This window comes from Callionymus lyra, chromosome 10 (genome assembly GCF_982586985.1).
Source record: "Callionymus lyra chromosome 10, fCalLyr1.hap1.1, whole genome shotgun sequence".
Taxonomy (NCBI): Eukaryota; Metazoa; Chordata; class Actinopteri; order Syngnathiformes; family Callionymidae; genus Callionymus; species Callionymus lyra.
The window spans coordinates 26,111,025-26,170,421 of NC_141827.1; the positions used below are offsets into that span (position 1 = coordinate 26,111,025).

The 59,397-nt window shown below is 38.5% G+C and overlaps 4 protein-coding genes across 4 annotated transcripts; 3 read left to right on the plus strand and 1 right to left on the minus strand.

The window, feature by feature from the left end:
* The first annotated feature begins 6,029 nt into the window (after positions 1-6,029).
* Positions 6,030-8,480, plus strand: mrps16 (mitochondrial ribosomal protein S16). Its single transcript, XM_087800750.1, has 4 exons — positions 6,030-6,151; positions 6,345-6,375; positions 7,695-7,961; positions 8,238-8,480. The coding sequence occupies exons 2-4, from the start codon at positions 6,363-6,365 to the stop codon at positions 8,363-8,365; spliced, it is 408 nt and encodes a 135-aa protein (XP_087656876.1). The 5' UTR covers positions 6,030-6,151; positions 6,345-6,362; the 3' UTR covers positions 8,366-8,480.
* Positions 8,481-28,196: 19,716 nt separating this feature from the next.
* On the plus strand, positions 28,197-29,433 carry LOC148071244 (uncharacterized). Its single transcript, XM_087801784.1, has 2 exons — positions 28,197-29,334; positions 29,397-29,433. The coding sequence occupies exons 1-2, from the start codon at positions 28,241-28,243 to the stop codon at positions 29,431-29,433; spliced, it is 1,131 nt and encodes a 376-aa protein (XP_087657910.1). The 5' UTR covers positions 28,197-28,240.
* On the plus strand, positions 29,380-35,839 carry LOC148071245 (uncharacterized). The gene is made up of 8 exons (XM_087801368.1): positions 29,380-33,083; positions 33,176-33,294; positions 33,370-33,434; positions 33,844-34,046; positions 34,115-34,280; positions 34,359-34,523; positions 35,467-35,534; positions 35,624-35,839. Exons 1-8 carry the CDS (start codon positions 30,125-30,127, stop codon positions 35,647-35,649), a joined length of 3,771 nt encoding a protein of 1,256 aa, XP_087657494.1. The 5' UTR covers positions 29,380-30,124; the 3' UTR covers positions 35,650-35,839.
* Positions 35,840-41,574: 5,735 nt separating this feature from the next.
* errfi1a (ERBB receptor feedback inhibitor 1a) lies at positions 41,575-50,218 on the minus strand. The gene is made up of 4 exons (XM_087801082.1): positions 50,082-50,218; positions 45,600-45,806; positions 45,461-45,537; positions 41,575-44,694 (listed from the first exon to the last, which is right to left on the minus strand). Exons 2-4 carry the CDS (start codon positions 45,749-45,751, stop codon positions 43,664-43,666), a joined length of 1,260 nt encoding a protein of 419 aa, XP_087657208.1. The 5' UTR covers positions 45,752-45,806; positions 50,082-50,218; the 3' UTR covers positions 41,575-43,663.
* Positions 50,219-59,397: the final 9,179 nt, after the last annotated feature.

A 59,397-nucleotide genomic window follows, 5' to 3' on the forward strand; every position in this document is an offset into this window, starting at 1 on the left:
TTATTTATATTTTCAGCCAATCAGCGACGTTGTCACATGCATCAGACCAGGAAGTGACAGATGGACGGATGCTTTAAAAATGGATTGACTGACAAATATGGAATTTGTTTTAACATAAATAATTCATGTTTGGTAGAAAGTGTCAGTGGAAGCTCTGTTTACTTATTTAAAAAAAAAAAAGCTTTTAAAAAGATGTTTGCATTAGCAGCGTGTGACGTCATGGGGTAGAAGGTTCATTGACCAACATGGACCACCATCCACAAAAATTGAATCTGTTAAGTCCTTGCAACAAACGATGAAGATGCCGAAATAAAGAAAATGGAATTGATGTTGTTGTTGACCAGGTCTAGCGGTTACACTAAACTACCAATTTGGTCAATATTTTTTCATGAAAATTCTTGTTTAATTCTGATTTGAACAAAAACAAAAGCACATTCCAAATAAATTATATATATAAATATATATATTTTTCTATTTAACGTGAGCTTCCCAAGTGTTATCTTCATGTCATGTGTTGTTCATTTTGTTAGCAAAAAAATTAAACTTTGTAGTCAACCATTGCGGACCGGTCTGACAACTAAAGATGCAGGCTATGACATCATTGTTTTAAACTAGCAGCGATTTATCTTGTACAAATGTTGATGTTTCAAATGAATCCACTCTCTGATCAGGCTTTAAAACGTTCGGTCAACGTGTGAACGACTGTTAGCTTCTGTCAGTGCATATTAGGGCTGGCTAGCCAGGGCAATCTAGTACTGGTGTAGATCTAGATAAATTTATCAAAATGTTGTCCAACACCTTCACATTGACTTAACCGGAATGAAGGAAGTCAGTCAGTCAAAATTCAGAGTGCCTGGAGCAATTCTAACCTGAACCCTAGCCACCTTCATTGGTTCCAATGAGGACCAGTGTCTTTATTTGAAGCCTGTCCCCACCCTAGTCCACAGGTGACGGAAAGAACCAAGATCCTGAGCTTAGACCTTCTGCTCAGATTCTCATTCAATGAAGGACGTTTGTTGTCTGGTGATCTCACGCTCCATCGTTCATCCCTCACTCATGAACAAAACCCAATATACTCAAATCTACTTAAATGTGTGTGGTCCCGTACCATTTCATCGGATAGTTGGTTCTGGATTTGGTCTTAACAAACTTTTAAGTCCAGATTCGATCAACCTTGAGTGATTAAATGAAGTAATTGAGTTTCACGAGTGATTCTGTGTGAAGGTCAAAGATCTGAGATAACGCCAGCGTCATTCTCTTCACTGACATCTTGGAAAACATCTGACAAAGCGTTTGAGGTATATTTGGCCATCGGTTTCTCATGAACCTGGTTCCAGCTGCGGATTCCTGCGAGGTTGATTACTCCGTTAAAGAGGTTGATGTTGTGAAACAAAGATTCTACTGTGGTTTTAACTCTCATTGACTGTGCAAATGTGATACATTGGGCCTGAAATCACTAGGTTTACAGAGACCAAGTTACTTCTATACAAAGTTGCGACTACACAAGCCGCATGTAATAATATCAGTAACAGCTTTGCTAGGCAGGAATTGTGTTTGTTATTGGTGATGTGTGTTGCTGATAACTACGACGTCAAATGTTTTCTTATTGGTTATGAAACCTTTGACTTGTCCAACTAGGTTTTAGTGAGTCTTCGACATTCAATGAAGAACTCATGTCGTTGAATTATTTGACAAATATATTTGTTGTTGTTATTATAACTTTTTGAAATTAAGATTGTGAAATTTATATAACATACATTTTAACATTTTTTCAATTGTTTTACACAAGAGTCTCAACAGACCACGATGTCTTCCGATGATATTGAGTTGGTGAAAATTATTAAAAGAAAAAGAGTATATTTGTTTAAAGAAAAGGGGGCATGAGAGAACATTTTCTTTGAAGTATTTTGGATACTAAAGAGGAGAAGCAGAGGACTTGCTGGCAACCCCAAAGCAGAAATGCTAAGACAAAGAAGTTTAATCTGTACACTTTTAAATATATATCTTCTCTGCTGGTTCTTGCTTTTTCCACTTCACAACGAAAAGTTTTGTTTTTTACAGTACTGAAAATTCAATTCAAAAGCTTATTTTTAATTTAATTTTAAATATTTAAGGGATTTTAAAAGACACAAATCCAAACAATGACTATTTGAAGATGACAACAAGTCAGAGAAAGACATCTTAAATTAGTAAAATACCAGTAAAATAACTTTTAGACTGATCCATAACAACATGCTTTGTGTAAAAAAATCACGAGTTGTTGTCAGACAAAACCATAAAAAACAAGAGATTATCTAACAGACGTCTAAGAAATCAATGTTTTTCCATTGTTTAATTCCACTTGAAGTGTGTAGTAGCTAACAAGTTTACAGCATGAAGTGATCCAAACCAAAAGCTCTTGTCTCCACACTTACTGAATGTGGTCAAGTAAAGAGCGAGGAGGCCACATATGGAGATTAATACGATAAACCAGTTTAAAATTCATGCTTTAAATCATCTAATTGAAGTGAATTGTGTCAGTTTAAGAGCTAATTGCAGAGAAAACTTCAAGAAAATTGAATTAAAAATCCCCATCTGTTCTGTCCCGAGTTGGCTTCTGTGTTAAAAGCAGTTGATCTTTTTTTTTTCCTTGTAAAATATCTGGTCATCTGAGCGTCTCTAACTCAACTGTCACAGACGATTAGAGCAGGAACAACTCGTATTGGTTTCCCAAGGAGCATGGGGTCCTCACGAGAGACTGAGCCACAACTAGAATCAATGTCACTGTTCAGATAATCACGCATTGCCAATTTACCATGTAAGATGAATTTTGTTTGCTGCCTCGCTGTGTAAGGCCTCTATTCATTTCGCGATTGTCTACGGCAAAACTTGGTCAACCTAATGATGACACTCTTCTTCTCTGGAAATTTCAGCTCTTGTTTCGTTGAAGTGTTTGTGTCACATGTTTTCTGGGGTTGTGTCAGTTGTTTTCACGCAGCTTCAATACTCTTTTTACTTTTGAGAAGAAGTACACATGTATATCAAAGTAACTAGTATCCAGTGATCTTTAGAATGTGTTAAATAAAACTACTGTAACTCACATTTCAGAATCAAGAAAAGTCAATTAAGGACACATTTTGGAATTTCCTAAACAAGGGCTTGTCTCTTCATGACAGACAACCATGTGTTTTTCACACAAAAACAAGCTCTACACAACAGGAGTGTGAAATCAACATGTTCCAACACTGGGAGGGAGGCGATGAAGGCCATAAAGCAAAGCCGCGACCCCCGAATTCATGTCTGGAAATCACCCTTCAAGGCTGAGGGTCAGCAGTGACCAAGAAAATGCCTGTCAACCGCCCCTCCGAACTGGATATTCTCTACACAAAAAAATGAAAAAAATAAAACCTTGTGGTTTTCTATGAGTTAAATAACATAGAGGACAGTAAAGTACAGTCTTGATTACCATGTGCATCCACAAATCCTTTTGAGGATTTGTCACTCTCTGTGGTGGAGGGACAGCTGCGTTCTGTTGTTCTTTTTTCTTAAAACCTATTCTGTGTATTGTAAAAGCATGCTTTGCAATTCTTCCACTCAGTGGCATAGATGATTATTTAACTCTTAAAAATATGTTTTATTACAAAGACATAAAATATATGCAGGCTTGAAACATTGGGTCAAATTTTACTATGGTTGATTAAGACTATTTTTTTTATTTTGTGAAATGGGCCTTACTCAATTCTGTGTGAAAGTCACTCTGTTTTCCTCCCACAGTTCAAAAGCATAGAGATCAATTTATCGTTGCATCTCGTACTGGCAATCCATCCAGGGTGTCCCGAACCACGTGCAAAAGCCCTGTGGTATTTAAAACAACCATAAAAAAAGCAAATAAAAAGGTAGATAGGATAGTCAAGGAGAGTCCAACCGTTCTTCATTTAATACAGTATTTAAAATAAATTAAGTATCTTTATTAGTAAACATTTTAGTACACTAAAATGTCTGCTTTTGTGGAAAAATGACAATGACCAAAACTGAAAACTACATGTATATTGCATTGATCTAATAATGAAGTGCATCATGGGACTTGTAGTGTAGGTGGTTGTTGTGCTGTATAACAGAAGGCCACAAATATTTTTCTGAAATTACATTGTTGTATATATGAGGAAAAACTGATATACAAGTTCGTGAAGCAATAAATAAGTGATTGCATTTGTTATTCAAATATACAATACTTAAAAATATATATATAATATAATGACATTTTCTTGGGAGAAATATTTTTTGATTTTTGCTAAATCCTAATTCTCCCTGGTTAGAATTAGAAAATGTAACAATATTTTCTAATTAAATTGTGTTAAGTTTTGTTAAAAAATGTAACAAACACGTTTTCCACCTTTTATTTATTGTATTTTATGTAAGAACATTCCAGCTTCTCAGCGTTTGCTTTTCCGCACGTAATGTATTTGTAACAGTTCATAATAAACTTTTACTTGCACAGCTTTGACCTCCATTGAAAATAAAAAACATTTTCTCCCAACCACTTACATATAATTTAAACTAGCTAAAATCATTCAACAATAAAAAAAAACAACAACAAAATCATTCATTCTACACTGAGTTTACATGATAGAGTGACTTGTCCATGAGTAGGTTTTAAAATATGTCATCACATATATCACTGTATTCTCTTTTTAAGTGTTCATTTTTTCTCTTCACCTTTTTTTGATGGGTGATCATTTCTAAATCTAGTTGATCCCAAATGTAAGTTATATCCTGATTAGATGTTTGAAAGCATGTTCCAATGACATTAATGGAAAATTAGTAGTTTCTAATTCTGAGACTGTATTTGTTAGTTTTTATGATGTATAAATTGTTTAAAGGCCTCTAGTACAGAATTAATTTAATATCATAGGTTTAGTTTAAAATAAATTATTAGAAAGGTTTTTTTTTTCATTATTTGCTTTTTATTATTAGTATTATTCGTTTCTTTATTGTGAAATGTAATACTATAAAATACATCTGATTTAAATGTAAATTTTGATCATTCTTCACACATTAATAAGAAAAAAAAGACTACAACACTATAAGTGAGGTGATAGAAAGGATGTTTTATTTATTTTAACATCGTTTTTAAATAATAACTAAAAATACTGTTTTATTTAATACATGTCTTTATGTATATCTTGAGCTGAACCCTTTGATGGATGTTTAGTCACAACAGTCACAATAAAGATGGGAGCTGCAGGATAGATGCAATAATCCTCCTGACAGAAGTTTAACTTGCAGTATTATCATTATAAATCCTGTCCTAGAGAGTTGTTCAACCTTTTTAAACATACTTGACATCAATTTCACTGTTTGCACGCGAGAAATGAATCAACCAGTGTGAAGATTGTGTTTGCGTTTAGACACATTTCATTTGCCGTACAGATCAGAAGTGTGTGTCGTGTCTTGTTATTGCTGCATATAAATGAATCAAATAAATAGAAAAGCAAACACTGTATCTTATTATTATACACAGTCACCCAATGGACTACTTTAAGCAGTGCTAAAACATTTAGTAAATTAAACTGATTTCACTTTTAAATGTTCTCAAATGTAGTTGGACTTTGAAGTATTTATTTTCCATATTTCTAGGAAGCTCACAAGAGATTCATAATAATAATGATACGATATTACAATACAGTACATTCTTTATTACATTTTGCAATCTTTATTACCTCTCAATACGTTTAAAACAAACAAATAATTATGTTACATAGAAAGGCGTTCGAGTAATGACCATTACTTACTTACTTACTTACATACGTTGTTAGTACCAATGAGGCATTTCAAACTATTTATTGTTTACCCAAAAGGTTATATTGCTTAATTAAAATATTTGCCAATGGAGAGAAACATTACATTTTTAAAGTGATTTAAAAAAATACGATCAATCTACTGGGTTAAAAAAATAATTGATGAAGAAAATACGATTGTCAACCGCAGTGAGATCATTGTACAACACCGCCATCCAGTGGCGGAAACATGTCACGATTCTAACGTGAAGCAGTCTACGTAACATCCGGTGCAAACATGTCTGCGCCCTGACAAAAGTCACATTTCATACAAGCAACATAAACACGTTTTTTCTGTTGGATTTGAAACAACAGAGAAGCTCGTCGAGACAACAGTGAGTACACGAATCTCTTTATATGTGGCGTTTGCAGTTTTAATACTAAGCGAGTAGTTAAGGCACATGTGTATGTGACTAGCATGTTGCTAATGCTTATTTGTCACAGCGATCACACGAATGTCAACAACGTTTCTATAGTGGAAACTGTTTATAGTTCAACTTAGTTTAAATGATTTTATTTCTCTTTCAGGAAGATTCCGGTGCCATTATGGTTCATTTAAGTAAGTACTAAACCACCTCAGTGTCCACTGTACTTGATTCATTCATTTTATAATTCTTAGTTTCTATCGTTGCTGAACTGAAAAAAGACACTAAACATTCAAACACTCACTGAACGTCTTAAACAAAGGATGCTCGAGAAAATTGAATGAAACTATTTAAAAACATGATCAGTTAAAAGGCTGGTTCATCGAAATCCATGTGACATTATTGTATAAAATACTGATAAGTTCAGTGACTTTGAATTTTATAGAATTTAGAAGTATGATTCCTTTTTTTAAAAAATAACATTAAGTTTTTTAACATGAAAATAAAATATTTGCGCTGTGATTTCTAGTTGTACACATAGGTTTCCAAATATAAAAAAATATATAAAACATTTTTATTCGTTTCATGATGCTTTTCAATAATTAATAAATTTAAAACAGACTGGCCATTCAACATAATGTAGACATAGAGGTTTTTTCAATGAAAAATTAAAGGTAAAAATGCATTACCATAACAAGGGTTATGGTTTTTAGAATGAGCTACATTTAAGTAAGTAAGTAATTTTTATTTGTATAGCGCTTTTCCAGACCAGGGTCACAAAGCGCTTAAACAATCAAAACAATATTCAATAAAGTATATACTTTAAAGATCAAGATAAAACTGATAACACAACAGGAGTTCCAGAAAATCAAGGAAAAGCCTGAACAAATAGAAACGTCTTAAGATGTTTCTTAAAGGAGTCAGTAGACTCCATCAAGCGCAAAGAAAGAGGAAGATTGTTCCAAAGCTTAGGAGCAATAAATATCAATACTGATAGTATAACATGATTGATAAATGGCCTAGTTAAATATTTCTTTTTATGAAAATCAAACCGTTAAAATTTGTAGTTCTGTTAAAATTTAAAACGGTACAAAAGATGTAAAGAAATGTGTGGCCACAAGCTGAAGAATAAATCAAGAAGGCATAAGAAATGTAAAAGAAATATCCCTTCCTTTATTCTCCTTTTTTTTGAATGACAGTATTGTTTAGTTTTTATTTAGTGTTAATAAAATTTGTCTTTCCTTCGTTTTTATGTACAAAAAAGTAACATTTTATACATGCTAGAAATATATTCATTCGGGAATTTTGAGGGTGATTCAGTTATTACGAAAGAGAAGGTAAAGGTCACTTTAGCTACACCTACTTGAATCATAGGTGTCACACTCATGCTTGTTATAGCACACATTTACAGGCAGTCATTCTTTAAAAAAATATGTGTTAATATAGCTGGTTTTAAAAGTCTCTTCAACTATTTAAAGAAGTATAAAACATGTTCTCTGTGTTTCCTCGACAGCCTCACGCCTGCTAGCAAAATACTATAACGGCCATGTTGTCATCAGATTGGCTCTTGCCGGCCACCATCAGGCCAACAGACCCTTTTATCGCATCGTGGCGGCTTTGAATAAACGGGCCAGAGATGGCAAGTACTTCGAGCAGCTGGGCACCTACGACCCCCTTCCCAACATCTACAACGAGAAGCTGGTGAGCTTCAACTACGACAGGATCAAGTTCTGGATCGGGCGCGGCGCTCACCCGACAAATCCAGTGGCTAAACTTCTAGGTGTGTATTCAAAACTAAACAATGTTTCACTCGGAGAACAAGCATTGCTCAACAGATTTTTAATCGGGATTTCTTTGGTCAAGGTGGGTCATCGTTACAGGAAATGATGTTTGAGTTTGTTTTATAACGATTAATTTTGAGTGGCATCAACCATGAGCTTTAATGGTTATTCACTTCATGGTCATCTTTTTATGTTTTCTATTATTAACTGGACAGTGAAATCATCTGCTCCAGGATCATGCACAACCTTTTAAGATCCTTGATTTCTTTCGTCAGGGCTGGCTGGGTTTTTTCCTCTACACCCCATGACTATAACAGAAATGGAACGCCGTAGAGCCAAAATGGAGCAGGAGGCTGCAACAGAAACCAGAACAGAGGAGGAGGAGGAAGAAGCCGAAGCTTGAGTCACGAGGACAGGACTGTTTTTGTTTAACTTGTGTGTTTGCTTATTTCATGATGTATATTATCCAAACTACTCTGTGTGATCGAATATAAAATGCAATGTTGGACACGTCTATCCGTACTTGTTGTTGTCATGTGCTGTCATGTGTTGGGGAAGATGTGTGGAGGGTGAGAGTTATAATATTCCCTCTGGAACCATTTGCTCGGTAGAGGAAGACTTCAACATTTGAAACACATGAGTCAGGAAAGTTCAATTCAATTTTATTTCAAGTGTCTCATCATAACAAAGTTATCTCAAGACACTTTACAGTTGAAGTAAGACTATAGTGGAGAAAGGAAAAACAGATCCAGCAACTCAACAATGAGTAAAGCACAGTGTGGCGTTGGCGAGGAAAAACTTTTTTAAAAGGCAGAAACCTCGAGTAGAACCTGACTCATTGTTGACTGCCTCCTGCTGTGACCGGCTGGGAGGAAGGAAAGGGGGGGTGTAGACAGATAGACGGAGATCAGAGTGAGGGAGGATACAGTGAGAGAAAAGAGGAGAGTATAAAAGAGTCCATGGAGGTGCTGGAAAGAACTCTGGATCCAATGACGTGGTGTAGGTCCTGGATCAGCAGTAGCTCTGGAGGTGGAGTCCTGGTGCTCCGGGAGAGAAATAAAAAGTGTGCACAGGTGATGAATGTAATGCAGGAAAGGGAGGATATACAGAGTTCGGTGTCTTAAACTCCTCCAGCAATCTAAGCCTATAGCTAAGATAAACAAAAACCTTCAGGCAGAGCCCGAATCAGTCCTAACTATAGGCTTTATCAAAAAGTAAGGTTTTAAGATTGTTTTTAAACATAGAGAGGGTGTCCACAGACAAGGGGCTCTGGCCTTGGCTCCAAATCTACATTCAGAGATTTTTGGTATAACTAATCCGATCAGAGTTTAGGGATCGTAAGGTCCTAGAGGGTTGAAAAGTGTGGATTAGATCTTTAATGTATGTTGGTGCTAGACCATGTGAAGCTTTATAGGTTAAGAGAAGGATTTTAAATTGTATTCTAAATTCTACAGGAAGCCAATGTAGGGAAGACAGCACAGGGGAAATGTGTTCACTCTTAGTCTTAGTCAGGATAAAGCTGCAGAGTTCTGAATGAGCTGAAGAGTTCTGAGAGACTTCTTAGAACATCCTGACAGAAGAGAGTTACAATAGTCCAGCCTGGAGGTTATAAAAGCATGGATGAGTTTCTCAGATGCTTTACAGTGGTGCTAGTAGCAGGAGCAAGTCCATTCTGGAAAGCTAGATCATTAGTTAATGATTGTCTGAGACCAGTAAAAGGAAGTTTTTGGTCATACAGGACTTTATATCTGTAATACAGGACTGTAGTTGTGTTAGCTGATTTCTTTCATCTGGCTTCATGGACAAGTAGAGTTGGGTGTCATCAGCATAACAGTGAAAGTTTATAGAGTGTCTTCTAATCAAGTCCCCTAGTGGGAGCATATAGATTGTGAATAGTATTGGACCAAGAACAGAACCTTGTGGGACACCATAGCTGACCTTAGAGTGTGTCGATGAGAGGTGGTTGACATGTACATAGTGCTTTCTATCCGACAGGTAGGATTTAAACCAGTCTAGAGCAGTTCCACATATGCCTATATGGTTTTCTAACCTCTAGAAGAATCTGGTGGTCAACGGTGTCAAGCATGCAGCATCGATGCAGATCAAGAGTTGCCCTTTTAATATGTTTGACCTTCGAAATTTCTTACCTCAGATGCCAATACCTGGCAAACTTCTTTGTTTAATTGCAGCAAATTGCTAAATAGAAAAATAGAAAATTCTCAATTAATGTACACTCTATACACTTGACTGAAATGCAGACATTTTTGCTAATGTATTTAAAAACTGAAACATCATATGGTCACAAGTATTCAGAACCGTGACGCTCGTATTTAACTCAATTTCTTCTGATACTCCCTCGGATGGTTCTCACAAAGGAATCCATCTGTGTTTAATTAAACTGACTGGACTTTATCAGGAAAGACACACCTGTCTGTAGAAGACCTTACGCCTTCAGTGCACGTCAGAGATCAATGGGAATTATAAGGGCGAAGGAACTGCACTGAAGAGCTAAGAGACAGGATAGTGGCACAGATATGGCCAAAGTTACAAAATAATATTAGCTGCCCCCTTAAGGTTCCTAAGAGCACTGTGGCCTCCATACTCCTTAAGACTCACAGAGTTATCCAGGAAGAAAAACCTCTTCCAAGACCTCAGACTGGGCAGAAGGTTCACCTTCCAACAAGACAATGACTTGCATAAACATGACAAAGGAGTTTCTTCGGATCAGCTCTCGATTAGATAAACTTTATTGATCCCTCTGGAGATCAATGATAAATGATTGACCCCACCAGCCATAACCCTGATCAAAACACAATGGAAAAGAAAAAAAAGTGTGAAAATGGAAAGGTGTCTGAGTTTAATGGGCTTCGCTCTCTTAACCTGTTGTTCGCCCAGATTTCATACCGTAACTTAATAAAGTAATAAGTTCAAAACATTTTCGTGATGAGAGACTAACTTACTTACTGCATCTTGGAGAGGAAGACTTCAACATTTAAAAGATGTTGACCTTTAAGAAGAGTGAAACGACCTCACAATCATTTACTCAAGAAGAACAAGATAATTGATTTTAATCAAGAAGAAGGAAAAAAATGAATGCGTAAGAACACATGTTTAAAGCTCACCACAAATTTCGGGAATTTTCTATTTGTTTTTCTGTTTTCTTGTATTGACTAACACTTACGTGTCCACTCCACATGACTGACTGACCACGTTTCGATTGACAAAGCTGGAATCCACCGCGCCCTCCCTTGTAATTTGCTCGCCGTTATGGCAACAGGTGTCAACAGAAAAGCTCATTGTCCAAGGTCACGCGATCACTGATGATCATTATCCCGAAATTGGAATCCGAATTCATTTCCAGAATGTACCATGAATTAGATCAGCCACTATTGTTGCATAGCAGCAGCACTGTCATGATGGACTGAAATTGATCTTTGACACCGCGTTTGAACTCGTATGAACAAACACCGTCCCAGTTACAAAGGGCAAGAGACGGGCGAGACCCTGGACACTCCATCATAGGGCAAACTTAGTCCGACAACTTCTCCCACAAATCTTTGCACGCATTAGAACACGTGCTGTGTAGGGGTGTTGCAAAGTATTGATACGGAACGACAACTAAATAGGTTTTTCTTTTAATTTGTTTTCTTGTTTTGGCTTTAAAATCATAATTTCTACCATATTTTTACTACTTTTAATAGTGTGTTAAAAAAATAAATATATATATATATATATATATATATATATATATTAAATAAATATTCAATTTGCTTGTTCAGATAAAGGAACAATAAAAACCTGCGCGATCTCGGTGACAACTGAGGACGAGATGATACAGTCAACATATTTTTGTTTCAAAACATGTGAAAGCAGTGACTTCCTCATGAGTCGTGTGGTCTGTAAATTCTGTAACCTCAGAGTCAAGTCTTCAGGCAATACTATAAATATATTCTTTTCCTACAATAGTTCACATCGTTTATCCTGTATTGTGATATGTATTGTGTCACCAGATTAGTTTAATTAATTAGCTGTGATCTGGAGTACCGTCTCGATTTTTTTCAAAGCTCAGTAAAAAACTATGTTTGCTGTTAAATAATTGTAGGTTTCATCAAAAAGCTGATCAAAAGAAATGCATTTTGCAACAAAGTCTATACAACGATGACTGGCATAAAGTGAGCTCTCATTAAAAAATGACTAATTCTATCAGGGAAAAAAAAAACTGTTGACTTCCTTAGTCGACTCGTGTGATGCTGGTACTCCAAGCAACGTGATACAAGCCAGTGTATGATTAATCAAAAATCACTAACTTGTTGATGACGCAGTTTTCATAACTCAGTGATGTCAAACGTATCCAAACCCCACGTTGCCCAATCAAACGTTGTACCTTGTCCACTTCAAATTTGACGGTAAACAAGGTGGGTCCCGGGCAAATGTTCTTTTATAAGCACCCAGCAGCGTGACAATGGAGATTGACGTTTGTTGAGGGAGGGACAGTACATGGTCAGAGCACAAATACAATAGGTTTTTGATGCCAATTAGAACTATAACTTTTGGATGAGTGAGACGGCAGGTGTGTGAAGAGCGATCTACATTAAAACTGTTTTTGCCTCATTTAGCGATTCTTTTGCATGATGGCTAAATTCATTTGGTAGGACAGTTCATCTTCAAGACTGAATTTTATGTCAGAAGAGAAGATGTGGAAGGATTTAAAGATGATCAATCGGATTATAATTTTCCTTATTCTGACCATCACCATCACACTGGTTGTAGCCAGCGATCTTTATGGACGTGAAGAAGGTAAGACCTAGTCGGTTATTTTCTCTTTTTAATATTGTTAGTTTTTCTTTCCCATTAATTCTCAAAATATGTAATTATTAAATTTGGGTTTTACATTTAATCAATTTTAAACATGTATTAATGCAATATTTACTGTAAATACAAAGTTGTATAATTTACTGACGTTGTGTAATACAAAATACGCAGTGTTTATATGTTGGTAAACAACTCAAAATGAAAAAATAAATAACAGATTCCCACCATTTGTAATTTGTATAAAGTTGATAAACCATTGGATAAAGAAAACCTTTCCTCACTTTGGTGAAATTATGAGCACAAACCTATACTTAATTGGAATTTCATGTCAAAAAACGAAAGTATGAAGTAATATTACACATTATTTTTAAATTGCTACTACAAATAAAAAATTAACAGGTGTGGTGTTTAAATGCTCCTCTCAGTGGAACCACCTTTTTCTGCAGTTAAGATAAGAAATCATTTAGGGTTTGTCAACACAAACCTTGGCCTGAAAGTTGTGCCCGTTCTTCGTAAAACAGCTCAACCTCAGACAAATTAGATGGAGAGACATTTTGAACAACAGCTTTTAGGTATTGTCACAGATTCATGTTCTGCCTGTAAAATAAGGTTGACGATTTCATCTTTGTCATGCCATTCCAATTGCATTTCAGGATGAGCGATTGAAAAGTTTTTCTTGACATGTTCAAATCTTGGGTGTTCTTTTTATAATCAAACTCTGCTTGAAGCTTCACCACCAGTTTATCCCTGATGTGTTTGGTGTGTTCCTTGCACTCCATTATGCTGTTTGCTCAGCGATATTCGCTCAACAGATCTGAGGCTTTCACACATCTATATTTGCAATCAGATAAGATTACAGACAGGTGGTTCATATTAAGTCATTTATCGATCATTTCGCAATCATCAAGAAACTTTTAAAGGCGGTTGATGGCAAAGGCGCTTTACGAATAACAATTACTTACTTACTTACTTGGGGAAAAACTGCAGGTTTAAATAGGAAAAGTTAGGGATGTAATTTCTATTACATGTAAATTTCTATTTTTATTTTGCAATTTTTGTATAGCTACTTAGCCTGATCTCACAATTCCTGTTTATTCAACTGTCTTTCAATGTTTTTGAACAAATAAGGAGAAATAACAAATATCTACTTAGTTGTGAGAGATGTGAATAATGACTCATGGCTTCTTTGATAGAGCGTCAAAATGAAGAGCAATTCTACGACAGAACTATAAGGAAGCGGGAGTCCGTTGCAGATGCAGTTGAATCAACACAAATATTTAGCACAAGTGATGTTACCTCAAGTTCAACTGAGTACTCCTCTGAAAAAACTACAACCAGTGACTCTTCTTCAAGACCTCTCTCAACCACCTCAGAGCAAACATCCACGTCTGTCAATACTCCTACAACTGAATTCACTTCTTTAACAAGTCAAACTTTCTCCAGCGGTTCACCGTCCATGTTTCATTCAGCCACTACTGAACAAAGTCAGACAACTTCGGGACAGACAAAAGACACAACCATCGGAACAAACACAACTCCAAGTCCCTCAACTATTCTTGAAACATCTACAAATGTCATAGCTTCATCTACAGAACCTTCATCAACATCTGAAACAACTTCAACTCCGGCAGATACAACTGAATCAACACAAATATTTAGCACTAGTGATGTTACCTCAAGTTCAACTTCATCAACGCTCACCACTAATACAATTAGTCCAACAACTGAGTACTCCTCTGAAAAAACTACAACCAGTGAATCTGCTTCAAGTCCTCTCTCAACCACCTCAGAGCAAACATCCACGTCTGTCAATACTCCTACAACTGAATTCACTTCTTTACCAAGTCAAACTTTCTCCAGCAGTTCACCGTCCATTTTTTATTCGGCCACTACTGAACAAAGTCAGACAACTTCTGGACTTATGAAAGACATAACCACCGAACCAGACACAACTCCAAGTCCCTCAACTATTCTTGAAACATCTACCAATGCCATAGCTTCATCTACAGAACCTTCATCAACATCTGAAACAACTCCAACTCCTGCAGATACAACTGAATCAACACAAATATTTAGCACTAGTGATGTTACCTCAAGTTCAACTTCATCAACGCTCACCACTAATACAATTAGTCCAACAACTGAGTACTCCTCTGAAAAAACTGCAACCAGTGAATCTGCTTCAAGACCTCTTTCAACCACCTCAGAGCAAACATCCACGTCTGTCAATACTCCTACAACTGAATTCACTTCTTTACCAGGTCAAACTTTCTCCAGCAGTTCACCGTCCATGTTTTATTCAGCCACTACTGAAAAAAGTCAGACAACTTCTGGACAGACGAAAGACATAACCAACAAACCAGACACAACTCCAAGTCCCTCAACTATTCTTGAAACATCTACCAATGCCATAGCTTCATCTACAGAACCTTCATCAACATCTGAAACAACTCCAACTCCTGCAAATACAACTGAATCAACACAAATATTTAGCACTAGTGATGTTACCTCAAGTTCAACTTCATCAACGCTCACCACTAATACAATTAGTCCAACAACTGAGTACTCCTCTGAAAAAACTACAACCAGTGAATCTGCTTCAAGACCTCTTTCAACCACCTCAGAGCAAACATCCACGTCTGTCAATACTCCTACAACTGAATTTACTTCTTTGACGAGTCAAACTTTCTCCAGCAGTTCACCGTCCATGTTTTATTCAGCCACTACTGAGCAAAGTCAGACAACTTCTGGACAGACGAAAGACACAACCACCGAACCAGACACAACTCCAAGTCCCTCAACTATTCTTGAAACATATACCAATGCCATAGCTTCATCTACAGAACCTTCATCAACATCTGAAACAACTTCAACTCCAGCAGATACAACTGAATCAGCAAGTTCATCTTCCTCTTCAACAACCACAAATAAAATTAGTCAAACAACTGAATACCTGTCTGCAGAAACTACAAACCCAGCCTTGACGACTACAACCAGTGAATCTGCTTCAAGTCCTCTTTCAACCACCTCAGAGCAAACATCCACGTCTGTCAATACTCCTACAACTGAATTCACTTCTTTACAGAGTCAAACTTTCTCTAGCAGTTCACCGTCCATATTTTATTCAGCCACTACTGAGCAAAGTCAGACAACTTCTGGACAGACGAAAGACACAACCACCGAACCAAACACAACTCCAAGTCCCTCAACTATTCTTGAAACATCTACAAATGTCATATTCTCAACTACACAACCTTCATCAACATCTGTAACAACTTCATCTCCTGCAGATACAACTGAATCATCAAGTTCATCTTCCTCTTCAACAACCACAAATGAAATTAGTCAAACAACTGAATACTTGTCTGCAGAAACTACAAGCCCAGCCTTGACGACTACAACCAGTGAATCTGCTTCAAGTCCTCTTTCAACCACCTCAGAGCAAACATCCACGTCTGTCAATACTCCTACAACTGAATTCACTTCTTTACCAAGTCAAACTTTCTCCAGCAGTTCACCGTCCATGTTTTATTCAGCCACTACTGAGGGAAGTCAGACAACTTCTGGACAGACGAAAGACATAACCAACGAACCAGACACAACTCCAAGTCCCTCAACTATTCTTGAAACATCTACCAATGCCATAGCTTCATCTACAGAACCTTCATCAACATCTGAAACAACTCCAACTCCTGCAGATACAACTGAATCAACACAAATATTTAGCACTAGTGATGTTACCTCAAGTTCAACTTCATCAATGCTCACCACTAATACAATTAGTCCAACAACTGAGTACTCCACTGAAAAAACTACAACCAGGGAATCTGCTTCAAGACCTCTTTCAACCACCTCAGAGCAAAAATCCACGTCTGTCAATACTCCTACAACTGAATTCACTTCTTTACCAAGTCAAACTTTCTCCAGCAGTTCACCGTCCATGTTTTATTCAGCCACTACTGAGCAAAGTCAGACAACTTCTGGACAGACGAAAGACACAACCACCGAACCAGACACAACTCCAAGTCCCTCAACTATTCTTGAAACATATACCAATGCCATAGCTTCATCTACAGAACCTTCATCAACATCTGAAACAACTTCAACTCCAGCAGATACAACTGAATCAGCAAGTTCATCTTCCTCTTCAACAACCACAAATGAAATTAGTCAAACAACTGAATACCTGTCTGCAGAAACTACAAACCCAGCCTTGACGACTACAACCAGTGAATCTGCTTCAAGTCCTCTTTCAACCACCTCAGAGCAAACATCCACGTCTGTCAATACTCCTACAACTGAATTCCCTTCTTTACCAAGTCAAACTTTCTCCAGCAGTTCACCGTCCATGTTTTATTCAGCCACTACTGAAAAAAGTCAGACAACTTCTGGACAGACGAAAGACATAACCAACGAACCAGACACAACTCCAAGTCCCTCAACTATTCTTGAAACATCTACCAATGCCATAGCTTCATCTACAGAACTTTCATCAACATCTGAAACAACTCCAACTCCTGCAGATACAACTGAATCAACACAAATATTTAGCACAAGTGACGTTACCTCAAGTTCAACTTCATCAATGCTCACCACTAATACAATTAGTCCAACAACTGAGTACTCCACTGAAAAAACTACAACCAGGGAATCTGCTTCAAGTCCTCTTTCAACCACCTCAGAGCAAACATCCACGTCTGTCAATACTCCTACAACTGAATTTACTTCTTTGACGAGTCAAACTTTCTCCAGCAGTTCACCGTCCATGTTTTATTCAGCCACTACTGAGCAAAGTCAGACAACTTCTGGACAGACGAAAGACACAACCACCGAACCAGACACAACTCCAAGTCCCTCAACTATTCTTGAAACATCTACCAATACCATAGCGTCATCTACAGAACCTTCATCAACATCTGAAACAACTCCTACTCCTGCAGATACAACTGAGACAGCAAGTTCAACTTCCTCTTCAACAACCACAAATGAAATTAGTCAAACAACTGAATACCTGTCTGCAGAAACTACAAGCCAAAGCTTTCCCACTACAACCAGTGAATCTGCTTCAAGTCCTCTCGCAACCACCTCAGAACAAACATCCACGTCTGTCAATACTCCTACAACTGAATTCACTTCTTTACCAAGTCAAACTTTCTCCAGCAGTTCACCTTCTACATTTTATTCAGCCACTACTGAACAAAGTCAGACAACTTCTGGACAGACGAAAGACACAACCACCGAACCAAACACAACTCCAAGTCCATCAACCATTCTTCAAAGCTCTACCAACGCCATAGCTTCATCTACAGAACCTTCATCAACATCCAAAATTACTCCAACTCCTGCAGATACAACTGAATCAACACAAATATTTAGCACTAGTGATGTTACCTCAAGTTCAACTTCATCAACGCTCACCACTAATACAATTAGTCCAACAACTGAGTACTCCTCTGAAAAAACTGCAACCAGTGAATCTGCTTCAAGACCTCTTTCAACCACCTCAGAGCAAATATCCACGTCTGTCAATACTCCTACAACTGAATTCACTTCTTTACCAAGTCAAACGTTCTCCAGCAGTTCACCTACTACATTTTATTCAGCTACTACTGAACAAAGTCAGACAACTTCTGAACTGACGAAAGACACAACCACCGAACCAAACACAACTCCAAGTCTATCAACCATTCTTCAAACCTCTACCAATGTTATATTCTCAACTACACAACCTTCATCAACATCTGAAAAAACTTCAACTCCAGCAGATACAACTGAATCAGCAAGTTCAACTTTCTCTTCAACAACCACAAATGAAATTAGTCAAACAACTGAAAACCTGTCTTCAGAAACTACAAGCCAAAGCTTTCCCACTACAACCAGTGAATCTGCTTCAAGTCCTCTTTCAACCACCTCAGAGCAAACATCCACGTCTGTCAATACTCCTACAACTGAATTTACTTCTTTGACGAGTCAAACTTTCTCCAGCAGTTCACCGTCCATGTTTTATTCAGCCACTACTGAGCAAAGTCAGACAACTTCTGGACAGACGAAAGACACAACCACCGAACCAAACACAACTCCAAATCCCTCCACTATTCTTGAAACATCTACCAATGCCATAGCTTCATCTACAGAACCTTCATCAACATCTGAAACAACTTCAACTCCTGCAGATACAACTGAATCAGCAAGTTCATCTTCCTCTTCAACAACCACAAATGAAATTAGTCAAACAACTGAATACCTGCCTGCAGAAACTACAAGCCAAAGCTTTCCCACTACAACCAGTGAATCTGCTTCAAGTCCTCTCTCAACCACCTCAGAGCAAACATCCACGTCTGTCACTACTCTTATAACGGAATTCACTTCTTTACAGAGTCAAACTTTCTCTAGCAGTTCACCGTCCATATTTTATTCAGCCACTACTGAGCAAAGTCAGACAACTTCTGGACAGACAAAAGACACAACCACCGAACCAAACACAACTCCAAGTCCCTCAACTATTCTTGAAACATCTACCAATGCCATAGCTTCATCTACAGAACCTTCATCAACATCTGAAACAACTTCAACTCCAGCAGATACAACTGAATCAGCAAGTTCATCTTCCTCTTCAACAACCACAAATGAAATTAGTCAAACAACTGAATACCTGTCTGCAGAATCTACAAACCCAGCCTTGACGACTACAACCAGTGAATCTGCTTCAAGTCCTCTTTCAACCACCTCAGAGCAAACATCCACGTCTGTCAATACTCCTACAACTGAATTCACTTCTTTACCAAGTCAAACTTTCTCCAGCAGTTCACCGTCCATGTTTTATTCAGCCACTACTGAACAAAGTCAGACAACTTCTGGACTTACGAAAGACATAACCACCGAACCAGACACAACTCCAAGTCCCTCAACTATTCTTGAAACATCTACCAATGCCATAGCGTCATCTACAGAACCTTCATCAACATCTGAAACAACTCCTACTCCTGCAGATACAACTGAGACAGCAAGTTCAACTTCCTCTCCAACAACCACAAATGAAATTAGTCAAACAACTGAATACCTGTCTTCAGAAACTACAAGCCAAAGCTTTCCCACTACAACCAGTGAATCTGCTTCAAGTCCTCTCGCAACCACCTCGGAACAAACATCCACGTCTGTCAAAACTCCTACAACTGAATTCACTTCTTTAACAAGTCAAACTTTCTCCAGCAGTTCACCGTCCATGTTTTATTCAGCCACTACAGAGCAAAGTCAGACAACTTCTGGACAGACGAAAGATATAACCACCGAACCAAACACAACTCCAAGTCCCTCAACTATTCTTGAAACATCTACCAACTCCATAGCTTCATCTACAGAACCTTCATCAACATCCGAAATTACTCCAACTCCTGCAGATACAACTGAATCAACACAAATATTTAGCACTAGTGATGTTACCTCAAGTTCAACTTTATCAACGCTCACCACTAAAACAATTAGTCCAACAACTGAGTACTCCTCTGAAAAAACTACAACCAGTGAATCTGCTTCAAGTCCTCTTTCAACCACCTCAGAGCAAATATCCACGTCTGTCAATACTCCTACAACTGAATTCACTTCTTTACCAAGTCAAACGTTCTCCAGCAGTTCACCTTCTACATTTTATTCAGCTACTACTGAACAAAGTCAGACAACTTCTGAACTGACGAAAGACACAACCACCGAACCAAACACAACTCCAAGTCTATCAACCATTCTTCAAACCTCTACCAATGTCATATTCTCAACTACACGACCTTCATCAACATCTGAAACAACTTCAACTCCAGCAGATACAACTGAATCAGCAAGTTCAACTTTCTCTTCAACAACCACAAATGAAATTAGTCAAACAACTGAAAACCTGTCTGCAGAAACTACAAGCCAAAGCTTTCCCATTACAACCAGTGAATCTGCTTCTAGTCCTCTTTCAACCACCTCAGAGCAAACATCCACGTCTGTCAATACTCCTACAACTGAATTTACTTCTTTGACGAGTCAAACTTTCTCCAGCAGTTCACCGTCCATGTTTTATTCAGCCACTACTGAGCAAAGTCAGACAACTTCTGGACAGACAAAAGACACAACCACCGAACCAGACACAACTCCAAGTCCCTCAACTATTCTTGAAACATCTACAAATGTCATAGCTTCATCTACAGAACCTTCATCAACATCTGAAACAACTTCAACTCCAGCAGATACAACTGAATCAACACAAATATTTAGCACTAGTGATGTTACCTCAAGTTCAACTTCATCAACGCTCACCACTAATACAATTAGTCCAACAACTGAGTACTCCACTGAAAAAACTACAACCAGTGAATCTGCTTCAAGTCCTCTCTCAACCACCTCAGAGCAAACATCCATGTCTGTCAATACTCCTACAACTGAATTCACTTCTTTAACAAGTCAAACTTTCTCCAGCAGTTCACCGTCCACATTTTATTTAGCCACTACTGAGCAAAGTCAGACAACTTCTGGACTGACAAAAGACACAACCACCGATCCAAACACAAGTCCATGTCCCTCAACTATTCTTGAAACATCTACCAATGCCATAGCTTCATCTACAGAACCTTCATCAACATCTGAAACAACTTCAACTCCAGCAGATACAACTGAATCAGCAAGTTCAACTTCCTCTTCAACAACCACAAATGAAATTAGTCAAACAACTGAATACTTGTCTGCAGAAACTACAAGCCAAAGCTTTCCCACTACAACCAGTGAATCTGCTTCAAGTCCTCTTCCAACCACCTCAGAGCAAACATCCACGTCTGTCACTACTCTTATAACGGAATTCACTTCTTTACAGAGTCAAACTTTCTCCAGCAGTTCACCGTCCATATTTTATTCAGCCACTACTGTACAAAGTCAGACAACTTCTGGACAGACGAAAGACACAACCACCGAACCAAACACAACTCCAAGTCCCTCAACTATTCTTGAAACGTCTACAAATATCATATTCTCAACTACACAACCTTCATCAACATCTGAAACAACTTCATCTCCTGCAGATACAACTGAATCAGCAAGTTCATCTTCCTCTTCAACAACCACAAATGAAATTATTCAAACAACTGAATACCTGTCTGCAGAAACTACAAACCCAGCCTTGACGACTACAACCAGTGAATCTGCTTCAAGTCCTCTTTCAACCACCTCAGAGCAAACATCCACGTCTGTCAATACTCCTTCAACTGAATTCACTTCTTTACCAAGTCAAACTTTCTCCAGCAGTTCACCGTCCATGTTTTATTCAGCCACTACTGAACAAAGTCAGACAACTTCTGGACTTACGAAAGACATAACCACCGAATCAGACACAACTCCAAGTGCCTCAACTATTCTTGAAACATCTACCAATGCCATAGCGTCATCTACAGAACCTTCATCAACATCTGAAACAACTCCTACTCCTGCAGATACAACTGAGACAGCAAATTCAACTTCCTCTCCAACAACCACAAATGAAATTAGTCAAACAACTGAATACCTGTCTGCAGAAACTACAAGCCAAAGCTTTCCCACTACAACCAGTGAATCTGCTTCAAGTCCTCTCGCAACCACCTCAGAACAAACATCCACGTCTGTCAATACTCCTACAATTGAATTCACTTCTTTAACAAGTCAAACTTTCTCCAGCAGTTCACCGTCCATGTTTTATTCAGCCACTACAGAGCAAAGTCAGACAACTTCTGGACAGACGAAAGACACAACCACCGAACCAAACACAACTCCAAGTCCATCAACCATTCTTCAAACCTCTTCCAATGTCATATTCTCAACTACACAACCTTCATCAACATCTGAAACAACTTCAACTCCTGCAGATACAACTGAATCAGCAAGTTCAACTTCCTCTTCAACAACCACAAATGAAATTAGTCAAACAACTGAAAACCTGTCTTCAGAAACTACAAACCCAGCTTTGACGACTACAACCAGTGAATCTGCTTCAAGTCCTCTTTCAACCACCTCAGAGCAAACATCCACGTCTGTCAATACTCCTACAACTGAATTCACTTCTTTACCAAGTCAAACTTTCTCCAGCAGTTCACCGTCCATTTTTTATTCGGCCACTACTGAACAAAGTCAGACAACTTCTGGACTTATGAAAGACATAACCACCGAACCAGACACAACTCCAAGTCCCTCAACTATTCTTGAAACATCTACCAATGCCATAGCTTCATCTACAGAACCTTCATCAACATCTGAAACAACTCCTACTCCTGCAGATACAACTGAGACAGCAAATTCAACTTCCTCTCCAACAACCACAAATGAAATTAGTCAAACAACTGAATACCTGTTTGCAGAAACTACAAGCCAAAGCTTTCCCACTACAACCAGTGAATCTGCTTCAAGTCCTCTCGCAACCACCTCAGAACAAACATCAACGTCTGTCAATACTCCTACAACTGAATTCACTTCTTTACAGAGTCAAACTTTCTCTAGCAGTTCACCGTCCATATTTTATTCAGCCACTACTGAGCAAAGTCAGACAACTACTGGACAGACAAAAGACACAACCACCGAACCAAACACAACTCCAAGTCCCTCAACTATTCTTGAAACATCTACCAATGCCATAGCTTCATCTACAGAACCTTCATCAACATCTGAAACAACTTCAACTCCAGCAGATACAACTGAATCAGCAAGTTCAACTTCCTCTTCAACAACCACAAATGAAATTAGTCAAACAACTGAATACCTGTCTGCAGAAACTACAAGCCAAAGCTTTCCCACTACAACCAGTGAATCTGCTTCAAGAACTCTTTCAACCACCTCAGAGCAAACATCCATGTCTGTCAATACTCATACAACTGATTTTACCTCTTTACCAAGTCAAACTTCCTCCAGCAGTTCACCGTCCATGTTTTATTCAGCCACTACTGAGGGAAGTCAGACAACTTCTGGACTGACGAAAGACACAACCACTGAACCAGACACAAGTCCAAGTTCCTCAACTATTCTTGAAACATCTACCAATGTCATAGCGTCATCTACAGAACCTTCATCAACATCCGAAATTACTCCAACCCCTGCAGATACAACTGAATCAACACAAATATTTAGCACTAGTGATGTTACCTCAAGTTCAACTTTATCAACGCTCACCACTAATACAATTAGTCCAACAACTGAGTACTCCTCTGAAAAAACTACAACCAGTGAATCTGCTTCAAGACCTCTTTCAACCACCTCAGAGCAAATATCCACGTCTGTCAATACTTCTACAACTGAATTCACTTCTTTACCAAGTCAAACTTTCTCCAGCAGTTCACCTTCTACATTTTATTCAGCCACTACTGAACAAAGTCAGACAACTTCTGGACTGACGAAAGACACAACCACCGAACCAAACACAACTCCAAGTCCATCAACCATTCTTCAAAGCTCTACCAACGCCATAGCTTCATCTACAGAACCTTCATCAACATCCAAAATTACTCCAACTCCTGCAGATACAACTGAATCAACACAAATATTTAGCACTAGTGATGTTACCTCAAGTTCAACTTTATCAACGCTCACCACTAATACAATTAGTCCAACAACTGAGTACTCCTCTGAAAAAACTACAACCAGTGAATCTGCTTCAAGTCCTCTTTCAACCACCTCAGAGCAAACATCCACGTCTGTCAATACTGCTACAACTGAATTCACTTCTTTACCAAGTCAAACTTTCTCCAGCAGTTCACCTTCTACATTTTATTCAGCCACTACTGAACAAAGTCAGACAACTTCTGGACTGACGAAAGACACAACCACCGAACCAAACACAACTCCAAGTCCATCAACCATTCTTCAAAGCTCTACCAACGCCATAGCTTCATCTACAGAACCTTCATCAACATCCAAAATTACTCCAACTCCTGCAGATACAACTGAATCAACACAAATATTTAGCACTAGTGATGTTACCTCAAGTTCAACTTTATCAACGCTCACCACTAATACAATTAGTCCAACAACTGAGTACTCCTCTGAAAAAACTACAACCAGTGAATCTGCTTCAAGTCCTCTTTCAACCACCTCAGAGCAAACATCCACGTCTGTCAATACTGCTACAACTGAATTCACTTCTTTACCAAGTCAAACTTTCTCCAGCAGTTCACCTTCTACATTTTATTCAGCCACTACTGAACAAAGTCAGACAACTTCTGGACTGACGAAAGACACAACCACCGAACCAAACACAACTCCAAGTCCATCAACCATTCTTCAAAGCTCTACCAACGCCATAGCTTCATCTACAGAACCTTCATCAACATCCAAAATTACTCCAACTCCTGCAGATACAACTCAATCAACACAAATATTTAGCACTAGTGATGTTACCTCAAGTTCAACTTTATCAACGCTCACCACTAATACAATTAGTCCAACAACTGAGTACTCCTCTGAAAAAATTACAACCAGTGAATCTGCTTCAAGTCCTCTTTCAACCACCTCAGAGCAAACATCCACGTCTGTCAATACTGCTACAACTGAATTCACTTCTTTACCAAGTCAAACTTTCTCCAGCAGTTCACCTTCTACATTTTATTCAGCCACTACTGAACAAAGTCAGACAACTTCTGGACTGACAAAAGACACAACCACCGAACCAAACACAACTCCAAGTCCATCAACCATTCTTCAAACCTCTACCAATGTCATATTCTCATCTACAGAACCTTCATCAACATCTGAAACAACTCCTACTCCTGCAGATACAACTGAGACAGCAAATTCAACTTCCTCTCCAACAACCACAAATGAAATTAGTCAAACAACTGACCTGTCTGCAGAAACTACAAGCCAAAGCTTTCCCACTACAACCAGTGAATCTGCTTCAAGTCCTCTTTCAACCACCTCAGAACAAACATCCACGTCTGTCAATACTCCTACAACTGAATTCACTTCTTTACCAAGTCAAACTTTCTCCAGCAGTTCACCTTCTACATTTTATTCAGCCACTACTGAACAAAGTCAGACAACTTCTGGACTGACGAAAGACACAACCACCGAACCAAACACAACTCCAAGTCCATCAACCATTCTTCAAAGCTCTACCAACGCCATAGCTTCATCTACAGAACCTTCATCAACATCCAAAATTACTCCAACTCCTGCAGATACAACTGAATCAACACAAATATTTAGCACTAGTGATGTTACCTCAAGTTCAACTTTATCAACGCTCACCACTAATACAATTAGTCCAACAACTGAGTACTCCTCTGAAAAAACTACAACCAGTGAATCTGCTTCAAGACCTCTTTCAACCACCTCAGAGCAAATATCCACGTCTGTCAATACTTCTACAACTGAATTCACTTCTTTACCAAGTCAAACTTTCTCCAGCAGTTCACCTTCTACATTTTATTCAGCCACTACTGAACAAAGTCAGACAACTTCTGGACTGACAAAAGACACAACCACCGAACCAAACACAACTCCAAGTCCATCAACCATTCTTCAAACCTCTACCAATGTCATATTCTCATCTACAGAACCTTCATCAACATCTGAAACAACTCCTACTCCTGCAGATACAACTGAGACAGCAAATTCAACTTCCTCTCCAACAACCACAAATGAAATTAGTCAAACAACTGACCTGTCTGCAGAAACTATAAGCCAAAGCTTTCCCACTACAACCAGTGAATCTGCTTCAAGTCCTCTCGCAACCACCTCAGAACAAACATCCACGTCTGTCAATACTCCTACAACTGAATTCACTTCTTTAACAAGTCAAACTTTCTCCAGCAGTTCACCGTCCACATTTTATTCAGCCACTACTGAGCAAAGTCAGACAACTACTGGACAGACAAAAGACACAACCACCGAACCAAACACAACTCCAAGTCCCTCAACTATTCTTGAAACATCTACCAATGCCATAGCTTCATCTACAGAACCTTCATCAACATCTGAAACAACTTCAACTCCAGCAGATACAACTGAATCAGCAAGTTCAACTTCCTCTTCAACAACCACAAATGAAATTAGTCAAACAACTGACTACGTGTCTGCAGAAACTACAAGCCAAAGCTTTCCCACTACAACCAGTGAATCTGCTTCAAGAACTCTTTCAACCACCTCAGAGCAAACATCCATGTCTGTCAATACTCATACAACTGATTTTACCTCTTTACCAAGTCAAACTTCCTCCAGCAGTTCACCGTCCATGTTTTATTCAGCCACTACTGAGGGAAGTCAGACAACTTCTGGACTGACGAAAGACACAACCACTGAACCAGACACAAGTCCAAGTTCCTCAACTATTCTTGAAACATCTACCAATGTCATAGCGTCATCTACAGAACCTTCATCAACATCCGAAATTACTCCAACCCCTGCAGATACAACTGAATCAACACAAATATTTAGCACTAGTGATGTTACCTCAAGTTCAACTTTATCAACGCTCACCACTAATACAATTAGTCCAACAACTGAGTACTCCTCTGAAAAAACTACAACCAGTGAATCTGCTTCAAGACCTCTTTCAACCACCTCAGAGCAAATATCCACGTCTGTCAATACTTCTACAACTGAATTCACTTCTTTACCAAGTCAAACTTTCTCCAGCAGTTCACCTTCTACATTTTATTCAGCCACTACTGAACAAAGTCAGACAACTTCTGGACTGACGAAAGACACAACCACCGAACCAAACACAACTCCAAGTCCATCAACCATTCTTCAAAGCTCTACCAACGCCATAGCTTCATCTACAGAACCTTCATCAACATCCAAAATTACTCCAACTCCTGCAGATACAACTGAATCAACACAAATATTTAGCACTAGTGATGTTACCTCAAGTTCAACTTTATCAACGCTCACCACTAATACAATTAGTCCAACAACTGAGTACTCCTCTGAAAAAACTACAACCAGTGAATCTGCTTCAAGTCCTCTTTCAACCACCTCAGAGCAAACATCCACGTCTGTCAATACTGCTACAACTGAATTCACTTCTTTACCAAGTCAAACTTTCTCCAGCAGTTCACCTTCTACATTTTATTCAGCCACTACTGAACAAAGTCAGACAACTTCTGGACTGACGAAAGACACAACCACCGAACCAAACACAACTCCAAGTCCATCAACCATTCTTCAAAGCTCTACCAACGCCATAGCTTCATCTACAGAACCTTCATCAACATCCAAAATTACTCCAACTCCTGCAGATACAACTGAATCAACACAAATATTTAGCACTAGTGATGTTACCTCAAGTTCAACTTTATCAACGCTCACCACTAATACAATTAGTCCAACAACTGAGTACTCCTCTGAAAAAACTACAACCAGTGAATCTGCTTCAAGTCCTCTTTCAACCACCTCAGAGCAAACATCCATGTCTGTCAATACTCATACAACTGATTTTACCTCTTTACCAAGTCAAACTTCCTCCAGCAGTTCACCGTCCATGTTTTATTCAGCCACTACTGAGGGAAGTCAGACAACTTCTGGACTGACGAAAGACACAACCACTGAACCAGACACAAGTCCAAGTTCCTCAACTATTCTTGAAACATCTACCAATGTCATAGCGTCATCTACAGAACCTTCATCAACATCCGAAATTACTCCAACCCCTGCAGATACAACTGAATCAACACAAATATTTAGCACTAGTGATGTTACCTCAAGTTCAACTTTATCAACGCTCACCACTAATACAATTAGTCCAACAACTGAGTACTCCTCTGAAAAAACTACAACCAGTGAATCTGCTTCAAGACCTCTTTCAACCACCTCAGAGCAAATATCCACGTCTGTCAATACTTCTACAACTGAATTCACTTCTTTACCAAGTCAAACTTTCTCCAGCAGTTCACCTTCTACATTTTATTCAGCCACTACTGAACAAAGTCAGACAACTTCTGGACTGACAAAAGACACAACCACCGAACCAAACACAACTCCAAGTCCATCAACCATTCTTCAAACCTCTACCAATGTCATATTCTCATCTACAGAACCTTCATCAACATCTGAAACAACTCCTACTCCTGCAGATACAACTGAGACAGCAAATTCAACTTCCTCTCCAACAACCACAAATGAAATTAGTCAAACAACTGACCTGTCTGCAGAAACTACAAGCCAAAGCTTTCCCACTACAACCAGTGAATCTGCTTCAAGTCCTCTTTCAACCACCTCAGAACAAACATCCACGTCTGTCAATACTCCTACAACTGAATTCACTTCTTTACCAAGTCAAACTTTCTCCAGCAGTTCACCTTCTACATTTTATTCAGCCACTACTGAACAAAGTCAGACAACTTCTGGACTGACGAAAGACACAACCACCGAACCAAACACAACTCCAAGTCCATCAACCATTCTTCAAAGCTCTACCAACGCCATAGCTTCATCTACAGAACCTTCATCAACATCCAAAATTACTCCAACTCCTGCAGATACAACTGAATCAACACAAATATTTAGCACTAGTGATGTTACCTCAAGTTCAACCTTATCAACGCTCACCACTAATACAATTAGTCCAACAACTGAGTACTCCTCTGAAAAAACTACAACCAGTGAATCTGCTTCAAGACCTCTTTCAACCACCTCAGAGCAAACATCCACGTCTGTCAATACTCCTACAACTGAATTTACTTCTTTGACGAGTCAAACTTTCTCCAGCAGTTCACCGTCCACATTTTATTCAGCCACTACTGAACAAAGTCAGACAACTTCTGGACTAACGAAAGACACAACCACCGAACCAAACACAACTCCAAGTCCATCAACCATTCTTCAAACCTCTACCAATGTCATATTCTCAACTACACAACCTTCATCAACATCTGAAACAACTTCAACTCCTGCAGATACAACTGAATCAGCAAGTTCAACTTCCTCTTCAACAACCACAAATGAAATTAGTCAAACAACTGAATACCTGTCTGCAGAAACTAAAAGTCCAACCTTGACGACTACAACCAGTGAATCTGCTTCAAGTCTTCTTTCAACCACCTCAGAGCAACCATACACGTCTGTCAATACCCCTACAACTGAATTTACCTCTTTACCAAGTCAAACTTTCTCCAGCCATTCACCGTCCACATTTTATTCAGCCACTACTGAGCAAAGTCAGACAACTTCTGGACAGACGAAAGACACAACCACTGAACCAAACACAACTCCAAGACCCTCAACTATTCTTGAAACATCTACCAATGCCATAGCTTCATCTACAGAACCTTCATCAACATCTGAAACAACTCCAACTCCTGCAGAAACAGCTGAATCAACACAAATATTTAGCACAAGTGACGTTACCTCAAGTTCAACTTCATCAATGCTCACCACTAATACAATTAGTCCAACAACTGAGTACTCCACTGAAAAAACTACAACCAGTGAATCTGCTTCAAAATCTCTCTCAACCACCTCAGAGCAAACATCCATGTCTGTCAATACTCCTACAACTGAATTTACCTCTTTACCAAGTCAAACTTTCTCCAGCAGTTCCCCGTCCACATTTTATTCAGCCACTACTGAGCAAAGTCAGACAACTTCTGGACAGACGAAATACACAACCACCGAACCAAACACAACTCCAAGTCCCTCAACTATTCTTGAAACATCTACAAATGCCATAGCTGCATCTACACAACCTTCATCAACATCTGAAATTACTCCAACTCCTGCAGATACAACTGAATCAGCAAGTTCAAGTCCTATTTCAACAACCACAAATAAAATTAGTCAAACAACTGAATACCTGTCTGCAGAAACTACAAGCCCAACCTTTATGACTACAACCAGTGAATCTGCTTCAAGACCTCTTTCAACCACCTCAGAGCAAACATCCACATCTGTCACTACTCTTATAACGGAATTCACTTCTTTAGCAAGTCAAACATTCTCTAGCAGTTCACCTTTTACATTTTATTCAGCCACTACTGAACCAGGTCAGACAACTTCTGTAGTAATGAGAGAAACAACTACTGAACCAGACACAACTCCAAGTCTTTCAACCATTCTTCAAACCTTTACCAAGTTCATATCCTTATCTACACAACCTTCATCAGCATCTGAAATAACTCCAACTCCTGCAGAAACAGCTGAATCAACACAAATATTTAGCACAAGTGATGTTACCTCAAGTTCAACTTCATCAACGCTCACCACTAATACAATAAGTCCAACAACTGAGTACTCCTCTGAAAAAACTACAACCAGTCAATCTTCTTCAAGTCCTCTTTCAACCACCTCAGAGCAAACATCCAGGCCTGTCAATACTCCTACAACTGAATTCACTTCTTTAACAAGTCAAACTTTCTCCAGCAGTTCACCGTCCACATTTTATTCAGCCACTACTGAGCAAAGTCAGACAACTTCTGGACAGACGAAAGACACAACCACCGAACCAAACACAACTCCAAATCCCTCCACTATTCTTGAAACATCTACCAATGCCATAGCTTCATCTACAGAACCTTCATCAACATCTGAAACAACTCCAACTCCTGCAGATACAACTGAATCAGCAAGTTCAACTCCCTCTTCAACAACCACAAATAAAATGAGTCAAACAACTGAATACCTGTCTGCAGAAACTACAAGCCCAACCTTTATGACTACAACCAGTGAATCTGCTTCAAGACCTCTTTCAACCACCTCAGAGCAAACATCCACATCTGTCACTACTCTTATAACGGAATTCACTTCTTTACCGAGTCAAACTTTCTCCAGCAGTTCACCGTCCATGTTTTATTCAGCCACTACTGTACAAAGTCAGACAACTTCTGAACTGAAGACAGACACAATTACAAAATCAAATACAACTCCTAGTCCATCAACCATTCTTCAAACCTCTACCAGTGTCATGTCCTCAACTACCAAACCTTCATCAACATCGGAACGAACTTCAATTTCTGCAGATACAACTAAATCAACACCAGTATTCAGCACAAGGGATGTTAGCGCAAGTTCAACTTCCTTTTTAAAGACCACAAATTCAATAAGTCAAACAACTGAATACTTGTCTGCAGAAACTACAAGCCCAACCTTTACAACTACAACCAGTAAATCTTCTTCAAGTCCTCTTTCAACCACCTCAGATAAAAAGGCCACATCAGTCAATACTTCTACACGACAAACTGAATTAACTTCTTTTACTACTGAAACTGTCCCCAGTTCACGCTCAATGATATATTCAACAACCGCTTTGCCAAGTAGGACAACTTCTGAACTGAAGACAGACACAATTACAAAACCAAATACAACTCCAAGTCCATCAACTATTTTTAAAACATCTACCAATGTCATGTCCTCAACTACACAACCTTCATTAACATCGAAAAGAACTTCAACTTCTGCAGATACAACTAAATCAACACCAGTATTCAGCACAAGGGATGTTAGTGCAAGTTCAACTTCCTTTTCAAAGACCACAAATGAAATTAGTCAAACAACTGAATACCTGTCTCAAGAAACTACAAGCCCAACCTTTAAAACTACAACCAGTAAATCTGCTTCAAGTCCTCTTTCAACCACCTCAGATAAAAAGGCCACATCTGTCAATACTCCTTTACAACAAACTGAATTAACTTCTTTTACTACTGAAACTCTCTCCAGTTCACCCTCAACGTTATATTCAACCAATTCTGCGCCAAGTAAGACAACTTCTGAACTGAAGACAGACACAACTACAAAACCAAATACAACTCCAAGTCCATCAACTATTCTTAAAACATCTATCAATGTCATATCCTCAACTACACAACCTTCATCAACATTGGAACGAACTTCAACTTCTGCAGATACAACTAAATCAACACCAGTATTCAGCACAAGGGATGTTAGCGCAAGTTCAACTTCCTTTTTAAAGACCACAAATTCAATTAGTCAAACAACTGAATACCTGTCTACAGGAACGTCAAGCCCAATCTTTACAACTAAAACGAGTGAATTTGCTTCAAGTCCTCTCTCAACCACCTCAGATAAAAAGGTCACATCTATCAATACTGATACAGCCAAAACTAAATTCTCTTCTTTCACTACTCAAAGCAGTTCACCCTCTACATTACACTCAACCACTGAGCCTAGTCAGACAACTTCTGTGCTCATGACAAAACCAACTTTTCCAAGTGCAGCATCTACAGCCCCTCAGTGTAAGGAGGAGGACTGTCGATGTATTGTTGGTGTATGCAGGTTCAACCAGAAACTAGGTCGATGCGACTGTGATTGCCATGATGCAGCATTTGGAGACTTGTGCCATTATGGAGACAACAGCATGTCTGCTATTCTTGGTAAGAATGCTTTTTTCTATGTTCTTAAATCAACTTAAAATGTGTTTCACATTTAACCTGAGAATGAATAAGACGCGTTTTCTCTGTAACAGACGCTGGAGCAGTCCGACGAGCAAATATTACTTTTAGAATTGATACACTATTTTTGGAGGACTTTAATGATATCAGTTCAACTCAATCAGTACAATTCACCAACACATTGCTAAAGGAGGTAGGTCGTTTCATCTTTAATATATTGTTTCAAATTCATTTTGTCACATTGTTTTAATAAATTGTCACGTTCTAGCTTCAAGTCCTGTGCAAAGAAGCGGATGAACTTGCCTTTAATCAAGTCGATGTCATCAAGTTGTCGTAAGTACATATATATTCATACATAAACAGTATGTCGCTTTAACTTTCGCTTTATCCATACAAATATATTCCTGTAGCATTTTAAATATCATCAACAGTCTAACTCAATTGCACTAATTTAGCTGGCAGGTTGCAATATTGTTCCAAAACTTGTTTTGAGATTGCAATGCAGGTCTAGTCCAACCTTTAATTCAGAAAACTACAAAATGTAATCATTTATACCTGATAAAAAGGCAGATTTCAGTGAAATCATTTCTTCGGGTAATTTAAAAACTCAGTAAACGCATCAACTATTAGAAAAACACTCAATATTGATATACGTTTCAAGCATCCCCACTGAAAGAGGCTTTGCTGGTACAAAACAAACAAATGTCATAATATTTAAATTACATTTTTTCTGTCATTCCAGGCCTGGAAGTGTTGTGACAGAGAGTGTAGCGGAGTATCAATATCTGAACAACCTCACACATATCCAATACCTTAACACAGAGCTTGTTGAGGTGCTGAACAACATCTTGAATGATTCAAGTAACCTCCAAAGGATTTCCGAGGATTTTGGCGGTGCCAGCGTGCAGTTAAAACTCCTCACGTTTGAGAGCCCTGTGATCAATAGTGAGTACTTGTCATAACTGAGAATATTTTGTACATTAATACTTGAGTATCTCTTTTTCTCAATACAGATATCACAGACCTCCTGCCTTTCGTAAACTGCTCTCGGTTCGTTAATTACACGGCAGAGCTTCTCAATGGACGATGGCAGTGTGCTGGTCATTGCAAAACAAACCCGGATTACTGTCACGGAAACGGGGAATGTTTGAATCATGTCTCAGAAGGGCCGATTTGTAGGTAAGGCAAAGCATCAATCTGGCTGTTTGTTAAATCAACAGTGAACACAGTGTTGATTTCGATTGCATTCGATTGCAGGTGCTACAAGACCAATACCAAGGAGTACTACGGACTACGCTGCGATAAGTTCCGTTGGGGATCTGGTTTCTACGCCGCTCTTTTTGGGTCTTTGGCAGCATTGATCTTGATCGTGACCATTATAGTGGTCATTGTCATTGTCAGAGCAAATCGTAGCAGGGTTTGGTATGTAGCATTGATCCATTGGTAGCTTTATCATTTTGACGTAAGAAGAGATGCACCAGACTACCGTCAACCTTAGAATTCCTATACAATGGAATTGTAAGGGCCCTGGACGTACAATAGTGTATTCAGGACAATGGATGAAGAGATAGTCTTGTTTGCTGAAGGGTTAGCCTTTGTTGCGTCCATTTCAGGTTCTCCAGGGACAGCTATTGAAACTCCATTGGGAAAACGATGACATTTAATGTCCTCAAGTTACCATTAATCCTCTCTTATAAGAGCTTCCTTCAGGTTGAACAACAGGAACTGACGGAAACACATTCTTAACCCCTCTGCATTATTGTCCAGTGAGGCAGTTATGCCTTGTTCTTCTGGATGCGTTTCTCAAGGAAAGAAAAAACAAGGAAACAGATGTGATTAAAATGATAGTGCTGAGGTCTGGTAAATCAGTAACAAATCAGTGTTAACAAAAATAACTGTAGGGGCAGGTTAAAATAATTAAGTTAATCATAGACCAAATTAGATTAACGTATGGAAACTAAGAAACAAAATAAAACCTTCCCGATATTGAAATTAGATACAAGGTTATAGGTTATAACCCCTTAAACACATAGACGGTTGGTTAAGATTTGTTTCATAAAATCAAATATTGGGTTTAGTGCAGTTTTGGTGTGGTATCTGATTTATAATGATCCACCTAAGGTCCACCCACTTTTTCCTTCCTTATAATGGCCCAGGCTTGCGGATACGAATGACATCAAATGGTTAAGGAACACTGGGTTCGAGCAACAATGTGTTAAAGATATTTTTTAATAGAATCATTGACATGCTTTTGACAGAAGTCATATAAATAGAACTGCCATGTGACCTGGCAATTTCAAACAGTTTATAATATGATATGTTATTATTTGAATGGATGTACTGAATATCTTTTATTATTATTCAGGAAAATTCCACAGTTCCTGAATGGACAGTCAAACTTTGAGGAAGAGTTTTTTGATTTCTCTCATCAAGGTAAAGCTTTATTATGGTTTTATTTTTTCCTTGTAATGTTTCATTCTAATGTGAGTAAATCATCAATCATTATTTTTATGTGTCTCCAGTTCAAGCCAGGTGGTCAAGGTTGTGACCTGATAACCAACAAGCCGGACCCAACCTGATAACTTTCTTTGTACATATTAAACAACACACTTTTTTTTTTAGCGGTTTTGAACAAAAACTTTGTCCTAAGTGAATGTTTCTGTCTCTAAATTATATATGTATTTGTATATTATATTTTAAAACTCTGAAATAAAGCTTATGTCTATGACATCACAGCATCTTGTTGTTTGTCTCCGTCTAAAAAATATGCAACACTAACTAAACTGTACATATCATCATTATATTTGGCACGAACTTCCAAAGAAAATATGTTTTATCTTTTTTTTAATTAGTTATGACATTGTGATTAACTGCACTGTTCACTCTGCCACTCACAAGACATGTCATTTCTCCAGATTAAACCAACCATACCTCTTCTTTAAAAAAACTTTCCAAATAAGGCTGACAACATTTTTCAGCTGATTTAGATGACTAGTTTGTGAAACATGTGTTGAGGCGTTAACATTGCCTTACTTAAGTGTTTGCTGGACGATCAATTATTTGGTCTACTGTTGTTTAATAAAATAAATAATTCTGGGAATAAGCCTGTATGCCTGTTTCATTTGAATTGCTTAAAATAGCTAAACTGTGATCACTAGTCATTCATTCCTCTCCTTTCTAGAGCATATCTCCATTTCTCAAGATTTTCCTCCACCTGCTCTCATCACAGATCACAATGTCATCTGCAAACATCATAGTCCATGGAGATTCCTGTCTCACATCATCTTCAGTCTTTCCATCAACACCTCAAACCAGAAGGGACTCAGAGCCGAACCCTGATGTAGTCCCACCTCTACCTTCAACTTCTCTGTCACACCTACAGCACACCTCACCGCTGTCTCACAGTTGGCATGTCCTGCACCAGTCTAACATACATGTCCTGCACCAGTCTAACATACATGTCCTGCACCAGTCCAACATACATGTCCTGCACCAGTCCAACATACATGTCCTGCACCAGTCCAACATACATGTCCTGCACCTGTCTCACATACATGTCCTGTACCAGTCTGACATACATGTCTTGCACCAGTCTAACATACATGTCCTGCACCAGTCCAACATACATGTCCTGCACCAGTCTAACATACATGTCCTGCACCAGTCTAACATACATGTCCTGCACCAGTCCAACATACATGTCCTGCACCAGTCTAACATACATGTCCTGCACCAGTCTAACATACATGTCCTGCACCAGTCTAACATACATGTCCTGCACCAGTCTAACATACTTCTCTGCCACTCCAGACTTCCTCATACAGTACCATAGTTCCTCTCTCAGCACCCTGTCATAGGCTTTTTCCAGATCTACAAAGGCAAAATGCAGCTCCCTCTGACCTTCGCTGTATTTCTCTACCAACATTCTTAAAGCACGCTTTGTGACCCTGGTCTCGAAAAGCGCTATATAAATAAATATTACTTACTTACTTACTTACTTACATACGGCATCTGTAGTACTCGTTCTAGGCATGAAACCATACTGTTGCTCACAAATGCTGACTTCTGCTCTCAGTCTAGTTTACACTACTCTTTCCCATAACTTCATTGTATGGCTCATCACCTCTTCTAACCCTTTGCTCTCTTTCATTTTCCTCATCCATTAGCTCTTTAAAGTACTCTTTCCATCTTCCTATTACTTCTGTGGCACCTGTCACAACACATGTCCCTCTCTGTCCTTAATCACACGAACCTGCTGCACGTCTTTCCCATCTCTATCTCCCTGTTTTGCCAACCTGTATAAATCATTCTCTCCCTCCTTTTTTCCAACCTAGCATACAAGTCATCATACGCCCTTTGTTTGGCCTTTGCCACCTCTACCTTTACCCTGTGCTGCATCTCCCTGTACTCCGGTCTGCTCTATTCAGTCTTCTCAGTGTTCCACTTTTTCTTTGCTAACCTCCTTCTCTTTACATACTCCTGCTCTTCCCCATTCCACCGTCACCACAAGACTACACACCAAGTACCCTCCTACCTGTAGTTCTCCCTGACCACCCAGATTCTTTCTCAATTCCTCCCTAAAAACCATAGAACAAACCTGTCTTTTCAGCTTCCACCACTTTGTCCTGCCTTGTCCTCTTCGTCTTCCTTGTCACCAGATTCATCCTGCCAACCACCATCCTATGCTGACCTGCTACACTCTCACCCACCACTTCTTTGTAGTCACTGATCTCCTTTAGATTACATCATTTATACAAGATGTAGTCTACCTGTGTGCTTCTACCTCCACTCTTATAAGTTACCCTATGCTCATGCTTCATCTTCAAAACATATTCACTACAGCCATTTCCATCCTTTTTGCAAAGTCTACCACCATCTGTTCCTCTGTGTTCTGTACTGGATACCAAACCTGCCCATCACTCCTTCATCACCTCTATTTCCTGCACCAATATGTCCATTGAAGTCTGCACCAATTACCACTCTCTCACCTCTGGGGATATTCTGCATCACTTCATCTACCTCAGCCTAGAATGTTTCATTCTCCTGCTCTTTACGAAAAAGGGCAGAGCAGACTCTACCTGCTCTGGAGGCTGACGTCCTTTGGAATTCCAGGGCCACTCCTGAAGTCTTTTTAAGACTTAGCTGTGGCTTTTTCCACCTTCTATGGCGTGGTCTGTTGGGGGAGCAGCATCACAGCAGCAGAGAAACTTATAAGGAAGCTATGTCCAAGGACGCCCCCTGGAGTCCGCGGAGGAGGTGTCCAGGAGAAGAATACTATCCAACCTGGCCTCCATGAGGAAAAATGACTCACACTTTTTTTGTGTGCTTGCTTATTGTATTTTTTCTTACTAAACTTAGATTTCCCCTTGTGGAACTAATCCATCCATCCATCCATCCATCCACTCATCCATCCATCCATCCATCCACCCGTCCATCTAATTCACATCCCACCTGCGGGTCAGAGCCACTAATAACATTGAACATCACACCTTCAATTTCAAGCTTCAGACTCAACAGTCTATCTGTCACCCTTTTCACTTCTAGGACATTCCTAACAAACTTCTCTTTCAGGATAACCCTTACTCAATGTTCTCTTTCTATCAATACCCTGGTACTACAACTTAAAACCTGCAACTAAGCTTCTTGCCTTGCTACCTTTCCACCTGGTCCCCTGGACAGACAGTATATCATCACACAGTAACACCTTCCTTCTCTGCATCATGTCAATCAACTCGGTTATCGGACCAATGGCAGTCGTTGTTAACCCGGGCCTCAACAGATCCGGTATTGAAGTCATGGTTGACATTGCTATTAACCGTGGTTAAGCCTTGGTTAATGTCATCACGTTTATGGTGGAGAAGCTCAGGAAAGCGATGAATAAGTCGTGCTTCAATAACAAATTGAGGTTTAGAAATAAGAGGAAGTTCAACTTTAACTTAAGATGACAGGTAAATCAAAACAATGTATGCGTAACGTGTTAGGAAAATCCATGCATGCATGGGTAAAACAGTAATTCTTGATGTTTTGGTGAAGGATCTGCAGCTCAGATAACGTCAATGTCGCCTGTATAGGTTCATTTTATTTATTTATGTAATTATTTTTTCCCCACTAGATGGCAGCATTTGCTTAATTGCTCTTTTGTGTCAGACGTAACTGTGTATCAAATTTGTCAAACGGTCAATCATGAAAGAATATATATCTATAGATATAGATATAGAGCTATATTTATAGATATATATATTCTTTCATATATCTATAGATATATACCTATTTATAATAATCATAAGCATCGTTTTTAAATTGTGCTTCAGCAATCTCCACACCAAATCAACTTTAATGATTTATTTAAAACACAAAATCATATCCAGTGATACTGTTAAAGTTAAAGAACACGAATCAGAAAACTATACTATCCATACAGACACACTGTCCTGTCTAAAATTTAACCATGCTGCCCTTAAGTCTGAGTTAAATATTAACAAATCTCTCCACATCTCCGAGCCAATGGCAGCTGACGCAAACACCTAAGGTAGGTTGGAAATTATAACTTATATACAGTACTTAAATACTAGTATTGTGTGTTGTGGTAGCTTATAAACAGAGATGATGTTTATTAATGTACAACGAAAGCAAGAGTTTTTAAACTTATTTCCCAGCACATTTCCTTCAGGTTGAACCGAGGAATGCCAAGACATTCCGTGCCTGGTGCCGACACTTCTTGACTTAATGTGAGTGTGATGTCTGAAACATATCAACTACCCTGTGTATGTTATACATGAAAAAAGCTGCCTTTTAAAAGGGAACTGTGATCACCTGAAATGGAAACCTCCTTCCTGTATTTTGTAAAGATCCTGGGAAGATCAATCATCACATTTAATAAGGTAGTGTTTTGGCTCAGCTAATTTCTTTCGAAAAAGCACCTGCTTCGAAGACAGGAACAGGAAGTAATCCACAGTCCTCCAGGAATGGGCCCTCCTTTTAAGCAGCTCTTAGACCTGCAGACTACTATGTCAGACACTCTAACAAAGGGTGATAAAACTCAGTTGTGCACAAGACAAACATTTGGAACACAAATGTTCTACAATGACATTATGCAATATCGTGGAAAATAGAAGTAACATTATGGTCATTGTGAGGTAACGAGTGACCTTTACCTTTTTTCTTAAGATAGGTTAAAATGAGTGAATGTAATAACTGTTGATTAATGCACATCAAAAATTGTCTTTTACCTATTCTTGATTCAACCAGAGCTCAGGAAGTAAGCTGTCATCCATTGTCATCGCCTTAAAAACTCGTTTGTCTCTGTGAGGAATCAATCATCGCCGTCTGTCTGTCAAGTGATTATTAAAAAAAAAGACCTTTGCCAGAACAATTATGTAGCTGACCCACAAGAAAATAGGTCACAAAATTAAAGAAAACTAACCTTTTAGGAATCTATCTAAAAAACAATAATTATAAGATATATATATATATATATATATATATATATATATATGCATTTATATTTAAAAAAAAAAAAAAAAGAAATCCACGGCTGTAAAAAAACAAAAACTTGAATTTCAAAAATATTTACAACTACAATTATTTAAGATTTTAACATTTTTAATTCTTGTTCATTTCATGAACTTATTTTTTATTTACGTAGTGTAATTGAAATCGGAAACAATGAATTTGACTATCATAATTTCGGTTGTGATAGGATTTCAATATGTATTTATTTAAGTAATTTTCTTTTATACATAATGTTTTAGCATTATATATACTGTATGTATATATATATATATATATATATAGAGAGAGAGAGAGAGAGAGAGAGAGAAAGAGACAGACAGAGAGAGAAAGAGACAATTAAATATATATATATATATATATATAATCCTAAAATAGAAACTCAATAACACATTGGGTGTTATTATACTATATATTTGATTAAAACAATTCACCTTTCAGACTGTAATAATGCAATAGACTTTATTGTATATTGGCAAAGGTGGGATTGGGGGACAAATGATGAAAAAAAATTGTTTAAATATATTATAGAAAAGTACAGAAATCCTAAATTTTTACTTTTCTTAAATTTTCTAAAGTGAAATATATGTAAAGAAAAAAAAAGATAATGGTTATGGACTCAGTCCAAGTAAATGGAAAGAAAATGATGATTAAATGATAAAATAGTCTTTTAATGAATAACCATGTAAGTAAGTTATAGTTATTATATTTCCATTTCTTACTTGTAACTATTGTAAATAAAATGACAGAACTATACTTGACTTGTGAGTTATAGGGGCCAAACAGATCCAGGTGACACCAGGAAGAGGAAGCGAGGAACTGTACATCTGCCACACTGTCGCAAGACACTCTGGATAGAGGCCAGTCACATTAGGGCTCAGCAGGAGGGCGTGTGGCTGATAAAACAGGCCAAGCAGCCAAGTCAAGAGATGACTTTGACTCAAGAAAACCAAAGCACAGGAAGTCCATAAATAATTTGTTTTATTATACTTTCTTTGCAGCAACTATACTATTTCATGACAACAAATGGAATCGTTAAATACTATACACAGCATACTCTCCCAGTGCATGTCCTCACCACAGCAGAGTTGATGAACTACTTCATTCAGTTTTTTTTAGGATCATTTTCTAGTAAGACATGTGAATACCTTAAGATTAAATAGTGTCAGTGTACGATGTAAACATTGTTCAGACGTTAAAGTCAGAGAGTGTTTGTGAAAAGAAGGGGATAAAATAAAAAATAAAAAAAACATACTTCAATGACCGTTTGACCTAAGTAGGTTTCCCAACATGAACACTTTGTATATGTTACTGCGACGCATGTGCTACATTTACTGTATGTAATCGTTCAACAGTATAGTTCATATATTCCGGGCCGCCAGCAGCCAAAGTCTCTCAGAACACACCCACCGCAATCATGTCAGACAGGAATGCAACAGCAGAACAGGAAAGTCTGTCAGGTAAGAAAAACCAGCACCGTCGTTGACACCAGCAGCTGTCAGATGACACTCTTACAAGTCTGGTTACAATTGAGCAGGGAATTTTATATTTTAGATTCACTTTACTTTTATCTTTGGTGACCAACCGACACCCTATTTATTGTTGGCTGGTCCAAATAATGTTGATATTATGCCATTAAATTAGTGCCGAAAAGGTGGATTATTTATATCTATTAAATTGACAGCGACGCTACTACAGAAAACAACATACTATTTTTTTTATCCTAGTCATGGATTTTGGGAAGACAAAGCCATTCTTAACATCTAAATTGCAGTTTAAAGGTTGACATCTGGCTTTATATTTAAAGTAAATACACGGCGCTACTTTAGCATTAGAGCAGCTAGCCAAGTTAGCTGCTAGCAAGTAGCTTCACGAACAAAATGATAAAATGAAAAAATAACTAAATGGGAGTAGAAAAATAATTATTTGAAGTTTTTAAAAGTAGTTTAATTGATGATCATTTTAAATTATTACTTGAAAGAATTGAAATGAGTTTTAACCGTTTTACTGTAAAAGTATTACAGGTTGCGCTTGTCAATTTTATTTTTTTGTAACTAACTTAATATAGGGGTTAATGTGTTGAATGGTGCCACTTTAAAAATATTAAAGTTACCTCCAACTATAGTATTTAAATACAATCACCAATTTCATTTTACTCTCATTCTAAATTTAAAGTATATTTAATGTGTCATTCAATCTTTGATATTAGTTCTATATTTTAAATGATTTACTTTTGTTCCTGCTTTAATTTGATATACATTGGTAAGCATTATTGACTTAAAATTCAGATAAAGCTGTTTGAATGTAATATTTCTACCTGACAGACGTCCATTATATGAATAACAATTGCTCCACGTTTTAATTGGGGATGAAAAGCAATTGTGAATGAATAGTGAATTATCATTGTTGGATTATTTGGCCGCTGTTGTTTTTTCGTGAAGCAATCTTTCCATCTGCTGTTACACCTACACACATACGCATCCATACAAACACACCTGTGCGCGCACACACACACACACACACACACACACACACAACACGCCACGTTAAGCTGCATTAAACATTCCAAAGGAAACACTCATAGCTACCAGTAATATTCCTACTTCTGAGTACAAAATGTACCACAACAGCACGGCAGGTAGGAAAAACACAAATGTGCACAAACACTTCGGCCTAAAAGGAAAAACCACAAGTAGGGAGTTTAAAACATAACAACAGTGTTGTGTGTCGTTCTGTCCTTCATTGTCTAGACTTCAATTAGCATGTAGCTGAGAGCAGCATCGCACAAACGACAACGTCGAAAACACTGAGCTTATGAGGTCAAGACCCGCTTGCACCTTCCGACAGCGCCGCATCATGAGAATGAATATAAAAATCTTATCAAAAATAACGTCTATAGTCACAGATACAAGTACCATGGTGTGATTTCCGAGATTACCAGTAACTCAAATACAGTGTGCACAGACCCTGCGTGTCAGAATACATTGGGTTAAAAAAAAAAAAGCAGCAGTTTTGAGAGTTCTGATCATCGATTTGGTTTACATCAAAAAGTGTTAAACTAGGTGCACGTGTGCGTTCCTCCGTGAGTGGTAGTCCCTCTGCGAGCCCGATACATCAGTGTGATGCGTAGAGGGACCGTCCAGAGCCGAGAAGAGTTTTTCTACAACGGCGGAGTCCACAGACTGCTGAGGCATTAGATGGTAGTGTGTCTCGCTGTCTTTGACGCCCTTCACCATGATGGGGAGGATACAAGGGGAGCCCTCGCTGTTCTGTCGGTGTAAGCTAACGTAGTTGGGGTCCGGTGCAAAGCTTTGAGTGGAGGGCATCACTCCGTTAGAGTACGTCGGGAGGCTTTTGGGACTTGGGCTTGGGGTGCGGGAACTGCCAAAGGGATCCCTCGGAGGAACCTTGGGAGGTCTGTCTTCGTCGCTGTGACGCCCAGACGAGACCTCCACTGACCAGCGCCGAGGGTCTCCGGTCTTGGTCGTCCGTGGCGGGATGGGAGGCGGAACGTCGTGTTTCTCCGAATACATTTTTTGCAGTAGTAAATGTTTGTTGATCACAGCCGGGCCGGAGAGGGAGCGCCTCAGCTTCCTCTGAGCTTTCTCCTGCTGACAGACCGCCGGTACCTCCTGAAGCGGCCGCTGCTCGATCTGCACCCGTACCCCCTGCGGCGGGGCGTCCTGGTGTTGGGGCACCTTCCGGCTTTGGGGCGCCACCGGTCCATCGTAGTAGGCGTGGTTAATCCGCCCGGAGTCTCTAAAGCTCGACCGGCTGGAGATTCCGTTACGAAAAGAAGAAGATTTGACGCAGTTGTTGGACACCAGGCGGCAACTCTCGTCCGTGTTGGACGAGAAGTCCGTTTCATTGTCCGGCGTCTGCTCGAAGATGTGGTGAGAGGGCGGAGGGGTGGGCGGAAGAGGCTTGGAGCACCTGCCCGGTGTGTGCAGAGGACTGCTGCACCGGTAGGATGGACGTCGCTGGAATGGAGAGGCCGACTGCTCCTTGTCCCCTGGACTCGTGATGGAGGGGTCGGTGCTGCAGCTGAGCGAGAGATGATACGGACGGGATTTGTGTTTATGTCCTGGAACAGACACAGCAGAAGTTTGAGCAATGTTTTTTACATTTTGTCCAAGAAAAATAAAGAGTCAAATCCAACCTATGAAGTCATTCAATGTCAGGGTCACTGTCTCAAAACTAAATTCAGTAGCGACGTGATGATAACTGTAATTGACATGATATTCCAAAAATCCAAGACCAGAGTCTGTTCTGTTGCGAGTTTCTTTACACCATTTTCTATCATATTCTGCTAATACTTTTTCACTTTTTTTCACTACTCTTTTTTTGAGCCTGTAACAAAGGACTGAATTTTGAATTTCCAGCAATCGCATGATATAGTCTGACAATAATGTTTATGCATTTCCTTTTTTTCATTTTAGTATTCAAGCGTTAAGTGTTGTGTCGAAAGATCTAATGGGATGGATTTTGTTATACAGCTGTTGACGGATTATTAAATAAATATATATATTACCTATGCATTTTCCCATCATACTGTTAGTATACCATATTCCTTCTTAGCGATATCTTTTTAATTAGCAACTACCTTTACATGTCCCTTGTTTTATCTCTGGGTCAAGGTGACCCAGGTTTGTGGTATTCCATGGGCTGCGTCTGAGTCAACGTGAACGACTAACCTGGCTTCTAGAAATACATATGCAGTGGTGGAAGTTGTTCACCTTGATCCAGAGACAACACAAGGGATACCACAAATACATTGGTTTTCGGGTACCCTTGACCCAGAGACAACACAAGGGATATTTATGCAGGGGTATGAGAAAGAATGAACTTACTCTCATGGCTTATAGACGGCGGTGTGGGTGTCTTTTGCTGGGCATGACAGTCGTTACTTTTCATACTGATGTAGAAGCTGCAACGTATAAATATGTTATTATTGACATTAACTCGTCCAACTGGCTGCCAAACACTCACTTGTCCTGCTCGTGGGCACAGCTCCAGTTTGTTTTGGCTCCAGCCATGCTGTGACAGTAGCTACCCCACAGGAAGGGGTTTTCTATGGGAAAAGCGGTCTCCTGGGCAGTCAGGCCCACTGTGGACATGCTCCAGGCACACTCGGGTCGCATCAAAGCCAGGAAACACTCAGATCGCCCCGGCAGGCCGGCCCTACTCCCGTTGAACCTGCAGCCAGAACAACGCCATGAATGGAAGGGAGAGGAAGCTGCGAAGCGAGTGCCACTGATACGCCACTTGACAACGTTGACACCTTTTCTGCTTTTCCAGTTTTTATTCGTCATCAGAAAATGAAGCAACAAGCTCGCGACAAAATGAAAGTCACTTGGGCAACCTCACACACCCTTAGGACAGGATGTTCAGGCACTATGCTGATCTATAAAGAAAAGTCCTCTTATATTTAAGACACAATTTAAGACCATGAAACAATAACTGAAAACATATCTTAAAAAAAAAAGTTATATATATTCTTGAATGATATGGTTGTATTTAAAATAGTCAAAGACAAATCTAATTGAACTAGTTTTCAATTCAGAATTCCATGAGTCGGATGTTTCCACTTATATCAGTCGAGGTGTTTCCTTTATTCTTCTGACAAAGAATTTCTGACATAAATGAAGTCTGGAGTCCTTCAGTTTCCTTATTATTATTCACCTTTTCAAAGTATAAATTATTTTCTTCCATTTCAAAAATCACAGAACAGTTTGCGGCAAGTATTGGGTTGTTCAGAAGACTTTTTAAAAAAGACACATTAACACCAACACCAATAATTATCTTTTATTCCCTCTAATTCCACAAAGGAACTTTTCCCAAAGGGATCAATAAAGTTATATCTTTGTATTTATGAATGTATCATTATATTTTAAAACTTGCCCCTAATGCTCGAGCGCTACAATCTGGCTGGGCCTTAAAGGCAGTGGAAAGGGGCTCCTCCTGTTACAAGAGATCTACCTGATGTTGCAAGACCTCCTCAAGTTGAATGACCTGAATGTTTGTGTCATGTCAAGTATGTGTCAAGGGCTGAGTAAACAATGTACACAATATTCAGCAGGGGAGCGTCTGCAGACCCTCCAATAAAGGTCAGGCGTATAGTACAGGAGATAAGGTTGAGTTAGTGCTTATAAATAATACTATATTGATGACTGACTAGTGTCTGTGTTGACAAACTATAATCTCAGCTTCCTAGTGTGTTACTGCTCCCACAGTGATTCAGATTGCCCTAAAATACTTTTATACACATGAGTAGTGATTTAAAGTAGAAAATCCCTGTCAACAATGCTTATATTTTGTGTATCTGTAGACGGTGATTATAGTACCAGAAAAACTGAAACGAAAATTGGTGAGGAAACCTAAAGTCTTGTCTTCTGAAGGCATTTACTAAAATATTCGGAAGAACCTGCAGTTGTTCAATATTGTTAACTTATCAACAGAGCAGCGTAGCAAGCATAAGTGCAAATCGATAAAACTATTGATTAATTATGTCATATTTAGGTATTCATTGGAGCGAGTAATGGAAGACATCATAGACAGACTTTGCCTATGTTGTGATGCATAAATGTTACAAAAAAATATTATATATATATATATATATATATATATATGTATATAACGTATATTTTCACGTTTACAAATGTATTTCATGTCGGACTAAGCTTAAAAAAGATTTTTGTTTCACTATAAGGAATATTTGAATTGATGGTTGAAGCACTTATTTTCTTATATTTTGGAGACGTGTGGAAATGTTTGAGCAATTTGTTGGTTGGTTAGCATTACGTCTTGTGAGCGAAAAGTTAAATAAAATGGATATACGTTTCCATCAAGAGTCAGCAGGAAAATCAGAAGGCTCTCAACCTGTTTCAATCTACAGCTTATTCTTCTGAAGGAATAGATAACTCGGAATTTTGTGAAAATTTGGAAAGACTTCTCAGTTGTCTTTGCGACAATCAATTCAAACCATAACAAAAAAATAATCTTTTAGACAAAAAATGGAAACAGCCTTTGATATATTAATAATTGTATCTGTTAATAGTTGATTTTCTTTCGTTGCAATTTAACCACAACTTCCAACACTGCTCTAGGCTAGATGATGCTGAGTGCATAGTTAAAAGGAGCCAATATGGCCGTCAAAACAGCAGTAGACCTTTAGGAGCATTTCTGCTTCAAGTTAAAACAGGGTGTATGTATTTAACGCTGCATAGTCAACGAAAAGGTATTAATGATCAAATAGTTTATATTTTCCCATTTAATTTTTTAATAATATTGTGCATAGTAATATTAACATTGTAGAACACCGCAATAAATCAAAAATATTGTCATATTGTGGTACTATGATGTGAAGTTCTGGCCAATACTCAACTATATGTGATCAACCTTCAACTTTATCCAATAGTACCAAATTAATAGTCCATTTTTTTCATGTAAGGAAAGCTACACAATTTAATTTCTAATCATCTTGTCTCACCACGATAGTGTTTATTTATGTGATCCTTATTGGCTGAAAGCTCACTACAAATTTGGGATGTCGCTCCACACAAGTTGTTTAGTCTTCCGGAGCCTTTCAGAGAGGAAAACTCTCAGACTAGAAGTCAACATCAGGAGACACGGATCCTAAGAGGGAGTTAACGTTAGTGCATAAGCAGCTGTGCAAGACCATTAATGTCGCCATGCATGTCCATACTCAACATTGATGGAGGTCAGCAATGAGGTGCAAGGGTGTCTAGAGTCCTGCACGTCACCTAATAATGCAGCATTGATGAGTGAGGAGAACACAGCCCTCCTCGATCCTGGTCTCCTCTGAGCCATATTTATGTGCTGCCCCCTGACAGCTGGTGAGAAACAAAGCTCTAAAACAACAGGAAGCCTGGGACATGAGCTTAAGCCAAACTGCCCAACAAGGCATGCAACCTCCTGCTCGCCCAGGGCTGTAGATTCGGTTCGGTGAGGACGGGAAGCAACCTGATCCCTGATAATGAACCCCTAGAGGCCTGTGCTTCCTCTCGCAACAGGTGCAATGACAGTTCATCCTGGCACTTAACCACAGGAGCATTTACAGGCAACAGGATTACACAAATGATGTAGGGGCATTAAGACAAAATTATTTATTTACTCCCCGAAGCAAAAACTAGCAGATTTGAAGTTCATTGTATCAAGTATACTTAGGTAGAAGTGTAAGTATAGCGAGTATAATAAATTCAGAAACTTTTGAAGCCAGTGTTGTAAACATAACATGGGACTTTTTTGTTGAGTCAGTACAGAATAAAATACTGAAATAAGCAAGAGAATTTGTTACTTATTCTGAATAAACTGGATCATTTTAAGTTTTTAGAAGTAACCTTTAACTATACTCATCTCTAGACAAGTGTATACCTTGTACACTGGTAGTATATACTTTAGTTTACAAAACATACTTAATAGTATGCTCAAAGTAATTATTCTCTATACTTCCAATATACTAGTTAGACACTTCTAGTACATATTTTGACTTATAAACCACTGTAAATTTAAGTAACAGATACACACAGGACCACTAAGCCACGGTGTGTCACCTGTAGATTCCGTCGTTTGTATTGTACGAAAAACATATGTTGATCATAATAGATGCAACATTGGCAAGACAGACAAGGACACGGTCATGTTTCCAAAATGTTAGTGCATATTTGCAGCTCTGATTCTTCGCGCCGTCCATTAAAACAAAAGTAAACAGTTAAATAACACCCATCACCCACTCCCATAATCTTTTGCACAGTTCACTTCTAGATCATCACAATAACACAGTTGCACAAAGAGTAAAAGTAGTATACTCTTCATTAATAATTCCATGTTGTACTAGTTTGATGTACAGTATGTCAAAATTAAACTTCAAGTAAACTACTTTTTGTTTTTGTTTAAAATAAGTATACTATAAGTACACTTGAATATACTTTTTTTCTGCTGTTAGAATGCGATTTTTAGTGCGAGGTAGTCTGGTGGTTGTGCACCAGATTTGAAGGATGCATCCTCCATTGCAATCGCAGTCCGTGAAAGAGTGAGTTCACACCCCGCTCATGACACCCCTGCAGCGGTTTCCGAGCAACCATACCCGCTTTACCTGTGCTGCAAGCAAACAGCGCTCACACCCCCTCACTTCACCTGAGCGAGATAATAATGGTTAAAAGCCTCGTCGCAGCAGGTGAGTCAGACCAGAACACAAGTCAGCTATACGACCAGGGCAACAATGATGCACAAGAAAATATGCATAAATAAATACAATAAATACATTTTTAATTTAGTATACTTTTATTTGTATAAAGCACATTTTTTATCTTAAAATATGTTGGAATTCACGTGAATAAATGCATTCATTGATTAGTTATTTAAATACATTACTAAACAACAACGAATAATAAATATAAATAACATTTTAGTTACCCAAGATAAAGCTGAAGTTGCATGGATTTAACTTACCAAAAACAACTCCACAGCCTCCTCCGGGTACTCGCAGGAAAAAGTAAAATCCTTCGTTTGATTCTCAGGTTTTCTCTTGAGCTAAAAAACGTTGTGACTGAGAAGAAGGTTCGTCACGCAGCTCGTGTTATGTATGAAACGCGTCTATAAAGTCGTGTGTTGTGGTGAACAAATGTCTTATAGGCTGGAGCCTCCTGCCAGGCCCCGCCCCTTCTCTGCACACGCTCTCTTAAAGGCGCAGGCGCACTGTTATACCCAAACCTGGCTCTTATTTGCCCGATCCATGTTTGAGCTGCTTCAGTGTTTTATTAACGTATTGTATTGGATTTACGTGCATTACCAGTTTGGTGAAAGAGTTTTGTGGGATGCAAACATTTTTAAATCATAAAAAGAGTGTATATATATGTGCATGTGTGGGTTGATGTAAATACTCAACCACAGTTTTATTTAGAACAGATAACTGTACCGTGAGTAATTTGTTTTTTCTGTATTGGGGGAAAAAAATATATATAGTCTTTTCGATAATTTTTTCAATCCCCTAATTTTGTCTCCTGAAATTGGATATAATTTACTGTTGTGCAAACATTAGTTAAGTAAGTAAGTAATTTTTATCTGTATAGCGCTTTTCCAGACCAGGGTCACAAAGCGCTTAAACAATCAAAACAATATAAAAGTATATACTTAAAAGATCAAAATAAAATTGATAAAACAACAGGAGTTCCAGAAAATCAAGGAAAAGCCTGAACAAATAAGAACGTCTTAAGATGTTTCTTAAAGGAGTCAGTAGACTCCATCAAGCGCAAAGAGAGAGGAAGATCGTTCCAAAGCTCAGGAGTTTAGTTAAACTTGTTTAAGTATAAAAACTAAAGCTTCCCAAATATATTTCCTGTATTGGCAGTGAGTATGTGAATTTGAGAGTCAGCTGAGGTAGTAGCCCGATATATCTAACCAATGTACGATTATATGCCTGATATTATTTTATCAGTCCTGCAACACAATTTCGCAATATCCTTCCTTTTTAATTGGCCAATAAGTGAAAGGCTCATCATGTTCTGCAACGGTAATAAACGACACCATACGAGCCAAGAGTTATAAATATATATATATCTGTCAAAAGCTGGAACCTTATCCTTTATGTTTTGTTTCTGGCCTTCAAGAAAAAAATTCAAGACACAAAAACAACTATAAAGGAAACTTTAACAGATACTTGTCTTGTGACATTGATTTGTACATTTATTTCCTTAGGTCTATAGACTAAAATGTTGACTAAAATGAAAGCAGACACATCCCTAACAAGGGTAGGCAGAGAAGTTTGATGCAATCTTAACTTCATGCAGGATTGTTCGCTGCATCTTATCAGATCACCTGGTTACCTCACGCAGCCTATTCCTCTGAATATGTACACTTGCAATTTGCTTGTTTATGACGTGCAACGTGCAAGTTCACACTCTCTGCGGGTTTCCAGTCGCTTAGCCAAGTAATGAGAAGTGTTACATTAACTATGTCGCCCGATGCAGTCCTCGCTAAACAAACCTGACAAAGTCAACGCACACTAACCAAACACAGCGACACAAAAGCTACAAACAACTGCTGAATCAATAGAGAGCGAGGTTGAGGTGTGGGTAGAAACAGAACACTGTGTTCCTGTCTCTGAGTTTGTAAATCCTTTACAGCTTTTACACCCGGACCCCCCTATCCCCACAAGGCTTATCATCACATTCATGGATCTGTTATGCCCCCCTACTTATAATTTCGGACACATTTTTGGGATTCCTCTGAACCAGTTGTGAACAGCAGGACAAGAGTCAGCTTCTGTCAAATTTCCTATTGACAGCCTTTTTCGTTCTTTCTACTTTATGGCAGGTGTGTCAAATGTCAAAGGGATTTACCATAAATTCAAAGTCCTTTTATCTTACAGTGCAGTACTCATTTATTTAAGCAAAAACTGAATGTGGGTCTGAAATTAAAAAACAAAAAAATTGCTACGTGTTTGATATCCTACATAGTAGTCTGAACCTGCAAATTATCTTTCCTCTGTAATCAGGTCTGATGTCTGCCTTTGATAGGGTTTTTGTTTGGCTGCCTTTAATCTTTTGCAATTTTCCTTTAGAACATAAAAATAAACAAAAAACATTCACCATTGTTTGATGTTTTTTGGCAAATAAAAACAAGTTAGAAAACTGTGTTCTTTGCACGAAGCCAGTACTCCAAATAATTAGGGTGAAACACAGTGTTAGCTTCCTAGCTTGAGATCTCTTAGAATTACGGGTAAACAATGTCCACTTTTTTGGAATCTTCATTTGCTTTTGTGCGATGAAAATCCGCTACAATCATGTTTCAATATGAACAACAAGAATTATACCATATACCTACAGACAATTTCTTCAAGTTCCCAATCAACCCTCTGTGTGTTTTTGGACTGTGGGAGAAAACCTTATTGCTGTGAGGCGATCGTGCTAACCATATTAAAACAAAAAGTTATTGAAAACTGGTGATATAGTGTTTAGTTCTTCAACTCACAGTATATGGTGAGCGAGTGTGAAAGGAGATAATATGGCCGACAAAACAGTAGCAGACCTTTGGAAGCCTTTCAACTTGAAATATATTTATACTTTATTTATACTGCATTGTTATTTTCAGTCAATAGTTAAATAGTATATTGTGCATAGTATTATAAAATATATATTACTATAAATTTATACTGCATTGTTATTTTCAGTCAATAGTTAAATAGTATATTTTGCATACTAATATAAAATATATATCACAATACATCAACATTTTGTGATGTTATTTTATCTTGAGGTTCTGGCCAATTTTACTTGACAGTTCACCCAAAATTAAAATGTCAATAATTTTGGATGTTTTTTTGGTGTCTTTATGGAAGAAAAAAAATGAGCACCATTCGTGACAGTTTAATAAACTTGCACTTCTGCCTCTAACTCCTAAAAGACATGGATTAATATGGAAATTCACCCTTTAGAACGTGGATTTATTTCAAGGGTCAGATATAAAAGATTTCTATCTAGAAGTCCTTCAATATGGACTTATTCATGGTGTACCTTCCCCCTATCCCGAGTAGCTGGGACATTCAGCTCCATCCCACTCGACCTCCTTATGCAGTAAATGAATCACATGTAGGTTTTTTATGAAGTAGTTGATATGGTTCAAAGTAGGACAGTTGATCCCACACAACTCCATCTCATCAAAATAACCAATAACTTCAAGAAAGTACAGAACCTCTGACACAACACCTTTCTGTCTCGCTGATTCCACCCCTACTCGCATATGAGCAGAGTGGTGATGTCATCGCTCACAGGAAGTTCCATATAAAGTATGACGGGCGGGTGGTGGTGGTGGTGGGTGGGAGAAGATAAGCAGCTAGACAGAGGCAGCTCTGATGGGACTTGGAGATGGCAGATGAAAGAACCCACAGAGGATATAGTTGTGTCCTGTTCCTTTGCTCTGCGCCATGACTCACACTTCGCTCCCGTCACTAAATCCTCCCCCCCCCCAGAATAAAAGGAATCAAAAAACAGAAGGGGAAAAAAAACACACCTTTGGTTCACTTCCCTTTCCTCTGCCGAGGGGACACAAAGGAGTTTTCCTGAGTTTCCTCGATACAGTAGAGCTGGTACGTGACGGCTGATCAACCCTGACAAATGAGAGGGTGGATTTGAACATGCAAGGTAAAGGAAAAAAAAATACAAGCACCTGCATCATTAGTGTAAATCATTTATTCATCATGGAGGTCACAGCGCTGATTTCCAGAGCCAGCAAAGGTTATTGAATTACGTAGACGTTCATCCTGCGACCAAAGTCCACACTGATATAAACACATGAGGTGGAGTTTTATAGTAAAGTGACGACAACTGCAGAAGGTGCCAGTGAATAGATCATTTACCAAAGTTTTCTTTGTTTACATTTTTGCCTCCAGGACAATCGGCTGCTGTTTCACAGCTAGATTATTGAACGGAAATCTTTCTATTTCTACATGAGAATAACACGAGTAAATGATGAAAATGTTATAACAGATTGGAGTCTGACATTAATACTACTTCCCATAGGTTTCAAGGAAAAGTGTTGGCGATGATATGTCAAAAATTAGAATAGTATTGCCCTGCTTTGAGTTTCGCGCATTTATTTTGAGTATTTCCGTGACGTTTAGTGTTCTTTAAAAAGTTTGAAATCTGAACCAATGTAGAAAAAAAAGACAATGGAACTCGACAAGAAGTTACAGGAAAATGTTTAGTGGTCAAGGATTTTTCAAGGATTGACATATATTAAAATACTGACTGGATTTTATTCATTGCACTACATGATATGATAAACTGTCTTAGGGGTCCCCAACCTTTTATGCCCAAGGAGCGGTTTAATCTTGGCATTATATTTACGGACCAACCTTCAGATAAAAACAGTACAAATATATCTTATAGAGTTTGTGTTTCACTAATTGTTGCTAATTTAGAGCTTTATTTTTGGAGTAAAATGTATTCTAACGAGAGTTTGGACGTGTCAAGAGTCACAGCTCTGATGTTACTTTAGGAACAAATACCATTTTTTTTCAAAGTAAGATCCATTTAAGACAATATTCAAAAATTATATTAATGCTTTTTTCCTGCTGTTCCGCCCGGTAACAAATACTTCCAATCTAGTGCCGGTCTCCGGACATGGGGTTGGGGACCACTGTGATATATGATATATTTTAACATACATTGTTTTCAAGTTGGATTTAAGGATTGGCAGTTTTCCCATTTTTATCGTTAAGGAAAAAGGGCCTGGCGGTACTGCAAGAGGGTTGCTGGTTCGCTTCCTCTATCAAACAACCTGTGTGGATTTTGTATGTTCTCCGTGTGCTTGTTGGGTTTACTCCAGGTACTTCGGCAGTCCAAAAACATACAACATTTGATGGAATACTCTACATTGTCTGTAGTTTAGGCAAAATATTCAGGGTTTCCTCTGTCTCTTACCTTAGATAGCTGGGATACATAAATAAAGATGAAAAAGGTAAAAATTAATTGTTCAATGGAAAGATTTACTGATTAAGATATATTTACATTAGACTTATTGACGTATAGCGCTGAAACAGGTCATACCATAGAAACAACAAATCGATACATTTGAATAAGATATATTTTGCATTTTATTCACAACTCCTGATTTTTAAAGGTGAGAAAAGACAGCGGAAAGGTAGTCCATCCTTCTATTGTGTTTCCACGAGTGATCTCAAAAGTCCAGCTGCTGCAGTGGTGACCCAAGACTGGGGCTGACACATTACCACTGGATCGTGGTTTCGTCTGACAGACCCACATACTCCTGGCTGCTGCTTTGGAAACAAAACACAAATCCCCAGGCAACGGCTGTCATCTTCCACTACTATGTAAATATAACCTCATTAAAGCTCTTTAACTTGTTAACTACAACAGGCTCCTGAAAATATCCGAGCTGCTTCGCTTCTTAATCACTTCCTCTCTGAATGGGAGACTTTTGGGAAACGGATGAGTCCAGTGTCAAGTGCCACATACGCACTCAGGTATTTTCTATTTTGGAGTGGAGTATAATGAAAAGCAGCAATCACGAGTCATAGTTGCATCACTGGTTTAACATTGTTATGCAGAGCGGCACCGTCATTAATGGGTGGAGCGAGCCTGGGCCGTCTTATTGATGATGACAGGGTGTGTTGTGTCTCAGCGACCCAATGAAGGCTTCAGACCGGGGGAGTTGTTAGCCGGAACATCCTGTGACTTGAGAATGAATCAAAGCCTTCTTACTAATCCTGATGAGTAAGTATTAGCTGGAATATTGTTTCTTTCAGTTACGTTTGTAGTACAACACAATCACAGGAAGTAAATCAAACTGTTAGGTTCTGCCCCGACTTTAGGAGTTCCAAATTGTATTTAAAAATCGAATTATACTTTATAAATAGTACATTCTGTTTCAGTGCATTATAGGGCTTCATACTATTGCATTGTTTGGTGATTGCTTTTTCCACTTCACCACAAAAAAACACTGTTGACATTACATTACATGACATTACTGACAATTACGATGATTCTGATTCTGATATATGTTTGTTGTTGATGTAGATATACATGATTTATTCAGCACACGTATGACACGTACAATGTTGTTCCATCTGTATCAAAATGACTGCAATTACACCACAAGTACACATAATAATGCTGAGGTTAGTTTTACCAAATTGCAATGAAATCAATGATGAGACCTAAGAATAGTTGTAGATAATAATACTTTAAATCTTGGTTCTCACTCTCATTCACACTATAAATGAAATTAGTTGATTCAAGGTAAAATATATTCAGTCAGAAAACAATATATATTTAGTATATTAGTATTTCTAAGCACAGAAAGACCCTGTTTTCAAACAGATCATCCCAAACTAAAATTAATTTACTCTGCTTTGGCATTTGCTTTTTGGAGATGTTTGTGAGGAAAAGTGGGCAGTGGTTTAGTCAATCTCAATCTTAATCTGTGGAGGTAATATCAAGGTCCCCCATTAGGTTATGGTCAGACATTTTGGTACTAATACTTTGTACTCTGTTCCATGTACATGGCCGTTACTAGAAACGAAACTCCAACTTTTGGATTTATATTCCAAATATTAATAATGAATGAAATTAACCCAAAGTCTGTTTCCAAGCATTGATTTTATTTTGTGCTCAAATAAATGCTTAAATCAAAAGAAAAACTTTTTTTTTTGACAGAGCACCAAAAAACCTAGTTCTAAATGTTTCCACAGAGATAAATATATCAAGCTCAGTCATCTAGAAGTAAAGCAGAATTGTGTTAAAGTTCAGTTTATCAGGCCGGTCTGTTGAAAAGGTTATGACAATTTTGCCATCTGAGAAAATGGCAACATATTTGCAAAAGACACAAAGAGGTTTAGAGTGTAAACTGAATCTACTTATTTAGTTTCCCACACAAACATTCCTCGCCTCATATTTGGCTGGAAAAGCTGAACAGAAGACAGCTGTGGTGAGAATGTGCCACTGCTCAGAATCTGTCCAGCTGCTGGTTCTGAGCCAGTCTTGCTGCGTCGGCACCGCTGGAACTGGGAGAGATGGACCGACACAGATGGAACCTGGCCCTGAATATGTTTCCAGCCAATGTTTCACAGAGTGCAGAACATCTCTCCGAGTTCTCTCCTCGGCTATTAAAGCCCGGGCCGGCTCGTAAAGAAATAAAGCAGAAGAAGTTCCTCATGTGTAATGTCTGTATTGGATTCCACGCGGCCAGGACAGGAGTTCCTGGCGTGCGGCCGATGACTATCCCAGGTTTTCCGCTTTTCCTCATGTTGTAGCGGTAAAAGTCGAGCTCAGATCTATTAATCTTCAATCACGACTTCTTGCCTGTAGGAGTTTTTGCATGTCCCTGATTTTCTCATTAAACATCTGTCATCGGGGGGGGGAGTAAGACCCTCGCAGGAGCCGAGGTCTCCAACCGTGCTGATAAAGATTTCAGATGTCCTCCTCCAGAGATAAAGGCGACCCCGTTTAATGCAGAGAAGTATAAATCAGAATCCCTAAGCAAAGAGCAGATGTGCAAATAAGAATTCAGACGAGCTCCTGTTCTCTTACTCATGTCTGCTCCGGTGTCATCATCGTGATGTTTGCTTTCGTTCGAGTCATTTCTAGGTCTGAAGTCAAACACTAGCATTTGTTCCGAGCAGCTGACAGGAGGCTCACTGATCACATGATCTTAATGAGTGAGTTCAGGGAGTGCAGATGTGCTCCGGCTCTTTTTTTTTTCCGTCTCCCGAAGGCTTGTGCAGCCGCATATGTTTGAGACAATCGCGGCGGCGCGGGTAGACGACCGAGCGTGGGCGGGAAGTGTTTGAAACTCGCAAACCTACAAGTAGAGAAAAAGGCCTGGAGGCCAAATGTGCAGATAAATAACTTGTTGGGTGAATAATTCTCCTAAACATGGGGCTGAGTTATGACTTCCTGTGACTGTGACTGACACACTTTCATTCATCTGACAGATGAAATCTTGGTGTAGATCATAAAAAGATAGATCTACCGATAAATTTATTATAACGTTATTAACACATAATGTAGTTTTTGATGGTTTTTCTGACTGTCGACATGGATCTTCAGATCATAAATCCCTGTAGAAGTCGACCAACATCTTGTTCATTTTCAATAAATACCAGTGACTACAACAGACATTCTAACTTTCTTTGTCTCACTATTTTGCAATTTAATTCCGGGCCACATGTTATAATGTTTTATGTAAAGAAGTATAAAATCCAGCTAAATTTTAATCTAATTATTATTGTATATTGTAATTTATTCTCTTCCTATAAAATAACCTTTACTTTCCAAATGTTTTTATATTAACTCAAACCTTCATTGGGGATTAAGTAACACAAGTAATAAATATTCACAAAAAAGTCCTAAAACAAAAATCCTATAGTCATTTTTAGAGACTAGTTATGAAAAGTATAGATAAATAAAATACAACATGTTAGTTTTTACATTGTATTTGACCTTATAAGGGCCACATAACTACAGTAAAAGGGCTGCTTGTGGCCCCCAGGCCGCACTACACCCAAGTCTACTTTATACTATTCACAGTTTTAACCGAACTAGTAATGTAATGAAAAGGTGGAGGTGATGATCATTTCTGACGACGCAAAGATGAGTCAGAAAACTGTCCATCATCTTTTTAGCAGCTCCAATTAATTTTAAAAAAAATGGGTCAAATTTTAATTTTAAGTTTTCCTCTTATCATACGAATCAAATTATTAAAACATTTCCTCCCTTTGTTGCGTGAGTTAACTCCGGTTTCCTCCCACAGTCCAGAACATACAGAGGTTGATTGGATAAAGGTAGGTATGGAGATATAAGTGTGTGTATGGTTGTGCGGCAGACTGGTGTCCTGTCCAGGGTGTTCCTCTGTCCGTCGCCCAAAGAAACTGGGATAGGCTCGAGCCCACCCAAGTTATTTTATGTGACCATCTGAATATCCGTCTCAAAGTCCAAGTAAGTGAATGTTCAGGTTTATATCCTGTCCTAAATAAAGGCCAGAGTTTAAGATAAGATAATGAACAGAGATAATTGATTACAATCAACAATTACACGTTTTGATTGTTTAAGCGCTTTGTGACCCTGGTCTGGAAAACCACTCTATAAATATAAATTACTTACTTACTTACTTACTTACTTACTAACAGACTTCCAGTAAGAGTACAACTGATGTTCAAGGACAGGAATTCAATGGGAGTGTTTGATAAAGAAGGACAAACACAAACATAATAGAGATAAATAAATAGAGATAGAGCCTCCAAGTTTAC

Excerpts from the sequence above, each read along its gene's own strand:
- LOC148071244 (XM_087801784.1), top strand. The coding sequence starts at position 28,241 with ATGTTTTATTCAGCCACTACTGAGGGAAGTCAGACAACTTCTGGACTG. Across the intron at positions 29,335-29,396 it reads ACAATTAGTCCAACAACTGA|AGCAAACATCCACGTCTGTC; the intron begins GTACTCCTCTGA and ends CAACCACCTCAG.
- LOC148071245 (XM_087801368.1), top strand. The coding sequence starts at position 30,125 with ATGCTCACCACTAATACAATTAGTCCAACAACTGAGTACTCCACTGAA. Across the intron at positions 33,084-33,175 it reads CAGCATGTCTGCTATTCTTG|ACGCTGGAGCAGTCCGACGA; the intron begins GTAAGAATGCTT and ends TCTCTGTAACAG. Across the intron at positions 35,535-35,623 it reads TTTTGATTTCTCTCATCAAG|TTCAAGCCAGGTGGTCAAGG; the intron begins GTAAAGCTTTAT and ends ATGTGTCTCCAG.
- mrps16 (XM_087800750.1), top strand. Across the intron at positions 7,962-8,237 it reads TCCAGTGGCTAAACTTCTAG|GGCTGGCTGGGTTTTTTCCT; the intron begins GTGTGTATTCAA and ends TTCTTTCGTCAG.
- errfi1a (XM_087801082.1), bottom strand. The coding sequence starts at position 45,751 with ATGCGACCCGAGTGTGCCTGGAGCATGTCCACAGTGGGCCTGACTGCC. Across the intron at positions 45,538-45,599 it reads TGTGCCCACGAGCAGGACAA|CTTCTACATCAGTATGAAAA; the intron begins GTGAGTGTTTGG and ends TATACGTTGCAG. Across the intron at positions 44,695-45,460 it reads GCCGTCTATAAGCCATGAGA|GACATAAACACAAATCCCGT; the intron begins GTAAGTTCATTC and ends TGTCTGTTCCAG.